The sequence below is a fragment of the Bidens hawaiensis genome, unplaced genomic scaffold, assembly GCF_021521415.1.
Source record: "Bidens hawaiensis isolate Kalapana, Puna unplaced genomic scaffold, B.hawaiensis_p1.1 tig00012605_1, whole genome shotgun sequence".
NCBI classification, from domain to species: Eukaryota; Viridiplantae; Streptophyta; class Magnoliopsida; order Asterales; family Asteraceae; genus Bidens; species Bidens hawaiensis.
Genome location: NW_027492035.1, coordinates 171,591 through 241,726, shown reverse-complemented (window position 1 = coordinate 241,726; position 70,136 = coordinate 171,591). Strand labels below are relative to the sequence as shown.

The 70,136-nt window shown below is 37.4% G+C and overlaps 8 protein-coding genes and 1 non-coding gene across 11 annotated transcripts; 8 read left to right on the top strand and 1 right to left on the bottom strand.

Moving 5' to 3' along the window:
- The first annotated feature begins 16,480 nt into the window (after window positions 1–16,480).
- Window positions 16,481–18,983, top strand: LOC143541481 (uncharacterized). Its single transcript, XM_077034303.1, has 6 exons — window positions 16,481–16,590; window positions 16,681–16,774; window positions 17,332–17,399; window positions 17,612–17,668; window positions 18,542–18,760; window positions 18,853–18,983. Exons 1-6 carry the CDS (start codon window positions 16,486–16,488, stop codon window positions 18,958–18,960), a joined length of 651 nt encoding a protein of 216 aa, XP_076890418.1. The 5' UTR covers window positions 16,481–16,485; the 3' UTR covers window positions 18,961–18,983.
- Window positions 18,984–25,749: 6,766 nt separating this feature from the next.
- LOC143541480 (dormancy-associated protein homolog 4-like) lies at window positions 25,750–27,050 on the top strand. 2 transcript variants are annotated; one of them, XM_077034302.1, is made up of 3 exons: window positions 25,750–25,989; window positions 26,607–26,700; window positions 26,810–27,050. In XM_077034302.1, the coding sequence occupies exons 1-3, from the start codon at window positions 25,752–25,754 to the stop codon at window positions 26,835–26,837; spliced, it is 360 nt and encodes a 119-aa protein (XP_076890417.1). In that variant the 5' UTR covers window positions 25,750–25,751; the 3' UTR covers window positions 26,838–27,050. The 2 variants fall into 2 exon arrangements, with proteins under 2 accessions (XP_076890417.1, XP_076890416.1); XM_077034301.1 differs by having other exon boundaries at window positions 26,604–26,700.
- Window positions 27,051–30,125: 3,075 nt separating this feature from the next.
- TRNAA-UGC (transfer RNA alanine (anticodon UGC)) lies at window positions 30,126–30,198 on the top strand. The gene has a single exon. It is a non-coding gene; the product is annotated as a tRNA-Ala (tRNA).
- A 354-nt stretch (window positions 30,199–30,552) lies between these two features.
- On the top strand, window positions 30,553–32,499 carry LOC143541478 (uncharacterized). 2 transcript variants are annotated; one of them, XM_077034299.1, is made up of 7 exons: window positions 30,553–30,711; window positions 30,791–30,885; window positions 31,344–31,399; window positions 31,561–31,667; window positions 31,757–31,806; window positions 31,899–31,981; window positions 32,071–32,499. In XM_077034299.1, exons 1-7 carry the CDS (start codon window positions 30,654–30,656, stop codon window positions 32,183–32,185), a joined length of 564 nt encoding a protein of 187 aa, XP_076890414.1. In that variant the 5' UTR covers window positions 30,553–30,653; the 3' UTR covers window positions 32,186–32,499. The 2 variants fall into 2 exon arrangements, with proteins under 2 accessions (XP_076890414.1, XP_076890415.1); XM_077034300.1 differs by having other exon boundaries at window positions 30,654–30,711; window positions 30,791–30,852; window positions 31,335–31,399; window positions 32,071–32,498.
- Window positions 32,500–33,098: 599 nt separating this feature from the next.
- On the top strand, window positions 33,099–39,357 carry LOC143541477 (ABC transporter B family member 19-like). Its single transcript, XM_077034298.1, has 9 exons — window positions 33,099–34,118; window positions 34,191–34,245; window positions 34,324–34,499; window positions 34,982–35,146; window positions 35,232–35,527; window positions 35,612–35,928; window positions 36,005–36,228; window positions 36,318–38,225; window positions 39,010–39,357. Exons 1-9 carry the CDS (start codon window positions 33,099–33,101, stop codon window positions 39,355–39,357), a joined length of 4,509 nt encoding a protein of 1,502 aa, XP_076890413.1.
- Window positions 39,358–40,232: 875 nt separating this feature from the next.
- On the top strand, window positions 40,233–42,285 carry LOC143541476 (uncharacterized). Its single transcript, XM_077034297.1, has 4 exons — window positions 40,233–40,860; window positions 40,947–41,132; window positions 41,305–41,396; window positions 41,662–42,285. The coding sequence occupies exons 1-2, from the start codon at window positions 40,291–40,293 to the stop codon at window positions 41,067–41,069; spliced, it is 693 nt and encodes a 230-aa protein (XP_076890412.1). The 5' UTR covers window positions 40,233–40,290; the 3' UTR covers window positions 41,070–41,132; window positions 41,305–41,396; window positions 41,662–42,285.
- Window positions 41,663–42,313, top strand: LOC143541449 (uncharacterized). Its single transcript, XM_077034275.1, has one exon. It carries the CDS (start codon window positions 41,663–41,665, stop codon window positions 42,311–42,313), a length of 651 nt encoding a protein of 216 aa, XP_076890390.1.
- A 15,669-nt stretch (window positions 42,314–57,982) lies between these two features.
- Window positions 57,983–58,898, bottom strand: LOC143541447 (uncharacterized). The gene is made up of 3 exons (XM_077034274.1): window positions 58,797–58,898; window positions 58,136–58,725; window positions 57,983–58,055 (listed from the first exon to the last, which is right to left on the bottom strand). The coding sequence occupies exons 1-3, from the start codon at window positions 58,896–58,898 to the stop codon at window positions 57,983–57,985; spliced, it is 765 nt and encodes a 254-aa protein (XP_076890389.1).
- Window positions 58,899–60,875: 1,977 nt separating this feature from the next.
- On the top strand, window positions 60,876–62,508 carry LOC143541475 (25.3 kDa vesicle transport protein SEC22-1-like). Its single transcript, XM_077034296.1, has 5 exons — window positions 60,876–61,085; window positions 61,398–61,558; window positions 61,645–61,791; window positions 62,087–62,163; window positions 62,348–62,508. The coding sequence occupies exons 1-5, from the start codon at window positions 60,898–60,900 to the stop codon at window positions 62,429–62,431; spliced, it is 657 nt and encodes a 218-aa protein (XP_076890411.1). The 5' UTR covers window positions 60,876–60,897; the 3' UTR covers window positions 62,432–62,508.
- Window positions 62,509–70,136: the final 7,628 nt, after the last annotated feature.

Genomic DNA, 70,136 nt, shown 5'->3' with positions numbered 1-70,136 from the left:
TTATAACAAACTAAATGGCTTGAATGATATAAAAATCCATCGAGTTTGGGCCGATCTACATACATGGGCTCAAATAGCTGAAGACTAGTTTGGGCTCAATCAAGGGTAGTATGATTCACTGAATCTAGTTGAGCTTTTAAGCCCATAAATATAACCGGGCCTCAATTAGATTAATTTTGTTGGGGTTGTATTTAACTAGATTAAATATGGGTGGCCGGCTCCCACATTAATAAATGATTTGGGCTAACACTGTAACACATGCATAATCAACTTGGATTGGCACGTAACCAAGTTATGCTATCACAACTTCACAAGTCAAACCAAGTTCCGCATATAAACATAAGAACATATAAATGCAGTGTAACACGTAATGAGGTAAATTAGTATTAAATATACGCCAAACATTGGCCCAAATTTTGGGTTGTAACATAAGAATGTACTTGCGTTTTTGTTTAAATCAAACATAACTAGAACAGCTTCGATATCTGAAGAAGTTACAGGCCTTTAAGGCATTGTTCTACTTTAGTCACTGATCAAATTTTGATGATTCTAATGCTAGCTGCCTCAGAAGTAGGGGCTCATGTTGATATTCGTCAGATATAAAATGCTATCCACGCATTGTCTACAATATACAAGCCATGCGTGAACGGGTGGCATCACATAAAGTACACAAACTTTTAATTTGAATCACACTAGTCATTGTACTTGGTCATTAAAAATGTTCCTTTTTTTTTCTTATTAAAGTAACGTCATTTGTTGGTTACTAATGAACAAATGAATATTAAAATGAACCTTCAATAACTAGAGAAGGACAAGCTTCAATGACAAGAGTGGAATAAAGGAAACAACAACAACTCATGTCAATCTAAGAGAGTTGTCGAAACACGAAACGAAATCTAACCTGATCCATGACGACGTTTCCACGGATTTTCGAGATGAACGAACCACGTCTTGATCTTCTTTTCCAAGGTTGCGGCTGTGACCTGCAACTGTGAGACCTGCGATGGCTTTTCTGGGGGTGTGGAGGTGACTGCTAAGATATCCTGAGGATTTCTTGTTCACAGACACAAAAAGTGGTGGTGGCTCTTATTGAGCATGACCCATGATAAGGAGGTGGAGACCTCCTTATATAGAGTCTCATGGCCACCATCATGGTACCCTAATGGGCCTAGCCTAGTTAGGGTTACCTTCACAAAACCCCCTCAGCCCAACAACATTGTATTAGTCCATGTAATGAAATAAGCCAAACATAATAGATTTAGGGTCGTAGAATCGGGTTTTAGTACCATACCCCTACAAGCCCCCCCAAGTCCAGTGTTGCTCCTGGGCGCGCAAGCGTCTAGGTGGAGCGCTGGACTTTATAAGGTGTGAGGCGGTTTTTTTCCCTTTTCTTTGGCTTTGTCTTTATTGTCTGAGTTTTGGGAGGTTTTCTCCATGATGGTGACAAGCTGTAAAAATAATGAAGCCTGCGCGTGAGGCGGCTTACGAGCTATAATAATAGAGCCTGCGCGAGTGGCAACTTACGAGCTAAGAATAATAATGCCTGCGCGCGGGAGGCGACTTACGAGCTAAGAATAATAATGAAGCTTGCGCGTGAGGCGACTTACGAGCTATAATAATAACGAAGCTTGCGCGCATGGCAACTTATGAGCTGTAATGATAATGAAGCTAGCGCGAGAAGCGACTTACGAGCTAAAATAATAATGAAGCTGGCGCGAGAAGCGACTTACGAGCTATAATAATAATAATGCCTGCGCGTGAGAGGCGACTTACGAGCTAAGAATAATAAAGCCTGCGCGCGAGAGGCGTCTTACGAGCTGAGAATGAATAGCCTGCGCGTGAGGCGCCTTACGAGCTATGAGAATAGTAAAGCCTGCGCGCGAGAGGCGTCTTACGAGCTGTAGCATAATAAAGCCTGCGCGTGAGGCGTCTTACGAGCTAAGAATAATAAAAGCCTGCGCGCGAGAGGCGTCTTATGAGCTTTGAGAATAATAATTGAGCTGGCGCGTGAGGCGACTTACGAGCTGTGAAAGTAATAAAGCTTGCGCGCGAGAGGCGTCTTATGAGCTTTGAAAATAATAATTGAGCTGGCGCGTGAGGCGACTTACGAGCTGTGAAAGTAATAGAGCTTGCGCGCGAGAGGCGTCTTATGAGCTTTGAAACTAATAATTGAGCTGGCGCGTGAGGCGACTTACGAGCTGTGAAAGTAATAAAGCTTGCGCGCGAGAGGCGTCTTATGAGCTTTGAAAATAATAATTGAGCTGGCGCGTGAGGCGACTTACGAGCTGTGAAAGTAATAAAGCTTGCGCGCGAGAGGCGTCTTATGAGCTTTGAAAATAATAATTCAGCTGGCGCGTGAGGCGACTTACGAGCTGTGAAAGTAATAAAGCTTGCGCGCGAGAGGCGTCTTATGAGCTTTGAAAATAATAATTGAGCTGGCGCTTGAGGCGACTTACGAGCTGTGAAAGTAATAAAGCTTGCGCGCGAGAGGCGTCTTATGAGCTACTTTATGTCACGCGCCACGTGCAGATGTTGCATGCACGTGCGCGTAGACTTTGGTTTTGTGTAATATGCGTGAGCATATGTGATGCGTGAGCATATGGTATGAGGATTCCCAACCCCTAAGTTTGGCGCGTAGCCATATGGGATATTATGAGGATTCCCAACCTTGAAGTTTGGCGCGTAGCCATATGGGATATTAGGAGGATTCCCAACCTTGGCGCGTAGCCATATGGGATATTAGGAGGATTCCCAACCTTGCAGTTTGGCGCGTAGCCATATGGGATATTAAGAGGATTCCCAACCTTGAAGTTTGGCGCGTAGCCATATGGGATATTAGGAGGATTCCCAACCTTGGCGCGTAGCCATATGGGATATTAGGAGGATTCCCAACCTTGCAGTTTGGCGCGTAGCCATATGGGATATTAGGAGGATTCCCAACCTTGAAGTTTGGCGCGTAGCCATATGGGATATTAGGAGGATTCCCAACCTTGGCGCGTAGCCATATGGGATATTAGGAGGATTCCCAACCTTGAACCTTGGCGCGTAGCCATATGGGATATTAGGAGGATTCCCAACCTTGAAGTTTGGCGCGTAGCCTGATGCGCGCATGCACGGCGATAGAGTGGTGACTCGCAAGTGCGCGTGCATGGCGGAGGTCTCTTGCGCAAAAATCATATGGTGGTTTCCGCGGCGGCACATGCACGGCTGTGGAGTGAGAACCCACGGGCGTGCGTACATGGCGGCGGAAGTCTGGTAACTTCTGGATCTGCAATTTAAGAGTCAGATTTGCAACTTTAGATCTAAAATCCAGGTCTGTAATCTAGACCTAGATCTGCAAATCAGATCTGAAGCCCGGACCCAGATGGTGGTTTCCGCGGCGGCACATGCACGGCTGTGGAGTGAGAACCCACGGGCGTGCGTACATGGCGGAGGAAGTCTGGTAACTTCTGGATCTGCAATTTAAGAGTCAGATTTGCAACTTTAGATCTAAAATCCAGGTCTGTAATCTAGACCTAGATCTGCAAATCAGATCTGGACGGATTTTCCTTCTTGCCCAGATCTGGAAGCCTCTTTTTAGATCTATGGATCTTTTGAGCTTTAATAAAACAAGCTTTGAAGCCTTTTTCTGTAAACTTCAAAATCTGTGTTTTTCTTGGGAGAGATCTGACAGCCGAGATGAAGATCGAAGGGCAGTTCGTTGCCCTCCCACGGATGGCGCCAATGTCGAAACACGAAACGAAATCTAACCTGATCCATGACGATGTTTCCACGGATTTTCGAGATGAACGAACCACGTCTTTATCTTCTTTTCCAAGGTTGCGGCTGTGACCTGCAACTGTGAGACCTGCGATGGCTTTTCTGGGGGTGTGGAGGTGACTGCTAAGATATCCTGAGTATTTCTTGTTCACATACACAAAAAGTGGTGGTGGCTCTTATTGAGCATGACCCATGATAAGGAGGTGGAGACCTCCTTATATAGAGTCTCATGGCCACCATCATGGTACCCTAATGGGCCTAGCCCAGTTAGGGTTACCTCCACAAAACCCCCTCAGCCCAACAACATTGTATTAGTCCATGTAATGAAATAAGCCAAACATAATAGATTTAGGGTCGTAGAATCGGGTTTTAGTACCATACCCCTACAAGAGTGATCATCAAATATAATAAATTTTTAACGACCCAAATGAACATTTTATGAAGTACAATAATTGTGCCGGAAGAACGAGGAAAATGCTACGAATCTGTCTTTATTTCTCTTACGTTGTTTTATATTCACCATTGAACTTGAACCCCCGCTATTTGAGAATGAATACATTTACTCAGCACCTTTGCACCAACGGATCTACATTGCTTCTATGGGGGTCATCCGCCCCTCCATGATTTTTTATAGCGCTACAATCTCGATCGACCTCATCAAGTTTTGATCGACTTCTAAGAAAAATTAAAACAATATTAGAAAGTTATACAATTGCAAATATAAATCTAATATAAAAATTAAGCCCATAGTTTTGATGTATATAATTAAATGGTTTAAGCCCAGTTTCCCAATGGTTTAAGCTCATGTTGATGTTAAAAGTTTAGCCCACAGCTAATAAAATAGTTTAAACCTAATAGAATAAAAAGAAAAGAAAAAAACTAGCTGTAATTCAATTTGGGATTTGAAAACAAGATATATAGGCATGTAGCGATAATTAACTGCCCCAAAATTTGCTATTTAGCGGTGACCCAACCCAATTCGACCCGAACCAGATAAAAAAAATTGATATGTAGCGAAAATCAACTGCCTAAAAATTAACGACCCTATAAAAAAATCTTGAGTCCGTCACTACTTGATACCACTAAAGCAAAGCCTCTTTGCTTGTTGCTAGCCTACAGCCCGGATCACCAGCTAAGGCCCCTAAATGACCACTTAGTGATAAAGGAGGTAGGGGTGCAGAGACAGTCAGGAGGTTTGCCTAGAAGCAGCCACCCTTGAAAGAGTGCGTAATAGCTCACTGATCGAGCGCTCTTGCGCCAAAGATGAATGGGGTTAAGCGATCTGCTGAAGCTGTGGGATGTAAAAATACATCGGTAGGGGAGCGTTCCGCCTTAGAGTGAAGCACCCGCGCGAGCGGTAGTGGACAAAACGGAAGCGAGAATGTCGGCTTGAGTAACGCAAACATTGGTGAGAATCCAATGCCCCGAAAACCTTATATGATTTTTTTAGGTTATTGGTTTTTATCAATTTTAACTATCATCTTTTGGTAGTTATCGGTCCCAGCTAATTAAGTGGCTACTTACGGCCCAATATTTTAACGTATTTTTTTTCAACGGTATGCAACTAACAGAATCTTAACGCCGTTACTTGCAGGTCACCGGAATAACGTCTTTGGCCAGAAAAGTCACATTTTTGCTGGAAAACTCAACTTGAACACCACCAGAACTACAGTCATCACCAATTAACTCATCACCAACCAACCACTAACACTTGAGCACCACCAGCTGATGTGGTCTAAATTATACATATTACTCTATAAGTATTCCCTGTACTTTTAAGTCATTTTGAGCTAAGATTTTATTGATTATTATTATTCTTTGGTTCATATGTGAGATTAATGGTTTCAAGTGACTATGAGATAAAATGGAGCACTTTTACTAAACTTGAGACCGACGAATGAATAGTCCATATGTTATATATTACTATTTAATTGTTATATGTAATATCCCAAAAAGAAAAAAAATATAGATAATAACCGTACTACATACTAACAACAACAACAACAACAACAACAATAATAATAATAATAATAAAACAAATGTTGAAAACTTTCTCGTTGGAACTTGCCTTTTTTAACTCTCATATCAAGTCTCTTTATTTTAGGTGGGCCCATTAGAATGAAAGCATTAGAAATCAGCAAATAATAATTGAGCTCGTTAAATAACTCATGAATTTAGTTGGGTCGGTTTTATTTGGAGTGGCGGTCATCATAAGTTAATATAAAAGGTCACAAAAGACATGTGAGAGGGGGTTTTTTTTCGTAGGGTGCACAGGAGACAGCCGTCGCCACTACGTTCTTTGGTTAGTTGAGAAGTCAAAATAGCAGCATACATCATATTATTATTCGGTGGAGTACAAGAGGGAACGGAAGGCAGAGAGCAGCCGCAAAGAAAGAAGGTAGAAGAGAAAAAGCCATTGGTTCGAGCAGAGAGGGTTTGGGTTCAACACCTGCTAGGCCAAACAACATTATTATTCGGTTTGAATTTATCGTTTTCGTCATGAACTCATTATTTGAACTTATTTATTTAGATCTGTTATTTAGTATGGTTGTTGGCTAAAACCCTAGACCATCTAGGTTTATGATGAACTTTTGTTGATATTAGATTTTAGTTTGGACTTTGTTTTTGTTATGGTTTATGATTAAGTAAGAGGTTTCTTGTTATTTATTCGATGCATATGTGTGCTTAGGATTGTTTGACAGGTTTTATTGTTCCACAGTTTCTTTGGTGATTATCTGTCATATGATAGGATTCTGTTAGGTCATCTACTGTGTGTTTTTGACTAGTTTGTGGTTGATATGCATTAAAGCCATAGGAACAATATTAATAAATCAAATAGACCTAAGTGTGCTGCTAATCTAAATAGCTGTAATGTGATAGATTATATGATAAGTCTTGGTTGTTTAAGATTGCTAGATTTAGTTCTTCGTAAGGAGTTCGTCTAGGTTTGACTTTTCAGCCTTGTTTATCTAGTCGAGTGAATGCTTTAAACTACCTTTGATTTCCGCGCTGTAAGGTAGGATTTCGTTTGGAGGTACTTGTCATAAAATTAATTAGCGACCGTAAGCGAGTCTAATTAAGCTGGTGTTTTTTAAGAACTTAATAGAAATCCATAGGTATCTTCTTGAGAAGGGTCAGGGGTCATGTTTGGGTTTTCTTTAAGTGACTATTTTAAGATCCCGGTTCCATAACTTAGCATTTTCCTACTATTTGATAATTGATACATTAGGGATTCCAGCACAGGTGGTTGTTTATCATTACCTGAGTTAAATCCAAGTCATAAGTTAAGTCGTCTTTAGTTTTATTAATTAGTTTCAATATTAATTTAATATTAGTTTTTAGTGAAACCCTCCATTAATAATAAATAAATAGTCGTGTTTGTAGTTAAGTCTAAATTAGCTGGTTAATGTAATTTAAAGAGTCCTGTGGGTTCGATATCCGGACTTACTTAGCTGTATTAGAGTCAATCGGTTCACTTGCCGGATAGTAGTTTTAGTTAAGTTAAGAGTCTAGAATTATTACTTAGTGTCTAGATTAGCGTTTATTTAGTTAATAAATTAATAACTACTTTTAGCACATCACCAGGCGATTCCTATGATGGTAATTTATGGATGGCAATGGATCAGGTTTGGGTCGGGTTTAGCCATTCCCAAACCCATACCCGATTATGAAAGCTTGTTCCAAACCCGTCCTAAACCCGTCAGGTTTTAATCGGGTAATTACCCGTCGGGTTTCAGGTTTTCCCATCGGGTTTTGGGTTTCCAATCGGGTTTTGTCAAAATACCCACTGGGTATACCCGGCCCAAAACCCATCGGGTTTCTATTAGATTTTGACAAAATATAACTAATCGATTACAAATAATGATTACCATAAAATAAAATGTCTAAAATAATTGCTATAACAAGTTTCAACAAATAATATATTTAAAATATTTAAATTATACTATATATAAATATAGAAAAAGTTATGTCGGGTACATCGGGTATATAATCGGGTAAATGGGTTAATGTTATCGGGTAAAGGGGTTGGGTAATCGGGTAAATTGCAGATCCCAAACCCACGAAAAATTTTAAAACTAATCCCAAACCCTAATGGGTCGGGTATTACCCGTCCCATTTATGTCGGGTTTCAGGTTTTCCCGTCGGGTTCGGGTTTCATTGCCATCCCTAGATGGTATAGGGTTCCGACGACCATAATAATTGGGATTTTTAATAGAAAAATGTTCTTAAAGGTTCGAACCAAGGTTACAAATATGTTTGGGACAAAAATATTGAGTTTTCCGGAAAAAAAAAAAGTGGGTTTTCCGGCTAAAAATGTTATTTCGGCGACCTGCGGCTGGCGGCGTTATAATTCTGTTAGACACGGATCGGTATGAACAAATATGATAAAAGGTGAGATCGTTATCATCTAATTCATTAGTTGGGACCGAAAGCAACCAAAAAATGATAGTTATGGTTAATAAAAGCTAATGTACATCCAAAATATTTTTCCATAATTTCAAACACCTCTTTAATTAAGCCTAAGCTTCGTAACTGTATGTACGTCCTCCAAGTGCATGGGATAGAGGGCGCATGTCACACCCCGACCGAAGGCGGCCGAACATGCCGAGGTGTAACGATTGTCCATAAGCACATGACACTAATTAAAGTGACAGTATTTAATAAACTCATTTCATTTCACAACATCGAAAATGTCACATAACAATTATCCATAAAATAACCATAAAAAATATCACAAAATATGGCAAATTTGATATTGTTCATTTTTACTAATATCCTAAAGTCTTTGATGTCATTTTCTTCACAATCATAAATCAACCAAGATGCAAACCTGCAACATTTCATAAAATAAAGTTTGTCAATACAAAGGTTGGTGAGCAATTCATAAGTTTAATCATATTAGTATATAATAAAGATAGCCACAAAACTTGCATACGAAACGATAAATAAAAGTGGTAATTTGGATAAATAGATATCGCTAAACACATTAGCGACACCTAGCTATAAGGGGATGCCAAATAGTCTAGGATTTTATAGTTATCGTTAATTGCATTACGTTAACGACACCTTGCTATAAGGGGATGTCAAATAGTCTAGGTTTTTATAGTATCACCAACCAAAAGCGATAAACACATAGGCATATAAGCATAGAACACCAAATCGAGCAATTATTTAGGTAAAGTATACAACTACGTTTGTGGTTTAAGATTCAAATATAAAGCATTTTGTTGAATAGTATGAAATGTCACCCCCAAAATAAAAGATGGAAAATGGGGTATGCAGTACTCACCTTCAAGTAGTAACCTTGAAAGATGATAATTTGGAGATTTGTCGGAACGACGAGTTTAACGCACAATGCCTAAAAAGAAAAAAAGTCTTGAATTTAGAAAAGGTTGTCTTGAAGGTTTTTAAACAAAATAAATGTTGAGCAATGTAAATAATTAAAGTTCAAGGTTTTAAAATGTAACTATTTAAGAATTTATAATAATAACCCTTTAAAAATGTAAGTTTGCTCGAAACCAGGTTAAAGTATCTAACCTTAATATTTACTCAACCTATGTTAAGTAATAAGGTGGATAACATGCAAGAATGCAAATCCCTTTGGAATAAAGATAATAAAACGGGTTTTTTTTATCGAGTGTTCGGGTTGTCGGTTCGGGTCTTGATAATTGGTCAAACCCAAAGTCAACTTTTCAAAATATTGAATGTTATGAGATAACTCGATAAAATTTAATAAGACTTAACCAAGTATGTAGTTCCATTGTTTTAGAACTAACAACGCACGTTAAGCGAGTGTTCGGTTTTGTCGGTCCAAACTTTGTTATGAGATCAAGTTGGATCCAACATTTCCAAGTACTTAAGAAAATATTTAAAAATCAATTTGTAACTATTTTTAAAGAAATATACAAGTCTTGATGGCTAAAAAAACACATTTGTGTGTCTTAAGCGAGTAAGAATCGGTTTGGTTCGGTTTCCATCTCACAACAAGTTCATAGATGGGTTCCACATGTCCAAACACTAAAGAACTTGTATAATAATGTACAAATAAAAATACTTTAAGTTTTACAACCAAAAGTTAATAATAAAGTCTTTAAACAAAAGTTCGGTTTTCGGTTCGGATAGTGTTTCGGGTTAAGACCGAGGTAAGATTCTACAAACCCATAACCATAGAATTTTTAAAAATGATTTTAGAAACTTAGATCTAACAATAAGTATGTTTAAACAATTATTTAACAAAACTAGTAACAAAGTTTGGTTTACGGTTTAGAGTTATTTACGGTTAAACCAAAGCATAGACTCTTAAAACCCATAACCATGGAACTTGTAAGCATGACTAACAAACTAAAATAAGCAAGATTAGTATGTATGAACAAGTTATATAGATGTATATATATCAAGGACAGGAAGTCCTCCATGAAGCCTTGCCTTATGAGGTCCGAAACCTCACCGACCGGAATCGGAGAAGTAACTACCAAAGGTAAACAAGGGGTGTATATTATATATATATGTTGCACAACCATAAACAAGTATTAATAAGGCTACATAAACTAATTAAGATGAAAGATTAAAAACCTTCAAGAACACTTAAGAAGATAACCTTGAATCTTTGATGTTTGAGAGAGTTTTTTTTTTTTGGAGTTGTAGCAAGGGAAAATGAAGAGGAAAGGTGGTGTACATATAGGGTAATGTTGGTGGTCAAATATGGGTGTGAGACACAAGAGTTTTTATGCAAAATGGATTAAGACAAAAACACAAAACAAAAATAATAATAATAAAATAAATAAATAAATAAAAATAAAGGTATGATGTTTTCAAAACCCAACAAGTGTGAAACAATATTGTAACATAAATCCATCATTTTGATTATAATATAAGCTTCGGTTTAAAAATCGGGTCGGTTTAATAATAAACAAATACAAAAACGAATACAAAAGACCCGAAATTGACGAATGTCACAGCGCATCCGTCAATGCGTTCAAGAAATATGGCTTTTGTAGGGCCAATAAGACAAATTAGACAATTTTTGCTTTTTTTACATCTTCAACGCACTAATAACTTGTATACTGTTTTTTTTAGAACACTGAGTTTTTGGTATTTAGATTATTATACTCTTTGAAATTGGAGAGTCTCGATACTTATTCTAGCCAGACAATGCTTTCGTAAGCGGGTTCACGCTGTCTTCAGAGTTTGGTTTGGGCGTTCCCCATGTAATTATATCGCCGACTGCCACTTGACAGTCGTTGTGCCATCACAAAAGCAGAATTCTCTGACGTAACACACGGTGAAAGAAAAACCTGGGTGGGCTATGGGTTCAAAGCACCTACTACCACTTGTATACCACATACTTTTAACAACTTTTACATTACATTTATTTTAACTTCAAATCATCGTAAAACATCAACAATTTGTACACCACATGCTTTAACATTGTTTTATAAACAATTTGATTTAGTATATAAAAAATGAAGTATATCTTTTTACTAATTCGAGCCAATTTCAATTTATCTTTAATTCTGTTTTTCCAAATATAATTCGAACTAAACTTCAAATTTTCAAAATTGAATTAACCTAAGTTAACTTGAGTCACTCCAAAGTCCAAATTTATTAAGTGTGCTTAACCTATTCAACGGCAACACCCCTAACTATCACCTATCCCTTTTCCTCCCCATAACTTGTTGGCTACACCATCTCCAATTTGCAAGTTTTAAATCACATGAAAAACTGTCACTTTTAGTTTAGTCTTTTCTAGATTGGCAAGTGGGCTTCTTCATGTCTGATAAGATCGACTCTTTACTTCTTCCCCACCTTTCTCTTTCTCTGGTGTGGGTGGGAATACCATGGGCCCAGTCTTCTTCAAGTGGGCTTCTTTTCCCTTCTATTTTTATTTGTCTTTTCATTACTTGGGGGTTGAGTAGTTGAGTCACGTTTCATTTATTTAACATTTAAAGCTTAAAAAGCCCATTTTTGTTTCAAGAATTATACATTTCTTTTCTATCAATTACTTGAAACATAATAATCATTTTTTTTTTGGTTTTAGGAGCAGCGAATTTCTTTTATGGTATGTGAGACTTTTAAACTCAAGACCTGCCAAACCGTTCCAACCTAAAGTATAAATCTTTAAAAGTTTCAAGTTTGACACATCTTTTAATTTCTTTCGTCTATATATAAAGCATATATACTATGTATGTACCTTGTTATTACGCGGTATTATCTTACTAATAAATATTTGCTTTTGCTATTATCGTTTCATAATTTTTATTATATTTCGAGAGCAAGCTGCCATTTATCTGTCTACTACTCAATTAATAAAATAATATTTAATTTAAAAAAAAGGAAGGCTCGGAAAACCGAGGCCAAAATCATTTCAAATTTCACTCTCATTATTTTTTTCGTGTTCTGCATCCCATATTAATTATCTTGATCCTACTCGCTTTGGTCCGTTTACAAAATATCTATTCTGACACGTTTTGTTAGAAAGAGCTGTCCCAGTCAACCCACCCGTTATATGTGAATAACTCATATCAACTCAATTTTTTTGAAAAAAAGACCCATAGCAACCCATGTATAAGTATGTGGGTCAACCAAGTAACTATGGTATCTCTTACTACAGATATGGCACTAGCTAAGCTTAGAAAGAGGGCCAACTCTTCTAGTTGCGCCTCTAACCTTACCACGCTACTCTAATAAAAGGCAATTGCCATGCATAACCGTTAATTGATGTCTCCTGCCCTTGCATTGCTGTTCCCTTACCGGGGTCTCCATTGTCGCCATCAGTCATCGTCCACTAACCGCCATAAAAATAAATATGATGGATAAACCCATTTTTAATCATTATTTTAATTAAGGACTCATTTCTATCCAAATAACCAAACTAATTTTAGTCTGAACTCATTTTGACCTAAACTTATTTCTACTTAAACCGGTTAACTCCTAAATCCTAAACACAAAATTTAATTTACGAGCTGCAAAATTAACGTGACACACAAAATACCACCCGCTTTAGTAGACTCAAATAAACCATAGTCTCTTATCAACTTAGGAATCTTACAATTTATATCAGCCGTTTAATCGGAGAAGAAGGAGATAACATAATCAAAATCAGATATACAACAACCTGAATAAACAAGTTACAACAAAATATGTAAAACTACTTATAACACACTGAAAAAACATGGATAAATTTAGGGATGTTCTCGGTTCGGTTTGCTTCCCTTAAACAGAATGATTCTATAAACTTGTTAGTTTTAGTTTTAGACGTCAAAGTTAAAATATTCAATAACTTGACAAAGTGTAGCAACTAGTTTGATTTTGGGTAGTCTAAATCAGCTAGAGATGGATAGCTACATTCCCGGACCCCAATTTGCATGTTTTTAATTCACATACTCTTTATTTTATTTTATCATTAAAGGGAACTTTTCTAGATGGGCAAGTGGGCTTCTTCAAGATCAACTTTGCACTCCTCTTCTCTTTTAATGTGGGTCTGGGATGGGCCCCACATTCTTCAAGTGGGCTTCTTTCCTCTTCTGTATGTTTTTCACGTTTCACTTGCCGTTCAAAAAGCAATGTCTGTCTAAATTACTCATCGCTCGTTCGACAAATGTTTGTTTGGTTTAAAATCAGCCCAATCGGCTTGGTTCGGTTTGAACACGAGCCAACAGGAGCAGTGGCGAATCTATGTGAGGGCTTGGGTCACACGGGAGGTGAATTGACAATTGATTAATTGAACACAAATTAAATACGATGAATATTTAGCATAATTCATCAATTATAGTAATTGATAAAATAACTCAAAATTTGATCAATTCTCAATAACTGTAACATGAATTTTTTGGGTTATATAGAGAATTGATTACAATTAGAAACGAACACAAATCCTATTTATCTCTAGCAAATAAGAACTTTTATCCACCTAATAAATAAAATAGATAACAAAACGTCTCTCTAAAAATGTTGATTTTACTATCCCAAGAGTAGGCACTCAATATATCTAATTAAAAATATAATGCTAGGAACTAAACAAGTCAAAATTCCATTTGGATTTCACTATCAATGGCAAAATTGAAATTTTTATCAAACTAGTGTTGATGGAAAAACTATTTACCAATATGGTGATCTCTAAAAACTATTTACTAAGATAGTGTTTTTATTTATTTTATTTTTTCTTTTATATTATTTACTAACTAAAAAAAAATTACTTCTGGTTAAACCTCTCCCCCGATGTTTCAGTTGTTTAGAAACCAATTGCCAGTTACCTTGTTCTTCCCTTTGACGACACCCTTCATCACAATTGAATCCCGTGCCTCGACGATCTAGCTCTGTTTCTCTCTTCAAATTGATTGAAGGATTTTCGCCATCCCTATCTTCGAATCGACTAAACTCATCTCGACCCAAGACAGGTATTTAATTAATTTGTCGTAGTTCAATTTCATAAAGCAAAGTTAATAATGTATTTTTTCAATATTCAAAATATTATAGTTTGAGATGATTGAAACAGTACCTGCGACATTTATGTATATATTGGAATTAAAGATATAAAGAAGTAAGAATATCTCAGTATATAATCATATATTTTAATACTTGAAGGTTATCAATGCATTTGTTTCACATATAATAGAAAAAGAATTCAAGGATATCGTTGATTCCATATGTATTCATATTTATATTCAAACTTACAGCATGTATGCTGACTACTTTGACGTGAGACGTCCGTTATGATCTAGTGCTCAAACTAACGGGGATGTGTATACTCCTCATGTTGTTGCAAAACAAGCAGCTTCGATGTCAAAAGTCCGCATTCTTTGAGATCTTTTAACCGGGAGAAAGGAATATTTGAGGTGATAACTCAAAAAGGAATAAATGTCCAATTAGTTAATTTGGAACAAAAAACTTGCACATGTGGTAAGTGGGAGATATTTAAATTTCCGTGTTCTCATGTTTTGAGTGCGTGCGCCAAACTTTTTTTAAACACTTGGCAATATGTTGATAAATGCTACTCAATCGTTGATTATTGTGCTACCTGGTCATCTGAGTTTTCACCACTCCCTTATGAAACATATTGGCCACAACCATCTTCTACTATAAAATTACTCCCAAATTCATGTTTAAAAAGAGATAAAAGGAGTCGTACTCGCTCAACAAGATTACGGAATGGAATGGATATCAAAGAGGGAAAAAAGACTATGCTTTGTGGAATTTGCAGACAACCTAGCCATAACCGTGCAACTTGTTCCTTCAAGCCTAGAAGAATAGATGGTGATCACTAAGCATATTGAATTTATGTGACACGTTTTCTTTTAATTTGTTAAATTTTGAGTTTGGTAGTGACTCTTTAGCATTGTTATTATCATTTGTACTTGGTATTGAGAGTGGCAGTAACTCGACTTTATTTGATATTTTTAAGTTGTTTTTATTATTTGTTACTGAGACCAGGTGGTCAAGTTTTTATGTTCGAAAATTATGTATTATGTTAGTAAAAGCAGCTTAAAAAATAAAAATGAGAAAGACTATAATGGATAGGTTAAGTGATCAACTTCAAAACGAAAAAAAAGCAGCACTAATTAATTGATGCATATATATATATATATCTGGTTAAAATCATAAAAGAAAAAATAAAATAAATGAAAACACTAATTTAGTAAATAGTTTTTAGAGAACACCATATTGGTAAATAGTTTTTCCACCAACACTAGTTTGGTAAAAAATTCTGGCAAAATTTGTGAAAATATGTTACTTTCTTCTTCGACAAATATTTAACATCTATTTGTTATTTTAGATTATAATCATTTTGTTTATCCAAGGAAACGCTTGACAATGATTAAGTTTTTAACGATTTTCTAAATAGGCTATTGCTTAAATTCATCATACCAAAATAAACTCGTCATAATGATTAGTATTAGCAAAAATCATGAAATTGAATTAATTTTATCAAAATAGTCACTAACTTTGTTATTTTGCTAAAATCATGTAAACCACTTAATAACGATACAATTATATATGATATCCTTACAAAGTAACATCATATATTTTTCATCAGATAGCGTAAGAACATGATTATGTTACGTCGGGCAACATAATAGCATGGATTTATCAATCTAGTTAAAAGTTAACCCCTATTTTGATAAGTTTAAACACATGTATACACCTTAAAAACTTTTAGTGCCAAATAAGATCAAAATACCTCTGTACAGTGTACAACAACAATCATCATCAAAGTATTATATATACTATAACCACTTGAAAAAAGAAAAAGGAAAAAAAGAAAAGAAACCCAAAGTCTGTATCAACCTAGGAATCACACAGCATTGATATGAAACAAGAGAAGTTTCTGGAGGTGAGTGGGTCCCACCAGGTCCTTTCAAAATATCTAAAACTCCCGATTCAACACAATTAAACTGGATGTCTTTTTGCACAACACTACACTTTTTCTTTCCTCTGCAACTAGACATTATATAATATTTTTATTTATACATTCTTTCTCGACTGTTCTTGCGGCATTCGGCGTATATATTTATCATGGCTGGTGGGTTCGGTCTGCTCTTCTTTATCTCCAAATAATATTTTCATTTCATGGCTGCCGTGTTTTACTTGGTCAAACACATTTAACAATTAATAATTCTCTTATTATTATTATTATTTCAAGAAACACGAACCCATTTCAAGATTTTGGGTTTCCTTCACAATTCGTCGACTAAACTACCAATTGATTCAGTAATTGGGTTTTTCAAAATGGGTGGAAGTGGAGTAAAAAGCATCGATTTTTATAAAGTTTTGGGATTGGAAAAGAATTGCACCGAAACAGAGCTCAAGAATGCTTACAAGAAGCTTGCTCTGGTAATCAATTTTAATCATATCTTATAATTAGACAGTGTAATATGATCACATATTGAAAAGTGGCTTTCTTTTGTTATGATGTGGCTTTAGAGGTGGCACCCGGATCGCTGCTCGGCTTTCGGTGATTTCGAGCATGTAGAAGAGGCTAAAAAGAAGTTTCAGGCGATACAAGAAGCCTATTCTGGTAATTCTTATATTTAGTTTGATAAATAAATGTGTTATCTTGACTTGTAGTGGGTATGGTAATTTCCGTTAAAAGCGCATTTGGCACAATGGTATCTGGTGGGGTGGTTTAGGAGGTCGAGGGTTCAAATCCCGGGTTAGTGAGTTAGGAGGAGTAGAATATTAGTTGTTCAAATGCATTGGCGGATCTAGAAGAAAAGTTCAACAGCGTGGACAACAGGTTTCGAGCCTGCGCAAGTATGAGTTCAAACAATTTATAGTGATGCTTGATAGTCACCGTGACACTTCCAGATGATGTTATTAAACTGCTAAACATAATATACATATTGATTTCCTATGAATTCTAAACACCTTAAGTATTTGCACTTCGCCCCGGGATACCGTTAAACCCTACCTAAATCCGTCGCTGTTCAAAAGCGTTAGGTTGATCAGTCATGCTATTTATATTGTTTACAGTTCTTTATTTCTATTAAGAATTGATTCTCTTGAGGTTTTTGTAGATGGGTTAATAAGTTCTTGTCCAACTAACTAACTTGCAATTTTGTTTGTGTTTCACAGTACTTTCAAATGCCAACAAAAGATTTCTGTACGATGTAGGAGTTTACGACAGTGATGATGACGAAAATGTAAGTTCCCCATTTTCTTCACCATGATGTTGTTTCTACTTTTAATCAAAAGGGTTTGTAGAATTGTATGTTAGAAAAGTAAGAATTGTTTAATGGAAACTCAAAAGACTTCCTTTTAAAACAAGCAGATGATATTTTCATTTTGTAGTTAAATCAAGAAACTCCCCTTTAATTTTTTGTTATTTACTTAATTATCGTGAAACTTGAATCAGGGGATGGCTGATTTCTTGAGTGAAATGGCAGATATGATGAGTAAAAATAAGCCCGCTGTAAGTTTCTTGTTCACACGATCTATATCCTTCTATGCATACATGGACATTGTTAAAATAATGATACTATTTCTTAAGGCATCGATGCTTTATTTGTTATGATTTCATTTTCTGTTGGAAAAGTACCTTTGTTCATTATAATTATGTACATCCTGCATCTGTTACATGTTCTCGTTGCTGTTTTTGATCATGAGGTAAATTCAACAGGTTTATCACACAAAAGTGTAATGAACTTTCATGTTTTTGCCATTCTATATAATGAACGTTTTTTAAACCATTTAACGCAACATACTTATTTTTCACTGCCAATTGACGCAATTCCTATAGTAGGCCAATGCATCGAATGACGTACAATTAATGAAAACTCTACCAAATTTTTACAGAAGCATAACCATTGGTGGTATAAGGTTCCCGTGACTTTAGGGATGCCAAATTTGTGGTATTTGTAAAGTGCAACAAGGTGCACAAACCTTTCCGTGTAGACGGTTAGACTTTAGTAAAAAAAGGACCGTTGATTAGTTGTCCAAACTTAATACGTGACGGAAGATGTGATTGAGTTTAAGTGGTCCAAAACTCCCACTTAATGTAGGTAGTTCTTTCTTGTTCTGTTTCTACTTTCATTGCAAGTGGGCAGTGTATACCTTTTAGCCATTATAGCCCTGTAGGTCCACCCCTGATGTCACCTCAAACCTATTTATATCTACATGGGTCAGAAATGAATATTTTGTGGTCCAGTAGGTCTAAATTGGGTGAAACTAGATTCTTCTAGGCAACCCACTTGGCATGTAACTAACCGACACGACATGACATCTAAAGAACATGCTTTTGGTTTTGAAAAGTTAACAAAAATCTAAATGATTATTGTTTTAACAGGAAAACGGGAGTGTGTCGTTTAAGGAACTTAATGATTTGTTTGAGGAAATGTTTCAAAGTGACATTGAATCACTCAGTTCATCTTCTCAAACAGGAAGCTCGGCTTCTTATTCGTCTTTGTTTTCAAGTTGTGGAGAAAGCTTGAATTCCCACAAACGTGGTTCCTCGGAGATGTCAAGCACCAAAGTTGAAGATGAGTTCCAAGGGTTTTGCATAGGGGTTGGTACACCAAATCTTGAAACTTGAAAATTGATAAATGAGTTTGGTTTTGTAATCTAATAATGTTGTTTTTGGGTTTTTGGATTTTGAAGACGGGCACGCTTCCACCTGGACGGTACGAGGAAAGGGGTTGGGTAAGGAGTGCAAGAAGAGGGCCTTCGAGAAAAGGAGCATCACTTAGGGCGAATGTCAGATTTTAGTTTTAGTTGCTCACCAATTTCAGCTGCAAATTCTGTTTCTCTTTGCTTTCCTTCAGTGCAATTGTGTTTCCTTACTAATGGTTTATAGTATTGTTAATTGCATTCTAATAATTCTAACGCACTGTTATTTTGTTTAATAAAATATAATTTATTAGGACATTCTGTTTATACATGTAGGTGGGCTAAGGTAATTGGAAGCGTATCACTAGGGGGCGTTTTGAGATTTTTTATTTTTATGAACATACTAGCTTTTGAACCCGTATAATACACGAGATTTGTTAAATAATAAAAATAAATAAGGTCTGTTATTTAAAAGAAATGAACAAAATTAAAGATAAAAAATAAAATAAAATATATAGTACAAAAAATAAGAAGTTCAGAATCTCAATTTACAAATTCAAAAAAATCTCTTTATATATACAACATTTGTCAATATTGTTTTGACCCAATTACCCATTGATAGATATGATGAATGAGATGATAGATTAGAGAAATAGAAGGGAATTATAACCCATTTTTCAAAATTGTTTTGACTCATAACCTATGTATTGGTAGGATAAATTAGGTGAGAAATTAAAGAGTTAGAAAGAAAATTATAACTTATTTGTCAAAATTATTTTGACCTATGACTCATGGATATATAGGATAAATAAGATGAGAGATTAAGGAATTGGAGAGGAAATTATAACCCATTTGTCAAAATGGTTTTTACTCTATAACCCATGAATAGGTAGGATGAATAAGATAGAGATTAGACCAAGAACGAATGTGAGATTGACGCATCATCCTCATTATTTTCTTTTATTAGATTAGATTAGATGTATGTTCAGTAAGAATTTAATTATGTATTATGGCTTTTGACATAAGTTTTATTCCTGCTAATGTTAATTATTAACATTAAAACCAATTATAGTATGTTAATTGCATAATCATAAAGAAATCCACAGATTTCGTTATAATCATTTAGAAAAAGATTGATATTTGCTAGTTATAGTATGTTTAAATACATTTAATTTTTAACATTAAAACAAAAAAAGTCAAAATTTATAAAAAAGTTGCTAAAGAAAGTTAGAATTTTCAAAAAGATTAATATTTGCTATTTATAATATGTTTAAATATATTTATACTGAAACCTGATTGGAATCGTTATATGACAATATCCATGGGTCATATAAATTAAACCCATGATCCATGGATAGCTTGAGGCAAGGAGAGCGAAGATTAGAAATCAATAACCCAAAATAAATATGGTGATGACACATCAGCTTTAGTATTTTGGTTTATTAGTATTGGTAGATCACTTATAAACTTTTTGAAAAGTTAATAAGTTGTATAAGGTGTTTGGTAAATCATAACGTCTTATGAATTTTAACTCATGGAGAAAGCAAAATAAACGAGTTTTGAAAAATTAAGAATCTGTAACTTATGAACTTAATGAGTTTGATTTACCTATTACATTTCTATAACCCTTAAAACTCATTACACTCATTTAAAAAAAATGTCCTTTTAGTCATTTTGGTTTTCCCTAACACATAAGCTAATAAGTAATTTTTTAAAACTTTTTTTAAAAAATTCATAAGTTAACAAGTAATTTTAATAAAAAATCCTTTTAAAAAATTAAATAAAATAATCCCAAAGAAACCCAGAAAGAAAGATTATAAAATATAATAATATTTAACAGATATTTTTGTCCCCGCATGAAGTTTCTCGACTGGATTGCATATTAAAATGGGTTATGGGTAATGGCATAGCATAATATAAAACTAAAATTGTTTGAATACGAAAATTAAAAAGGTATAGGGTATGTTTGGCAAAATTAGCGGGTGGCTGTTAGCTGTAATTTTAGATATATTTAGGTGTTTGGTAGAGAGTAGCTGGAGCTTTTTAGATATATTTAGGTATTTGGCTGAGTAGCTGGAGCTTTCAATAAAATTAATATGGTGCCAGCGCGGTGCGGCGGAGTGCACGCGCAACCTGACATCAACCGCATAATCAGTGTCGATACGTGATTCATTTTCTATTAGTGCACGCATAACCCGAATGCAGACGTGTACTTTGTGCAAAGACAGTAAGCGTGTAATCACTGACGAAAATTAAGAAACAAAGCTAAAATATACAGTAATTTCAAATAGATAATTTTTTAAACCAACCTCTTTTGTTCTGAAACCCTTTCCGACCCGACTCCGTTTTAATCTGAAACATGTTCTGACCTGGCCTCTTTTGACTCAAAACCGTACCGACACGAACCGAACTAAATTAACCTTTTTTATCGACTCGTTTCGACTTTAATTAGTCTTACACATGACCCGAGCTCGTCTGACTCGACTTGTTGCCAATTGTAACTGGTAAAGAAGTATAGCAATATATAATTAAATTAAAAAGAATAAGATGCTTTTTTTATGATGTAATTTGTTTAAAAAATATTAACGTGTGAAAAAGTTATGGACTTTTAAAGAGTCATGGGGGTAGTTAGTATTGAATAGGGTAAAATATGTAACTATTATATAAATTAACAAAAGTTAATAAAAGTTCAAGTACCAAACTTGTAAATTCAAATGTAAAAGCTTGTAGTTTTTTTTCTCAAATGCAAGTAGTAGTAGCGTTTAAAAAAATGAGTTTTTTCTCCAAACTTGAAAGCTTGAAGCTTCTTTAACCAAATAAAGTTTTTTATTGAGTGTGAGTTTTTTCTTAAAAGCTTGACATTTAAAGCTTCTAAAAGCTTTTTGCCAAACATACCCCAAACTATCTTTCACATAAATCTGTAAAGGCCTTTTATGTATACAACCTCTTTGCCGGAATTTTGGTTTATTAAATAAATCTTGCATCCACGGGACTCAAATGAGAGTAATATGAGTTGGTGCGTAAACGCGCACAAAGGAGCCAGAGCTCGTCTAGATTGAGATCGAGCTTTGAGCTATATTTTCAAAGATAGAACTTGGCTTGTGAATTGTTTTTTCAAGCTCAGGCTCGGGTTTGGTTCGGCTCGTTTATACATATTAATTAATTTGTATACGTTCTAAATTGTTTTTACATATTTTGAGAAAAACCTTAAATGAGCCTCAGCTCGACCTAAACTCGCGTAGTACCTCAAACGAGCCAAAATTTACCCATCTATACTGTAACATCCCGAAATTTCAAGATAATATTAATTATATTACTTAATAATAGAGGGAAAGTTTACTCGGGTTATCAGGAAATAAATAAAAGAATAGGAGTTGGTATGGGTCGGGCTAGTGTCGGGTAATGGACGTTGGTTATGGATTTGGATTAATTGAGATGGGTTAAATGAGAATGTGATTTCAGGGATATAAATACCCCCAAAATCCCAAAATATCTTCATTTTCACCAAACTCCCTAACACACACACACCACACACATACCGCCGCCGGACCGAAGGCAGATCCGGCAGACCCGAGTGAGAGAGAGAGCGATTAGTGGTGATAAGCAAGTAAACGAGATCCAAACAAGCCCAAAAAGGTATGATTCTTGATCTTTGAAGTTTAAAGATCCAAGCTTTTTAGTGTATAAACGACCAAAAATGGTCGGGTAGCGTAGTGGGTGATATTGAACCATAGCAAGGGTGTTAAAATCGCTCGAAATGCCGATCAGAAACTAAAACAGCGGCTGTCTGGGCAACTTCGCCTTCATCTGGGCAACTTCGCCTTCAAAGCGACGAACTTCGCCTGCAAGCTAAGTTCGCATGATGAACTTCGCCTGCAAGCTAAGTTCGCCTGATGGCAACTTCGCTGTAAAGTTAAGTTCGCCTAACTGGTAACTTCGCCTGAGGCCAAGTTCGCCTGATGACAACTTCGCCTGAAGCCAAGTTCGCCTTATGGCAACTTCGCTGTAAAGCTAAGTTCGCCTAGCTGGTAACTTCGCCTAAAGCTAAGTTCGCCTAAGGTTAACTTCGCCTAAAGTCAAGTTCGATTAGAAAATAAATTAAAAATCTAATGAAAAATGTGTTAAGACGGTTAATGGAAATAAAATTTTTCCAAGCTGACCTGGCAGCTCGACCCCAGCCAGGGGCTCTGCCCCTTGGACCCTGCTAGGGGCTGCCGCCCCTAGACCCCGCTGCCAGGGGCGCTGCCCCCGGACCCCCGTTCGTGGTGGGTAGTAATTAAGATTAGAAAGATGTTATAAGTAGTGATAGTTAAATTGATATGTATACTTGTTATACAGTCAGCCGTGCACAACTGAAGAAAGGGATTACGATCAACGGAGAACGTAACCGTGTTCAGGTGAGTTTCTAGCCCCATTTATGTGTTACGTTTTCGGGGCTGTGTGCATACTCAATATGTTTGTTAATACACTTATCCTAAGAGATAAGTGTATACCTTATATGGATAATGTGAAATATATGAATGATTGCTTGATGGTTCGTGAACGATCTTCGGATATTGCACGTACTGTCAGGTTGCAGCGCTAGGAATAAGGTAAGTATGTTATGTATGTTTATGGGTATGAACATGATAGAGATAATAGAAGAAAGAAATGATAACGTATGGTTGTATGGTTACGAAGAGGGTACCGAGCCCTAGTAATACTCGAGGAATGTAGGACGTAATGCTCTTTATAACGTAAGATATGAAAGTAAGATAATACAAAAGAAAGTAAGAAAGTACGAACGAAAGGATATAATTTTATGTGTATGCCGTGTATGTTATATGTGATCGATATGATTGATTGCTTGACGGTACGTGAACGATCTTCGGATATTGCACGTATCGTCAAGGGAAGTGACTAGCTCCTTACATGGATATTAAATAATTAAGTATAGTGTTCCTTTTATGGAAGGTATAGTGTTCCTTTTATGAAAGGTATAGTGTTCCTTTTATGGATAGTAAAGTGTTCCTTCTATGGATAGTATAGTGTTCCTCCTATGGAAATTATATATGGTAGGGTAATGGTAATGGTTCTTTTAATAAATATTACGTGACGATCCTCCTATGGATATTTATACAAGGTTAAGGTAGTAATATGTATCTTCGGATACGGGAAGTAATATATGGGAATAAATTGTATGATACCTGATTAACTAGAACTCACTCAGCGTAGCTGACCTTTAGTATGCACGCAGGTGAGCCGATTACAGAGCTAGTAAGAGGATGACGCATGACATGGATTGAACGGCTGGCATCTGAAGAAAGAAGTAAAGATGTTTTGAATATAAAGTTTTGTGTTATGGTATCAAAGAAAAGATTTAATGTTTTGTAACAAATGATTGATGTTTTATATTCCGCGAAAAGTTTTAATAAACTCTGATTTGAAGGACTGTGTTTATGAGTAAATCCGACGCTAAAGTAGGGCTACCGGGTTCGGGGCCTTACAAGTTGGTATCAGAGCATAAGTTCGAGAGATTTAAGCATCCTACATGCTTAGACTCGAACAGAGAATGGGATTTAAGTAAGAAAAGAAAGAAGATGCCAGTTCAAGAATGCCATGTGTCGCTCAAGCAAAAATCAGTAAAGGTAAGGTGTATGACTAAATGATATATGTTAATGAGAAAGAGAAGATACGTGAACGATAAGGATAGAAGTAATTGATTGTTTGATTTGACTAACTGCTTAAGTAGAACCAGCACAAATAGACTCATAAAGGGAAGCGAATAGGACACGGAAAGCAACGTGATCAGCTAGTCACAGCTGGCCACTGTTATTACCTGTTAGCCTTGCTATCCTTGTACTAAATAGTTCCTTGAGTGATGATGTTTGTGTTGTCCCTTTAAGAATACTGATGGCTGGAGCTGGAGAAGTTGAGGGAACTGGGGGTCGCACTGGACGTCGTGGCAGGCCTCGTCTTGTCCGGCAACCCTCGGTAGAAGAAGCTTCCCACACCGAAGATGAAGGGAGCGCCGCTGGAGGAGACCAGAACAACAACGAAGAAGTTCAACTTAGCCCTGCGGTTCAAGCAGCCATTGTTCAAGCTGTAGTTGCTGCTGTGAAGAACCTGAATCCCGAAGGATCTGCTGGAAGCCGTGAACGAACCGTTGAAGGGGCAGGTGGTAATAATAGAAAGGATGACGAGAGGGAAAGGGGTGACTCGAGTGAGGTAAAGTCTGTGAAAGATGATGATAGGAAGAGGGGCCGAGGCGGTTGCAACTATAAGTCCTTCAAAGGTTGTGACCCGCCTAAGCTGACTGGTTTAGGAGACGCAATCGCTACTCTTCAGTGGATAACCGCCATGGATAAGGTTATCCGCATTAACGAGTGCCGTCCTGACCAAGCTGTCGGTTATGCCACTCAATCTTTTGAAGATGAGGCTATGTATTGGTGGGAGAGTGTGGAGCAGAGGAAGACCCGTGAAGAGATCAAGGCGATGAGTTGGAATGACCTAAAGGACATGGTGATGAAGAGGTTCTGCGCTGATACAGATGTTGAAAGAGTGGAGATGAAGTTTCTGAATTTGAAAGCGGGAGAGATGACACAACGGGAGTATACTACTAGCATAGATGAGATTCATTATTATCTCCGAAACGATCGACCCACCCAACAAAATCTAACAGAAACCTTAATTTGAAGCCATCCAATTTCACCTCCCCGTCTATATAAACCTCGTAACCCTCCATGTGTCGCGTAATATATAATAATACTAACCCTCCAAATTTTGTTTAATAAACGCTTCTCCTTCTATTCGTAACAGTCGCATTCGGGTGATCACCACCACCGTATCTCTTTTACTTAAACCACCTAATTCCGGTTGTTACAGGAAAGAAACGAAATCAACAAAATATAATCACTATACTTAGTTATTTATTAATTTAATTAGTTAGTTAGCCACTGATCATAATAATCATGGGTTTCTTTCGTAACCTTTGGGACGAAGCCCTCGCAGGCCCTGCCCCGGATACCGGCGTCGGCAAGTTTCGCCGCTATAACTCTTTCTTTTCCCGTCCCAATAACCCTCCGGCCGCCGGCGACAACACCCCCGTCTCCCGTAGCATCACTATCCTCCGAACAGACAGCTTGTCTAGTTCCGGTTCTACCCCGTCTTCTCCGGCCGGGTCCAGCGCTGCGGGTTCACTTTTCTCAGGTAACCGATTATTATACGTGTTTTTGTTTAACGATATTATCTGGAAAGCCGTCTCCGAGAATCTCGGAAATTTCCAGAGGTTTCGGAACATGTATCACGTTCTCAATTATGTAATAAATAAAATGAGAATCTTACTAATTGGGGTTGTATTTTTAAAGTCAAAGTGACGAAGTTTGGATGAAAACGTTAGGATAGACAGACTCAACACATATAAAAGTTTTCATAAATCGGGGTGGTGGACTCAAAATTTCTGGATGAAAACACCAGGATAACCAGACTCAACACATACAAAAGCTTTCATAAACCGGGTGGGTGGACTCAATTCCTGGACGAAACACATAATTTACACTACCTAGGAAAAAAAGCAGGGGTGACCGGGACACAACATAAGCTTCACTCTTCCTTGAAACCTTTGATTCAACTTTTGATTTCACTTAATAGCACTATAACCATTTTTGTATTTTTTTTAATAATAAATAAATCTACATACAAATATATAATTTTTATTTTTAACAATTATGGATTTATGGGTCCTTGTGCGGTTCCCACTTGGCATATGGACCAGGGCAGCTCTGATCATCTAAGATTATTTTTATTTATGTGTGATTGTTCAGCAGCATCACCGGGCGGGGATTTCAAGAAACTGACACGGAGGAGATCCACCGCCGACGCCAACCGCCGGGAGCCCAAAAGCCCTACCGGTTATGATTGGTTTGTTCTCTTTTCACTTTTTGCTAAATAAATATATAAATATTATTACAACTTCAAATGAAAATAATAATACCCATATTTTTAAAATGTTTATTTGTATACATTTTAGGATCGTTTTGACTTCTCTTGATCGTTGAATGAAGGCCTACGGATGAGTTCTCAGAGTAGCATCTTTGTGCATATATTGTATAATAACCTCTGTAAATATATATGTATAATATTGTAGCAGCCTGTGATATGTATAATTAACTGGTGTGGCGTAGTGTAATTAATTAATAAGATGAGACGTGAGCTTCAGAAGTCGCAGATCAATGGAACCATTGCTGCTTGCTTCAAATTTCACAAAGAGGACAAGCAATTACTCTATGTTTGATTCACCTTTAGTTTTGCTTGTAAATATTATGTCTTCTTTGTGTAACAGTACGTTCGTAAATATGAATGAAGCTTCCATCATTGTACAAGTTTGATTATAAATACTTGTTAAGACTTGACACATGAAAATTAATCAAATCAAGATATCCTAAAGAAGAAAATAAATCACGTTTAAGATTGTCGCATGACATTTATTAGCTTCACCTATTCCTCCCATGTTGATAATAAATTCTTACGTCTATACCCCGTCATGACATTGATTTAGTTGTGTTATCGCTTACCAGCTTGCAACTCAAGTGCAGCCAAGACCTTGTGGCCGCATTGTTTGTGAATAAGAAAATAAATTTTACCTTTTAAAATTGTATAAATTGCAACAATAGGGATGCTGGCTAAACTGAAAATGGTAAGCCTCATCAAGGACGACAAATTCATATGGAGTGATTGTATAACTCTAGGTACATATCATATCAGCCATGGACAAAAAAATATTTGGTGTTTATAATGAAGAAATGGCATCACCTCAAATACCACCAAACATTTTTTGGCACATTAGATGTAGATAAGACGATAACTCTACAATAAAATATACTTTGGTATAAGTAATTCCGAAACCTATTACATATTGAAAGTTTCAACACAGGCACACAAAAACAAACTTGTGAAATCCTAGAGTTTAAAACCTACAATGTAGATTGGTACGTGGGCTGGTGTTATACATGCATTGTGTCATTGGGACCTTCTTAAGGAGGACGAGTCTATAAACTTCTATAATATATGATTGTTTATTGGATTACATCGAAACAGAAGGCAAGCGGGCAACAAGCTGCGCCGCTACCCCTTTTTGAAAGGTGCTATGTCCACAATAAAAGGCCCCACTTCAAGCGTCATTAAGATCATTGATGGTGAATAAGATAGAGAATTTCACAGTTAAAGTGTGCTTGAGTAAGAATAATGTTAGGCAACAAAAAAGTTCATGATCTCCTAATGGATAAAGAGCAATACTGGTTGTTACGAGAAGAATGAGACACTTAAAAGCTAGATTATGCATGAAAATGGATTAAAAAAATGTGTTCAAACAACTTCATAAATTTGTTATGAATATCTCAACATAAACCATGGAGCACATCTTGCGCCACTCCACCTGATTGTATGAAAGTTGCATGTATCCCGGCTCTCTCGAGTCTTTCACATAATTCCAACAATTGTTTTGCTCCTGAAAAGAAAGGTTATACATGAAATCTTGAGGAAATGCGAGATAACTCGAATTAAGAGCTGGATTTGTTGAATTTAAACATATATTAGACAGAATAAAGAACTATTATTCAAAACCATCTCATGTTGGAACACCTAGCTATATGCCTATATTAATACTAAGACTGGTCGTTGTGGATAGGTGCTATGCCTACATGCAGGCCGAAGCTTGGACGAGTTCGTCGAGGGGGCTGAACTGAAAATGTATTAAAATTTTCATAAACGCGGGGGCCGGGCTTATATTTTAAGTCGAAAACGGGTAAATTTACACCACGTATGAAAATTTTCAGGCGAAAACACGTAAATTTACACCACTGCAGGTAGGGCTGACAATTTATACACGAGACACGAATACACGACACGTACCTACGCGACTTTAACAGGTAACGGTAAGGCCTTAACATGTTTCGTGTACTAAACAGGTAGACACGAATTTACCTGTTAATTTTTGTGTCTAAACAGGTAAAATACCTGTTTACCTGTAAGTACCTGGTTAGATTTTTATAATTAAATATATATAATATTATAATTATAAACTATTATTATCCATTTATCCCCAAACCCTAACTCCCGTTTCCACTTTCACGTTTCCAAACCCTAATTCACTTCTCCATCGCCGCCACCACTTCTCCGGCCAAACCTCTCTTCGCCCACCGCCCTCTCCGGTGATTCCTCTGCCACCACTTCTCAGCCGGCACCACTTCCTCACTGGACTTTCTCAGTTTCTCCTCTCCGTTGTCAGAGCCGCCGCTGCCCGCCGGTGCTTCCTTCTACTTAATAATGTTGCTTGATAAAACTATATGAATATGCCCAATTGTTCATATGATTAATATGACTAATTGACTATACTTATTTTGTGTGTAGGTTTGATTGTTTGCTTGCTTAGAATTGAAGATTTGAGAAGAAAGACCAATTGGAGCTTGGAAGTTTGGAACTTGATGTTCTTTGATTAGAATTCAGATGCTTTATTTTAAGACATTTATGAACTTTCAACGACTTTTATTTGCTTCTATGGTTTTTTGTCTTAAAATTGTTAAGGATCATGGATTTATGTTTTATTTTAAGACTTTTATGAACTTTTGACGACTTTTATTTCCCTAAACAGGTTGTCAAATTTGTGTTACTAAACAGCTCTTATCGTGTATTACAGGTATTAACAGGTTCATGTTCGTGTTTAGGATACAGGTACACGAAAAGTTTTCGTGTTGTGTACAGGTATACCTATTTCGTGTTCGTGTCTTATCGTGTACGGGTATACACGATATGCCAGCCCTAACTGCAGGCCCTCACTAAACCTCGCCCATGCCTACATGGCCGACCCTTAACGCCAACTACTCCGCGCTGACACGTCAAGGACCCGACATCATGGAGTCCATGTTAACTGGCGTTAAGCATAACAAAGGTAGTCAATCACATATCCAGTTAACCATAACACGTTTGTTAAATGATAAGTTAGTTAAAGCTTAATGGTTGCGTGACAGTGATATGACTTTTTAACTAGCAACATATAGCCTAAGGGGTTGTTAGTTTACATATGAATAATGGAACCATTTAGATGGATTCATTTAGATTTTAGACCGTTTGGTTCTAGATATAAAAGCATCTGAATAGTTAAAATTGAGTCTGAATAATTCAGGCTCATGCTGTTGCTGAATGAGACAAAAACTTATTTAGATCTGGCTCGTTACCAAAAAAACCCATAACATATTTGCAAGAATATGTCATTATATTTAGAATATAATAATAATTTAATAATGGTTATATTTTATCCAATAGTAGCAACATGCTTAACCAAATCATCAGGGGATGTAGCTCACATGGTAGAGCGCTCGCTTTGCATGCGAGAGGTACGGGGTTCGATACCCCGCATCTCCATTTCGTCTTCTTATATTAATATTTACTTTTGTCTGGAACATACGCCGTCAAGAAAGATTAGGCGTGTTTAATAGGTCGGTTCGACACAAACAAACCCCTGCACCTCTCTCGACTCTAATAGTTTCCTTGTTTTGTGTTTGAACCAACGCTATCGCTGATCCTTTGAACTACTTAAAGGTTCCTTCTTTCTTTCCCATCTAACTGTAATCTCTGATTTACTGTTTTTTATGGGTTTTAAATTCTTTCACTTGAATTCACCTAGCTTGGTTGTTAGATCTCTCTCTCTCTACTTAAAAGTCTTTGTATTTTTCATGCCCACAATGTGCTCGCTTAAATGTCTCTGAGAACAAAATGAATCTTGAAAGCCCATTAACAAAGATTGTTATTTTGTTCTGCAGTTATAGTTTCTAATTTGGCTTATTCAATATATAGGTTTACGGGTCTCCTGAAATATCATGTTCGCTTCCAAGTCTTTGCAACTTGGAGCTCAGGCTATCAAAGGCTTATCCAGAGGTTTGTTTCTCTCATTTCTGTTATACTCTCCAAGTTAAAGCATCGTATTGAACCATAACTCTTTTCCATTTGTCTCTAGTTTCTCACTTTTCAAGATTAGTAGCACCGGCAACGATTATATCAAGGAAACCGTATTTTCAGGTAGTACCGAATATTTTTCATTTCTGCTGGTTAGTTTTTAGTATATACTTCTCTGTGCAAGCTTCATAGTATGTTATTAGGGATAGTGTTGCAAACTAGTTAGTTCCTTGCTTTGCAAGTGCCTTAGAATATTTGTATTCTTGTAATTTGTAATGCTAAATGAACTCAGATTTGCAAAACATAAGGATATTAACAACGAAGCATTTGCTTTCCACCAATACGCTATGCGGTTATAATGCTGTGTAGTTTGAGTTGAAACTAGATGACTTGGATGGAAGCAGGTCACAACACATTATCTCACTTGCACATGCTATCTCATCCACCTTTTGTTGGCTCTTAATTTACGCATAATGGATGTCGAGTGTATCTACTAATGCCAGCTAAATCAAAAGACTTCCTATGTTTACTTCTAATAACTGTTTTTGTGTGTGAACTTGAATTGATGTTTCTCCATTACTCTTAACTCGAATCGTTTTCGTTAGGGTGGCGAGTTATTCTCTACTACAGCTACTAGCAGTGCAGATGAAGGGAATGAAGAAAAGGAAAAGTGAGTACTTTTTTCATATTATTATTCTGTCTTAGTGTGCTTTTTTATTAAAATGGAAACTCGTTTGGTAAAATGGAAAATTATAACTCAGGAAAAGACGTGTGTATAAAATGGATTTTGTCACACGCCCCCTTATGTAATTAACTTTTGCAAGTCTTCAGGATCTCTGTGACATTTGTAGGCAAAGATGGAGAGGAGACCGAAGTTAAGGTCCCCATTGGAATGTCAATGTTGGAAGCAGCCCATCAAAACGACATAGAGCTTGAGGGTAAATACGTCTATTCGCATTTTTCTCAAATTTTTAGAATTTTTAGTTCTCCAATTTTGTTGCACCTTAGTGTTTGAATTTAATTACAGGAGCATGTGAAGGATCACTTGCGTGTTCCACGTGTCACGTTATTGTGATGGTATGCCATAATGACTAAATTGAAATAAAAATATTTCTAAGTTAACATACCGTGATTTATAAGGTTAACTAAATATTAGTGACATTGATTAGGATGTGGAGCAGTACAATAAACTTGAGGACCCAACGGATGAGGAAAATGACATGCTAGATCTTGCTTTTGGGCTCACAGAAACGTGAGTTATTTAACATATGGCAAACTGTACAAATAGAAATAAACTTTGCATTTAATCAGAGGATCTCATAAACGGTCCGTTTTATACAGGTCACGTTTGGGCTGTCAAGTAATTGCTAAACCTGAACTTGATGGACTGCGGTTAGCCCTCCCTGCTGCCACTAGAAACTTTGCTGTTGATGGTTACAAACCAAAACCACATTAGAATTAATAATATCATAAAGTAAGGGTAGAGTTCATTTATAAAAAGACTGAAATTTTATGTATCAAAAGCAGTAGAATAAGTCTGTAGTAGCATATTCATTGGCCATAGCTTGAAATTTTGTTATCAAGTGGATGCTACTATCTGTGTCACGCTTCTAATTGAAAAACCCCTTTATACAAGATATCTGCATAATTGTTGCTTTACTAATTATACAAGCATGCCTCTGCCGGCTCTGCATGTTATAATACTCTAAATATTTATTTAAATACTTATGGTTTTATAAATCATTAGTATTTTTATTGGCACTTGTAAAATACTAAATTCTTATGGTTAAAGAATTGCAGAGTAAGCCTGCAGTAGAACAAATGGTTTGTTATAAATATTATTTGTTGGTATTATTTTATTTTAAGTTTTTTAATAAATTGAGATTGTACACAAGAATGAAGAGCCTATTAGTTTTAAGGACTTTATCAAAGTCAAATGACCATTAGAGTTAAAAGAGTGCCATTTGGCATATTGTTGAGAATCACCAATTTTGGTGATTTGGACTCTGGCTTTTGACTTTTGTGGTGGTTTTTTATTTAATTTTGGAGCTACTTGTCACAATAGAGAGAAGGATATCTTATTCTATGTTTTTGCATCTCACTATTGTAATTGAGGCTGGCCAGGCATTAACATATTCATGTCCAAGAAAATGAATCCACAGTGTCAGTGACGTACATCCAATTATATATACTAAAAATTATATGTCAAATAACACCTTCCATGAAAGCCGGCAAAAAATATAACTTCTTTAATAAAATCTGTCCCAAGAATCATTGACCTTTCTTGAAATAAAACAAGAACAGAACCAGGAAAAAGACTGAACTTCTGTTCTTCACTGCATTCTGCATGTCAGCAAACTCTTTTTTCCATGGCTGAATCTTTCTTCGAAATGGACCACCACCGTCGCTCTGCCGCCACTCACCGCCCACATTACACAACACCATCACAATCACCGACTCTCTCCTTCTCCAGCCCGCAAACATACCCGTTCCCGACTTCACAACGAACCCGTTACAAACGCGTACCACCAACCACCCCTTTTGCTTCAGACAATGACCGATCATGGCAAGCCAAGATCTCATGGCAGCTTGAACCCACCAGCTTGAGAGACAACCGGGCCAGTCCTCTTGGTGCTGCATTAAGCCCATGGACCGGACCACCACCCTCACCATCTCCCGTTAACTCACCGCGTGTGTTTCGCCAGTCAGCTAAGGACTATTATGGTTCTGGTACATCCGGTGGTGATCTTAATTTTCGTAACTTTACTAATCCGTATTATGAATATTCAAACGCTTTGTCTCCTGGTAGAATCGAGCTGCAAAGCCATGAAGCTAGTCATCAACCGCATAGTAGTTCGTTCATTGGTGGTTACATGAAATCACCTACTTTTGCAAGAACGGGAGCTTTTAATACTAAAAAAACCGACCATTTGTTAGATGATAGTGTTGATGATTATGATATAAAGGATACAAATAAACAAGATCCCAGATGGTTTTTGGTTTCACGTGCTTACGTTGATGCTGATAACAGTCCTGCTCATGGGATTTCCTTTAGAAGTTATGATCATCATGATTTCACTCACAACTTTGATGATTATTATGATAATGATAATTATAGACGCACCCCTCAGTATCTTCAGAGTTACGTGCAGGAGGGAGTCGATTATGATGACGAAGATGAAGATGAAGTTACACCACAGAAAAGCTTAGGGATTTTTGGTTTGTTTAAGTATTCAACAAAGTTGGATATTTTTCTTATAGTAATTGGTTGTTTCGGTGCTTTGTTAAACGGAGGGTCTCTACCATGGTACTCTTATCTTTTTGGTGATTTTGTCAATAAAATTGCTCTAGACAATGACAAGGATCAGATGATAAAAGATGTCAGAAAGGTAATTATTTATATATGTTACCCAAATTTCATAAAACCTTGTTAGCTTATATAATTATGATATGGGCCTCAGGTATGCGTGCTAATGGCGGGATTAGCAGGAATCGTTGTAATTGGAGCCTATTTACGTAAGCTCAGTATACATAGTTATTCTTATTAAATGCATAATTTGTTTAAGAATAATTTTGACTATGATCAATGTGCAGAGATTGCTTGTTGGCGATTAGTGGGCGAGCGATCAGCTCATAGAATAAGAACCAAGTATTTAAGGGCGATTCTAAGACAAGATGTAAGCTTCTTTGACACAGACATTAGTACGAGTGATATCATGCATGGTATCTCAAGTGATGTTGCTCAAATTCAAGAAGTTATGGGGGACAAGGTTAATATTAGCTAATAAATAATTACCTTAAATTTTAATCATTATCATCATCATCATCATCGTACTCAGTATATCCCACCAATAGCAATGCTATGGTAGGGTCTGAGGAGGGTAAGATGTAGACAGCCTTACCTCTATCCATAGGGATAGAGAGGCTGCTTCCGGTGAGACCCCCGGCTCGATAGTAGTTTTGCATCAAGCCTTGGACATAAGGCACATAGCACTCAATCATCGGGACACCGGCTGATCGGTGCATGTGCCCTTGTCTTTCGGCTATCAACGCCACCACATGATGCCTGATTAACCTTCCGCCACTTTTAACGTTATTTTCACGAGATTAGTAAAATAACGTCAAAATTAGTGCAATTTTACTTTTGCCCACCCGAGGGTTCACACATATATACATTATATGCGCGCACCGCAAGCAGGGCGTAACCTTAAATTTTAATGCAATGTTTAATTAATTAATTCCGTAAATGCAGATGGCACACTTCATTTATCATATATTCACCTTCTTCTGTGGCTACACAGTTGGCTTCTTAAAATCTTGGAAGGTTTCTCTTGCGGTCTTTGCTGTTACACCGTTAACAATGTTCTGTGGGGTTGCTTATAAGGCAGTCTATGTTGGCCTTGCTACAAAAGAAGTGGTAAAACTAAAAGCCATCAATTGATCGCTAATTCGTTTTAAATATAAACTTCATTAAATTGTTTCTTATATATCTTTTATAACAGAATTCTTACAAGAAAGCTGGTAGCATTGCAGAACAAGCAATAAGTTCAATTCGAACCGTGTTTTCGTTTGTGGCAGAAGAGAATTTAGCAGCAAGATATGATGCGGTATTGGATGAATCAGTCCCGGTTGGAAAGAAACTTGGTTTTGCAAAGGGAATAGGAATCGGTGTAATATATCTGGTTACTTATTCAACATGGGCATTAGCTTTCTGGTATGGATCGATTTTAGTTTCAAGAAACGAATTATCCGGTGGCGCAGCCATAGCTTGCTTCTTTGGTGTCAATGTTGGTGGCAGGTAGTTAACTAACAATACAAGTCAGCATAAGAAATTATAGACAAAATCCCGGCTGTTGATCAATTTGCACACGATTTTACACAGGGGCTTGGCACTATCTCTATCATACTTTGCTCAATTTGCACAAGGGACTGTTGCAGCTAGCAGAGTGTTTGAAGTTATAGACAGAATCCCAGCCATCGATCCTTATAGTACCACAGGAAGAAAACCCAAGAGTGTACGAGGGAGCTTAGAGCTCAAAAGCATTTCTTTTGCTTACCCATCTCGTCCTTCGGTCCCAATTCTGAATGATCTCAATTTGGTGATTCCATCTCAAAGAATTTCAGCACTTGTTGGTGCTAGCGGAGCCGGTAAATCCACCATTTTTGCTCTTTTAGAGAGATTCTATGATCCTAATGAGGGTATGCTCTTTATTCTACTTTTTGTATTCATTTTTCGCGTTTGGATCATCATATGTATTTTTCATATAAATAATAGGGTTGGTATTGCTGGATGGTCAAGACATAAGGAGCTTACAAGTGAAATGGCTAAGAAGTCAGATGGGGATGGTGGGGCAAGAGCCGGTCCTCTTTGCCGACACAATTATTGAAAACATTTTAATGGGAAAAGAGAATGCCACCAAGAAAGAAGCCATTGATGCCTGCATTGCAGTAAATGCACATAAATTCATCACCGATCTACCGCTAGGCTATGACACGCAGGTTCATAACATTTTCAATATTTCTGCACTTTGTTTCGATTATTATCGCTACATGATATATGGCGTTAAATGTTAATGACAATGTGACAGGTTGGAGAGAAAGGAACCCAATTATCAGGAGGTCAGAAGCAACGCATTGCGTTAGCGCGTGCAATGATCAAAGATCCCAAGATACTTCTCTTAGATGAGGCCACAAGTGCCTTGGACTCCAAGTCAGAGTCGCTTGTTCAACAAGCGATCGACAAAGTCTCCAAAGGGAGAACCACAATCGTCATTGCTCACAGACTGGCAACAGTCAAGAATGCAGACACAATCGTTGTTCTTGAGCAAGGATCGGTTGTTGAAATGGGTGACCATAATAAGCTCATGGCACAACAAGGAGCTTACTTTTCTTTAATTAAACTCGCATCCGAAGCGTTATCTTCAAATCCCATCTATGAAAAGGGTAAAACGGGTATAAACCAAGAAACATCTAGTCATTTCGATCTTCTGAAACAAAGTCATGTATATGAAATATCGATGTCTCAGGGGTACATGAAATCCGTTCAAGAAGTAAACCAATTAGAACCCGAAAAACTAACCAAAATGAAATCATACAAGATTAGTCAAGTATGGAAGTTACAGAAACCAGAGGCCGGTCTTTTGTTAGTTGGTGTCATCTTCGGTATGTTTGCAGGTGCAATTCTCTCATTGTTTCCATTAGTTTTAGGACAAGCACTTAAAGTATACTTCAATATCGACAAATCCAAGTTAAAAAAGGATGTCGGGTATCTCTGTCTGGCATTAGTCGGGCTCGGGTTGGGGTGCATTCTAACCATGACAATGCAACAAGGTTTCTGTGGTTGGGCTGGCACTAAACTCACCAAACGGGTTCGTGCTTCCCTCTTTCAAGCTATACTAAATCAAGAGCCCGGTTGGTTTGACTCCGACCAGAACTCAACCGGGTCACTTGTGTCGAAACTGTCTATTGACTGCACAAGCTTCCGCTCAATCCTAGGTGACAGATACTCGGTTTTGTTCATGGGTTTGAGCTCGGCCGCTGTCGGGCTTAGTGTCTCGTTTTATCTCGAATGGAGGTTAGCCCTTTTGGCTACCGTTGTCACACCTTTTACACTTGGAGCTAGCTACTTCAGCTTGATTATTAACATCGGTTCGAAGATGGATAATGGTTCATATGATAAAGCAAGTGGTATAGCTTCCGGTGCAGTATCGAACATTAGAACAGTAGCTACTTTTGCAACACAAGAAAAGATTGTTCAATCTTTTGAGCAATCTTTATTAAAACCCAAATCAACATCTATAAAAAGATCACAAATTACCGGAGTCTCGTTAGGATTATCTCAAGGTGCAATGTATTCTGCTTACACCCTCGTTTTGTTTTTTGGAGCCTACCTTGTGACAAAAGAGTACACTAAATTCGGAGATGTGTATAAAATATTCTTGATTTTGGTTTTGAGTTCATTTTCTGTTGGTCAGTTGGCGGGACTTGCTCCGGATACTTCATTGGCATCTTCTGCAGTTCCCGCCGTTTTTGAAATATTGAACCGGAATCCGTTAATCCGTGGGAAAGGGAAAAAAGTTGACCGGTCAAAGGCGTTTGACTTAGAGTTTAAGATGGTGAGTTTTGCTTATCCTACAAGGCCTGATGTGATGGTGTTGAGGGACTTCTGTTTGAAGGTGAAAAGTGGGACCATGGTGGCGGTGGTTGGCGGGAGTGGGTCCGGGAAGTCAACGTTCATATGGTTGACTCAACGGTTTTATGATCCGACTGCTGGGAAAATTTTGATGGGAGGGATGGATTTGAGGGATCTTGATGTGAAGTGGCTGCGGCTTCAAACGGCTTTGGTGGATCAAGAGCCTGCATTGTTTGCTGGTACGATTTGGGAGAACATAAGATTTGGAAACCATAAGGCTTCATGGTCAGAGGTTGAAGAAGCTGCTAAAGAAGCTCATATTCACAGTTTCATCTCTGGACTCCCTCAAGGTTATGAAACTGAGGTATGTTATTGTATATCGATTCTGGCGTCACCTCAACACACTGTCTAACATCTAATCTCACACTGTTTTGACTTTTGACCAAAAAATTTGAAAGTTTGACCGTCTATGGTCTGGACGGCTGTCCGGATAGAGGACGGACGGCCGTTTTGACCAAAAAGTTTTAAAGCTTAGCCGTCTATGGTCAGAACGGCTGTTCGGATATTGGTTGGATGGACGTTCTAACCAATAAATTTCGAAGGTTGACTTTTTTTTGGTCAAAATGGTCATCTGAGTGTTTTTGAAGGACCATTTGATGGTGTGAAATCAAATGGGGCGGTGCAGCTATAGCATGACCCATTGATCCGTTATATTGGGTCTTTATAATAGTGTGCATGGGTCAATTTCTATGTTTTGAAAACATTCGCTTTCGGTCCTTTTGGTTCGGGATCAGGTCGGTCTTGGTTTTTTCGGTTTTACCATATGGGCTTGAAAGTTTTAGGCCGAAAAAAAAAGGTTCAAAATAATGAATTTAGGTTAAATCTTTTTGTTAATTAATGATTGATTGATTATTATACATTTAGGCTAAAATATTTGGGTTACATTGTTTATTAATTTCTTACAAATTACTTCAAATTCAAAACTAAAAATGAAAATCCATACTCTTTTTTTCAAAGCATACGAAACCGATCTAGCAATCCTTTTTTTGGGTTCCATGCATACATGTAACACATAGAACACATAAATACCTTCTAGATATAAACACATGCTTGTTTCAAATCTTATATTGTGATTTCCACATGTTTAGGTTGGTGAGAGTGGGGTTCAACTATCAGGAGGTCAGAAACAAAGGATAGCAATAGCAAGGGCTATAGTTAAGAAATCAAAGGTGTTATTACTAGACGAGGCCACAAGCGCACTAGATTTGGATTCCGAGAAGCACGTTCAAGAAGCACTAAGGAAGATCATCAAACGCACCACCACCATTGTAGTTGCCCACCGCCTCTCCACCATTAGAGAGGCCACCACTATAGCGGTGGTCCAAGATGGTAAAGTGTCTGAATATGGAACACATGAAACACTCATTGCCAATCATTCGGATGGTGTTTATGCTAACCTTGTACGTTCAGAAATGGAAGCTAATGCTTTTGCTTAATTGAAATAGTAATCTTTCATTTTATTTTGTAAAATGTGTTGTATATAAGCTATTTTTATCATTAAAGTTTATGTCTTGGTTATCCAATATTAGGGGACAACCAGGGTGACGATTTCCAACATGCCTTGAAACACATCCCGAACAAGACATGAAAATAATTAGGTTTTTGGTTGACATATCTAACCTGTTTAGTTAAACACGTCGACCCACTAACCAGTTTAACCCGTTTTTATAGCACACCAACCCATGTAACACATTACAACTTAATTATTACCCCGCCAAGTCGGTTGACACGTTTAGATAAATGGGTTTAACGAGCCATGTTCTGGTTACACGATACTAAGGGTGTGTGGGTTAGAGATGATTTTACATAAATAAATATATGGATAGTTTTGGGTTTGCCCAAATCCATGGCACCATTTCATTAGAAAGTGAACTTTTGATATATTTTATATCTAGTAATTTTAAAGCATATATTTGCTAATTGTGAAAGTTTATTGTTGTTTTCAAGATTATCCCATGTTTTAATCATTTCAAATCATTTATTAAAAACAAAGTTGTTATTTTGTTATTAAGCAAGAAGGGTGTTTTAGAACATTATGATTAAGACATTGCAATTTCATTACCTCACTAATGGAGCCATTTGCTCTACTGGTAATGAGACAGCTGACCAGGGAGGCCACTTTTACAAATTTAACCCCAGCCGCATAGTCTCAAAGCTAGTATGACACCTCAAAGCTTCACCTACAAGCAAGGGTATAATTGTCATGCTGGTAGAAAGTGCTGTCTTTGCTTAAAAGTCAACCCATGGTTACATTATGGTAAAGTGCCATAATGTTCCTGCCATGCCAAAAGTCCAAATACATTCATTTTCTTCTTCACTTTCATATTTTTAATGCTCAATATTTCATTTTCTACATTCTTTCAACACAAATGGCATCTCTTACACCAGGGCTGCTTCTGAAACTACTTAAAACCATTAACTCTAATATAAAGGTTCGCGGTGAACACCGGTCAATCCTCTTGCAAGTGATCAGCATTGTGCCAGCGCTAAACGGGTCCGAACTATGGCCAAACCATGGGTTCTTCATCAAAATCTCAGACTCATCACATTCAACATACGCGTCGCTTTCAAAAGATGACAATGAGCTCATTTTGAATAATAAACTGCAATTGGGCCAATTCTTTTGGGTCGACCGAATGGATGCTGGCACTCCAGTGCCTGTTCTAGTCGGGGTGCGGCCTGTTCCAGGCCGACACCCATTTATTGGGAAGCCGAAAGATTTGATGCAAATGCTGGAACCATCTGAAGCTATGAAATCACGTGGATTAGTGGAAGCTAAACCCGAGAACAAAAGAAAGAATATTGTGATTAAAGAAGAGAAAGTTACTGTTGCTTCGAGGTATATGCAACGCGTTGTGGCGAAAACTGATGGTTTAAAGAAGGATGAAAATGAGAGAAATGGCGCGGTGAAGGGCAGACAACATGATATAAAAGATCAAGTATCATACTTTATTCTAGTATTCAAATCTTTACACCAAATAACAACTTTGTAACCGGCATATTTTGTTTTTATTTCACATTGCAGGCACACGCGATGACAAATTTGCAGAATTCTTTTGATGCCTTAAGGTTGCAAGGAGGAACAGAACCGTTGACAACGAAGCAAGAAAACATTAACTCAAACTCGTTGCAGAGACGGAGAGATTAAAACCATTTTTCTGAGACACTTTCATGGTCTTCCTTTCCTCCTAAACTTCTAAATCTTGCCAAGGTATGTTTAGGCACATAGGAATTATAGGTGTTTGGTTTGCACTCATAAGTCACTACGGTTTAAAAGTTTTCAGTGTGATTTCTAATATTAAAGTTTGAAACCAAACATCATTTTTATTCTTATTCCCAATCCAAACACGCCTGATGTAACTAACTTTGTTTGTAATGACAAGGTAATAATAAGAAGAAAAACTTTAGCTTCTCGCGCAGCAACAGAAGCTCAAAAGGAAGCAATAACAGCAGCAAATCTTGTCAAATGCGTCGAGTAAGTTGGTATAGAATCTGGAAAGTTATGTAAAATTGAAGAAATCTAAAGGGGTGTTTGGGATTTTTTTTTATTAAAAATTGTTTATCCACTTCTTGTTTTATGAAATAAACAGATTCAAACCACTTATTTAAAACAGTTTATTTCTAAGTTATCAAATACGCAGTTTGAATATAAATTCCCAGACACTCAAAAACAGTTTATAAATTTCTTTTTTTAAAAACAATCCTAGACACCTTTTTTTATCTTTAAATTCTCAATTCAGAATGTTTGGAGAGCTATCTTCATCCACGTCGCATGCAAAGCTTCACGAGTCATTAGCCAAATTCTTTTCACTATACGGAATGATAGAACAAGAAAATGACGGTATTGCCCCCACAAAGGATCAAGTGCTTCAGCGTTCAAGTAGTTCACCGGCATCAGAAAACGCAGGCAAATCTGACAAAAAGACCACGTTGGCTCGCAGTAAAAGCACAAAAAAGAGTCAAAAGACGGCATTGGAGCTAAGTGTTGGTGAAAAACTAGAATGGGCTAATGTAGATGGTTTAAAACAGGGACAAGAGCTAAGAGAGGTTTTATTAATTGAAACACAATCTTGGTTTCTAGAATTTCTAGAACGAGCACTTGATGTCGGGTTTCAAATGGGAAATCTAGAAACCGTAAAAGGGAAAGGGAAAAATCATAATAATGTTGGGAGCAAAACCGAACCAAATAGTCAGATTGCTGTGACGTTGTCTCAACTGAAGCTCGCAAACGAGTGGCTTGATAATCTAAGAAACAAGATGGTGTTAGAGAAAAAAGGAGCTCAAGCGGAGACTATTGATCGTTTGAAGCAAAAGATATATTCTTGTTTGCTTGTTCATGTGGATTCTGCTGCATTAGCGCTTGAAAACAAGATCGCGTGTAATATGAACTAATGCGCTTACCTTTATTTATTCAAAGTAAATTATGCATGTGGATATCATATATGCTGTTAACATAATTTATATGCACAATGATTTACATGGGTGTCACGATGCATGGTATATTAATGATTTGTAAGATCATCCATTACTAAGAATATAAGGGAAGCGGTCCAAGATGGAGAAGCTAAGTACATGCGAAATCATGTATTTCAATCCGAATGGATCTGGCACGTACCCTGCTTCTCCAACATGGGTAATTTCCCTAAATGGACTCCTTCAAGTGATTCAAGCATTTGGATAAAGATTGGTGAATATATAGATGTGATTTAGATTGTTATGTAGAATGTGATGTTAGTTCCCCTTAGGTGGAAGCATAGAGTTGGTTAGTGATTATGTAGGTGGGGGTGTTGGAGAAGAGATTGTTGGAAGTTTGGTTGCCAAAAAGGGAGTGATTAATATCTTACTCCAATCTAGTTGTTTAAATATTTAAGCATAATGTACATATAACTAATTAAATTAATTTAACACCCTTACTGGTCACACCCACCAATACAAAGTTGTTATAACCAATAGAACTTTTTTTTTTATTAGGATATGATTTCTCATAAATTTTATGCGTAGTGTATGATCTTTTTCATTAACAAATAACACCGGGCTATAGAAAAGATTTGGGTTCGGTTGAATAACGTACATCAACTAGCAAATAGCAATACTTTCACTTGCCTTTCAGTTTATTATTATTATTATTATTATTATTATTGTTGTTTTTTTATCTTTATATATAGAAAAATGGTATTTATACGTCTGTTTGGTGGTAACGAATTTTACGCTTTGGCTGTTGTACCATTTTGCAATATTCTATTTTCCACTTTTAGCACTCACATCTTTTGTTCTCTCGAAACACGATGGAGTGAGTAGAAGACTACTAGATTCTAATGTGGATGACGATGGTGGTCTTTCTTGCTATTGGAGCCAAAAATCATCTCTACAATCAGCCAACACCATCCTTAATCAGTAATCACTAATTACGGCCGAAGGCACACCGATACGCCTACCAAGTAATCTCCGCACCATCTTTTATTTTAGCTGTTGTGTGATTAGGATTTTCATATCAATTAAACATTAGTATTGAAAAAGGGTAATTTTGATGTTAGGTTTTGGTGATGATCAAAATTAGGGCTTTTTGATATATGTTGTTTATGAGTGATTGACATTTTGAATTACAGTAATTGACTTTTTTGATGAATGATTACAGTAACCCACCATTTTAATTCACTGTTTGAATTACAAGAGTTGATATACTTATGAGAAAAGTGGGATACATAGTTTGAGTAATTATTTCAAGTTCAAAGTTTCTCATAGTTGGTGAAATCATGATGGAATTGTTCTTTGATGAGGGCATAATTTTAGCGGATATCATATAGGCGGCTGAATATATATCTATCCCTAAATCGTATAGGTTTGTACATGATGCGGTAAATAACAACATGGCGAGAGTGAAACCGAATCAAAAAAACAGACTGCATGGTGAGAGTGAAACCGAGGAACTGAAACAGATTGCACGTAGCATACATGCTTTAAACAGTTGATCAAGTTTAGCATGTTTGTTGCTTAAATTTAAACTAGAAACACAATTTAGAGTCTTTAGTCAGTATGTATATGCACAATGTTTGAATTTAGTTTGGGACTTCGAATTTCATGATCAAGTTATATTTTTTGCACTTTTGCAGGTTTTTGCTTTAACAGATGTTGGGGAAAAAGCAGAGAATGCAACTGCATATGTGTGACCTTACGGTGGAAGCTGCTGGTTTTAGCCACTAGTTGTGCCACCAATTGGCGATGGAAGCTGTTTTGATGGAGCTTTTCTGGTCACTGTCATCTACCGGCAATGACGGTGAACTGGTGAGTGTGAGGCAATGAGGATGAAGTGGTGAGTGCGAGTGGTTTTTGTGTTGTTTTTTTTCTCCTCTTTGTTAGAGGGTTTTACCCAGCGATGATGGTGGCCTGTTACTTGGCATGGCAACTTTGATTGCAGCCATGTTGGCCCTGAGTCATGCTTTGTTGACTATGGCAATGAGGAATTGTGCATGAGTCTATTTTCTTTTGTAGTGGCTATGATGAGAATCTATTTGTTTTGTAGTGACTACTCAAATTGTAGATTTGAGTCGATTTGACTTTAATTTCTTTTCATTTTTATTTCATTACAAGTTAACGAGCGCATTGCTCAAAGCTAAGTATTGGAGTTGGAAATTTACATGGTAATATAGTATTTTTAAATTTGCAATGAACTTTTGCTTTCCTCAGCCTCGGGTTGACAGTGAGCTTAAATTAATTGTTATTTTATTTTAAGCCCTATGACAGCCATTTTATGTTGCATCCATTTGGGAACACTTTGTAGCTGCCACATATCCATTGGTTTACGGCTGTTATTTTGTTTTCAGTCAGCATGGTCTTTCTCATGCTTTCACCCCCGTGATATTGGTTTACGGCTGTTAGTTTGTTTTCTGTCAATATTGTTTTTTTCACGCTTTCACGCCCCGCAGCAACGCGCGGGTTGAAAATTCTAGTTATATATATTTTTTAACAAGTTATATAAACTAAAATAAAAATTCGAGTTGTTTTCTGTTTAAAGTATTTTTTGTCCTCGGAAACAATTTTTACAACTTTATCAAAATAAACATTTTATTTTTATTATAGTAAATACTTGTTTAAAAGTAATTCATATTATTTAAGAAAATACAAAAAAATGCCCCTACTCATACAACGTATGGCTCTCCCAATACAAGTGAGAGTGGTGGCACTCTCCTGTGCACGTGTGATGATAGCTAATCGAAATCAGAAAAGAAGAACAGGAGAGAAATTCATCAAACTTTTAGCTGCGTCTCTCATTACATCCATTCAGTTATTATACAACTACCAACTAACAACTTCCTAACTATCAAAGTATCACAATAGTCCCTATTGTTTACAAGTATTACAAAAAAAACCCTTACACCTACAAACTATCTAAAATTGTCCTACAAACTATCTAAAATTGTCACAAACGACCCTTGTATGTAATCTTTTTTACATGTAACAAAACTCCCCTCCTATAAAACATTCTTGACCTCAAGAATGGAAATCTGAAAACCTCATTTTAAATTCTTCAAAATTCTCCCAAGTAGCTTCAGATAATGACAAGCCCTTCCAGTGAACTAATATCTGTGTTACTAATCCCCCTTTTGTCTTAGCAAGCTTCCTATCAACAATCGCTTGTGGTTGATACAACATCCGATGATCTTTAGGAAGTGGAATAATCTTCCAATTGGAACCAAAGGCTTTCTTCAACAAGGAAACATGAAACACAGGGTGGATCTGAGAATCACCTGGTAGATCCAATTTGTAAGCAACAACACCTAGTTTTTCCACAATCATAAACGGCCCATAGTACCGAGGATCCAGCTTAGACTGTGGCTGCTTCCTGACCGAGTTCTGAACATACTGCAGGAGTTTCAGGTACACAAAGTCCCCTATTTGAAAATGTCTTTATGTTCGTTTAGCATCTGCATATTGTTTCATCCTATTTCTTGCAACTTGTAATTTTGTTTTCAATTTATGAATCATCATTTCCCTGTCCCTATGTAAAGTTTCCACCTCTGCCACTGTAGTAAAATTAGGGATAATGGGTAAGTGTAAAGGGGGTTTATAACCATATAAGGCTTCAAAAGGGGTTATTTTGAGGACAGAATGAAACGTCGTATTATACCACAATTTTGCTAGTGGCAGCCACTTAACCCAATTATTAGAAACATCCATGGTCATACTTCTTAAGTATGATTCCAGGCATCTGTTGACCACTTCAGTTTGACCATCACTTTGGAGGTGATAGGCAATAGATAGAGCTAATTGTACCCCTTGCAGCCTCATAAAATCTTGCCAAAACTTACTTAGAAAAACAGGGTCTCTGTCAGATACAATTGTTATTGGGTTGCCATGTAACTTGAACACATTATCTAAGAATACCTGAGCCATAGTAGCTGCTGTAAAAGGATGAGACAAAGGAATAAAGTGACTATATTTAGTCAATCTGTCCACCACTACAAAAATAACATCTTTCCCTTGAACTTTAGGCAACCCGTTGATAAAATCCATGGATATATCACTAAAAACATGAGTAGGAATAGGTAAGGGTTGTAAGAGGTCTGGGGATGCTAAAGTCTCATACTTTCCCCTTTGGCAAACTATACACTCCCTCACAAACTCCAAAACATCTTTAGAGCAACCCTTCCAATAACAAATAGAAGTGAGTCTAGATAGAGTAGGTGTAAAACCCGAGTGACCTCCAACAGAGGATGAGTGAAACAAGTGCAGCAAATCTTTTCTAAGAACCTCATCCTTTCCCACATACAATTTATCCTTCCTTGTTAATAACTACTGATACCATTTGTAATACTTAATTGTAATCCCTTGGTCCAATTTTTGAATGATGGCCTGCAATTTAGGATCAGAGATCCAAGAAGCTTTAATCCTATCTAGCAATAATGGATCAATGGAACTGATTCCCATTTCAAATAAGGCCATTCCACTCACTCTAGATAAGCCATCTGCAACCACATTATCTACCCCCTTCTTATAAACAATTTCATATGTATAGCCCATCAATTTAGCCAACCAAGTTTGTTGCAATGGAGTGGTCACTTTCTGAGAAAGCAAGCACTTGAGACTTTTTTGATATGTCTTGATTATAAACTTCTTAGGTAACAAATAATGATGCCATTGCTTAACAGCTATGAGAATTGCCAACAGTTCCTTTTCATAAACAGACATTAATATCTGTTTAGTAGATAGAGCCTTGCTAATATATGCAATAGGATGATTCTCTTGCATTAAGACAACACCTAATCCTTTTGAAGAAACATCTGTTTCTACCACAAACTCTTTATCAAAATTAGGCAATGCAAGAACTAGAGCAGTAGTTAGAGCATTTCTTAGTTAATTAAATGAATATTGAGCTTCTGCTGACCATTGAAATGAATCTTTTTTTAGAAGATCAGTAAGGGGTTTAGCTATAACTCCAAAAGATCTGATAAATCTTCTGTAATAGCCTGCAAGGCCTAAGAATCCCCTTAATTGTTTAAGAGTTTGAGGACATGGCCACTGTTGTTGATGTGCGTCGGACAACCCTATAACAATGACCCTCACAACTAAGCTTTAAAAATAAATTAAAAATTCTAAACCACACACAACCGGCAAGTGTACCGATCGCAAGTAGTATAGACCTAGGAAGTCCGAGTATCGAACACGTGGACACGTAAGACGCTAACGATCACTAACCCTAGACAAGACCTACCTAAGAATAATATTTAATTGATTTTTAATTTTTAATTACTTAATTGGACTAACTAGATTGACTAACAAAAGTTACCTAAAATAGAAAACTTAACGGGGAACTAACTGTGTTAACTTAGGATGGAGAAAAACGTCTACCTAGGTCTAAATCAAACTGTAGGCCTAACAAGCTAATGGATTGAATGACATCTAGACACCGGTTCCTAAAGATGACACGACTAAGGATCGCTCGGGCTCATTGGATCACCTCTCGGTCTCACTCAATAAACCTAAACTTCTCAAAATCGCCTAAAACGACCAAACCGGGAAACAATTGTTAACGTGTTCTAATGTTGACTCACCTCTCGGTCTCACCAACACTCGATCCTAATGGCAATGAATACTACACAACCAAGGATAGAGGAACAATTCAACTTAAACCAAAATAGATCAACTAGTCGCTCAAAACACCTAAACCTGACAAGAAACGAACTCGCTCTCGCGCAATCCTTATTCTAGCATGCAAAGGCAATGAGACAACCCTAACTTCTTATCACCTCTCGGTCTCAAAGAAGGTGTCTAATCGCTGTACTTTAACCTCAAATTCACGCAAGAAAACCCTATGGTTGTTCCTACCGCAAACAAACCCTAAACACAAAGTCTAGAATCAAACAATGCACCGATCAATCAACACAAAACTAATTAACCGACACACGAGGTTTATGCAATGAATCACCAAAATTTCCAGCCATTAAACACAACCTATTTCATGTCTAAATCAAACTTTACAATAACAATTAAAGTCTATCAATCAAACAATCCATAAAACTCATCAAACATTAACAATTAACATCATTCCTAGGTATAACCGACAAGATTAGCCTCTAATCATATTTGGACAGCCATGAACACTTAATAAAATCATCATTAAACTCATCTTAACAATCATTCAACAATCAATAGCAATCATAAACAAGTCAATCTCTAACATAATTGCAAAACTATGTATCAATTGAACAAGAAAATAAAGTTTGGTGAACAATGAAAAAGATGTAAGGATATGAAGTATTCCGGGCTGCAATAAGCTGATGCAAACTGATGGAAATCAATCCCGATGCTTGGTTCTTGTGTCTTCTTCTTTCCCTAGCCGCCAAAACCTTCAAACCCTAGCTCACAAAAGTTTTCTTCTTCTTGTTCCTTCCTGCTGAGTTGCGATCGGCAGCCTCTATTGGCCTTAGGTTTTTTTTTTCTTTTTTATATATTATAATATAATGTATCTTGGGCTTTTCCAATATGTAACCAGGCCGGGCCTTGAGTTGTTTTATGAAATCGTATGCGTAAAGACCCATAACCTGCTCAAGAAGCTCGGTTTTTCTTCCATTCAACCCTTTGCCTATAAGATAATCAAAACTATGTAAAACCTAAATAAAAGAAGTAAAAACACATAAAATATAATATAATACGTAGATAAAATGTGCGGAAAATACGTGTGTTTTACAACACATCAAATATCCCCACACTTAAGACTTTTTCGTCCCTGAAAAAGAATACCACACAGGATCATATCCGAGTTCAACCGACAAATCTTGGTTTTATTTATTTATCTATTATTATTATTATTTAATTTTTTTTTCTTTTTAAAGTATTAGAACAAGTGACCCGTTACCCAAATATTTCTTCCAACTTTCACCTAATAAGCTAGATCAGGTCGATTGCTGGTATTGCTGTCCACTTAAACCCATGCCCCAAATACTTACCAAGGCAAATAAGGCATGAAAATTCTATTAATTTGTATGACTAAGTGGAACCCACACCTAAAGAACCTGCTGCCACTTCACCAATTCCATTATGGTTTTACCGGGCCGAATCACCCCAACTTGACTTAAACCTATTGCCACATGATTAAAACATTTCGACTCATATACAAATTATAAAATCTAGCTCTCTTTCAAGTGCACGCAATTAAAAATGCATTCTTTTTCTGCCTTTTGGCTTTTTGCATTTTTTTTATACTCATAGTACATAGCTTTGCATGAATAGAAACAAATACAAAAGATAAAACAACCAATCTACAGACGATCATGTGACCCGAGGCTTGAGTATGACCCGGCTTTTCATTCCAGTCCTGTCACGAGCTTAGTTAAACAAACAAAACCCCTAAGATATTTCCCACTAAAGTCAGGCCATTTAAAAGGTTCAATTAGGTCAACAACCAAACCACCCTTTCATTCTCAAAGGCTGAGCCTACCGACACATCGATTACTGAGTCTAAACCGTTTGGTTGCCATACATTACGTGCGGGTCTAATGGGCACTGTTCTTATTTATTATATATATATATTGAAAACACCAAGAATTTATAAAATAACAACTACTCGGTAATAATATCATTTCCTGTTTAACGTAGAGAAAATAAATTTCAAGTGACTATTTTTTTCAAATTTTTCAAAATTTTATTTTATTTATTTTATTTTATTTTTATTTTTTTTTCAAAAATTTTCTACAACTAAGTAAAATAAAATAAATCTCATCCCCACACTTAGAACGAAATCGTCCTCGATGAGAACAAAGAAAATAAATAAAATAAAAATAAAAATAAAACAAAAAATTAAAAAGATAATATACAAGACTAAAACAAAGAACGGGTTACTCCCCTGGTTTGTGTGCAGAATCATCAATAGCTGTGTAGTACCCAAACGACCGTATAGCATTTCATTCGCGGCCGCAACCTCAGGAGAACCAGTTCCAAGACGCCATCGTAGCTACCATGCGCATAATATAACCTGCAAAAGTCAAACTTGCTCGCATGTAGCGGCGTACAACACGGAAAACAAAAACATAAAGAAATAAACATATTTTTGTGTTTTTGGTTTTTATAATTTTTTTTAATATTTTTCAATAATGGAACACCCCTTAAATCGACCGACTCGAATGGAGATTGAGTACGAGCGGTTTCATCTTGGAACATCCTGAAATAGACAAAACAAATAAAACAGATAGCACAAACATATAACAAAAATACAAACTCTACAACTCGGGCAGTCTCCCGAGTGATGCATCCACACGTATACGTCTCTGAGAGCGAGTCAAGGTAGAATACCTCGACAGTCTGATCAGCCATCTGCTCGCCAATGTAGTGCTTTAGTCTATGACCGTTCACTTTAAATTTCCCGCCTTTATCCTCTATCTCGACAACGCCATACGGGAAAACCTCAGTGACCGTGAACGGTCCCGACCATCGGGATCTCAACTTTCCCGGGAATAACCTCAACCGGGAGTTATACAATAAAACCAAATCCCCACACTTGAACTGCTTGTTACCCTTCAACTTCCTATCGTGCAGTTCCTTCGTCCGCTCCTTATACCTAAATGACTGCGCTTAAGCGTGATCTCTCAGCTCCTATAACTCGTGCAACTGGTGAAAACGAGTGCTCTCTGTGGCAGACATGTCAAAATTGACCCTCTGTAGGGCCCACAAAGCACGGTGCTCCAACTCAACAGGCAGGTGGCAGGCCTTCCCATAAATCATCCGAAACGGTGTGGAACCGGTCAGAGTTTTGTAGGCTGTACGGAAGGCCCACAATGCATCATCCAACTTGTCGGACCAATCCCGAAGATTCGAACAAACCATTTTCTCAAGAATACGTTTGATCCCCCGGTTACTCACTTCTACCTGCCCACTAGTCTGTGGTTGGTAGGCGGTTGCAAGCCGATGGGTGACCCTATAACATTGCAATGCCTTCTCCATCTGCGCATTGCAGAAGTGAGTACCTCTATCACTGATCCTGATCAATGCCTTCGAGACACCAAAACGAGCAAAAAGGCTCTTGAGAAAACGGAGTACAACTCGGGCATCATTAGTGGGTAAGGCCTTGGCCTCAACCCACTTCGAGACACAATCAATAGCCACAAGTATGTACTTGTTCCCATGCGAAGATGGAAACGGTCCCATGAAATCAATGCCCCACACATCGAAAACCTCACAAACCTGAATAGCATTCTGGGGCATTTCATTTCGCGACGAGATGTTGCTGACACGCTGGCAACGATCACAACTCCTCACAAACGCGTGCGCATCCTTAAAAATCGAAGGCCAATAAAAACCACAATCAAATACCTTCTTCGCTGTCAAACTCGCACCGTGGTGACCTCATGTCGGTCCAACATGGCAATGGCTCAGAATCTGCCATCCCTCCTTAACGTCAACGCACCTCTTGATCAACTGGTCAGCACCTATACGAAAGAGATACGGGTCGTCCCATAGGTAAAACTTAACATCAGCAAAGAATTTCTTCTTTTGCTGGTAAGACATCTTCGGGTAGTACCCGTCCGCAAGATAGTTCGTGAAGTCGGCGAACCATGGAAAACCCTCATCCTGAGCTGAAACAAACATAAGACTCTCTGTCGGGAAGCGATCATTAATCCTGACCCCCGGCTCTCCTAACTCAGCTCCCTCAAGACGCGAAAGATGACCGGCCGCCACATTCTCGGCCCCCTTTTTATCACGGATTTCAATATCAAACTCTTAAAGCAACAGGATCCATCAGATAAGGCGTGGCTTAGCATCCTGTTTGCTAAAGAGATAACGAATGGCAGAATGATCCGTGTACAAAATCGTCTTAGACAGAACAAGATAGGACCTGAATTTATCGAATGCAAACACCACAGCTAAAAGCTCTTTCTCGGTGGTGGTGTAACTCTCCTGTGCACCATTCAGGTCCGGCTAGCATAGTAAATTGGATGGAAGTGTTTATCCTTCCGCTGTCCAAGAACCGCTCCGACTGCGAAGTCGCTCGCATCACACATCAACTCAAAGGAAAGCGACCAGTCGGGAGCAATCATGATCGGGGCGTTAACGAGTTTGTCTTTTAAAAGAAACGCCTCGATACACTGCTCAGAAAACACAAACGGGGCATCCTTCTCCAGAAGTTTGGTCATGGGTCTTGCGATCTTAGATAAATCTTTAATGAACAGGCGATAGAACCCAGCGTGACCCAGAAAACTCCGGATGGATCTCACAGAAATGGGTGGGGTAAGATTAGAAATGGTCTCGACCTTCGCACGGTCGACCTCTATCCCCGCACTCGAAACACGATGCCCCAAAACAGTGCCCTCTCATACCATAAAGTGACACTTCTCCCAGTTAAGGACTAGGTTGGTGTCAACGCATTGGGCCAACATCCTCTCAAGGTTGGAGAGACACTGATCGAAAAAGCTCCCAAACACAGAAAAATCGTCCATGAACACCTCCACGGAGTCCTCGATCATGTCATGTAATATAGCCACCATGCACCTCTGAAATGTGGCTGGAGCGTTACACAGTCCGAATGGCATACGTCTATAAGCAAATGTGCCATATGGGCAGGTAAATGTGGTTTTCTCCTGGTCATCGGGAGCAATCGGAATCTGAAAGTACCTGGAGAAACCATCCAAGAAGCAGTAGTACTGCTGACCTGCCAAACGCTCCAACATTTGATCGATGAAAGGTAAAGGAAAGTGGTATTTCCTCGTGGCATCATTCAGTCTGCGGTAGTCAATGCAGACTCTCCAACCAGTCACAGTCCTAGTGGGAATGGGCTCGTTCCTCTCATTGGTGACAACAGTCATGCCACCCTTTTTTGGAACCACTTGGACTGGACTAACCCACGAACTATCAGAAATGGGGAAAATGATCCCCGCATCAAGGAGTTTGAAAATCTCCTTCTTCACGACCTCCTGCATCTTCGGATTAAGCCGTCGCTGCGGCTGAACGACAGTCCTAAAATTATCCTCCATGAGGATTTTATGCGTGCAAAACGAAGGGTTGATACCATTGATGTCGATAATCTTCCATGCAATGGCCTCCTTGTGCTCTCGAAGCACCCTCAACAATCTCTCTCTCTCGACCTCCGTCAAAGCAGATGCAATAATAACCGGCAGATTCCTCTCCTCGTCCAAAAACGCGTACTCCAAATGGGCTGGCAACTCCTTAAGCTCTAAGGAAGGAGGGGGGTCTCAACAGAAGGTTGGTCCATCGGATCATCACGTACGATCCCAGCAGACACTTCAGACTCAGGGTGATGTGACTCGGTGTCATCATCCGTTGACTGATCGGTCATGGCAACCATCTCAATCTCCGGAATGTCCCTATCGAGAATCTGAGTGTCGGAGGCAGATCCTCCACAGATCTCACTGAAAAACTCCCAAACATGCTCCATGATGGTATCGATAAAGTACAGGGAGTCATCAGCAGACTTGGGGTGTTTAAGTGACTGTCGAACGTCGAAGGTGACGTTCTCATCCCCAACTCTCAATATCAGCTTACCCTCACAGACGTCGATCAACACCTGTGCAGTTGCAAGGAATGGTCGGCCTAAGATAAGCGGTACACTATCATCATCGTTCATGTCCAGAATGACAAAGTCCACCGGGAAGATGAACTTGTCGACACGAACAAGCATGTTCTCGACCACCCCTCGAGGGTATTTCACAGAACGATCAGCAAGCTGGATACTCATCCTGGTAGGCCTCGGTTCGCCTAAACCCAGCTTGCGATACACGGAATACGGCATGAGATTAATACTGGCACCAAGATCAGCCTGTGCATGAATAACCGTATCATCACTCAAGATGCAGGGAATCGTGAAACTCCCTGGATCAGCCATCTTCTCTGGTAACTTCCTCTGTAAGACAGCAGAACAGCTAGCACTCAAAGGGATGGAAGCTACCTCAGCTAACTTCTCCTTATTCGAGAGAATATCCTTAAGGAACTTCGCATGCTTAGGCATCTGAGTCAGTGCCTCAAGGAATGGAATATTAAGGTGAAGCTGCTTCAAAAGATCAAGAAATTTAGAATTCTGCTCCTCATCTCTATCTCTACGAAGTCTCCCGGGGTATGGTACTCTAGGTTTGTAGACTCTCGGCGGCTTGCTCGGTAGCTGCTGTCTCTCGGCCTGTGCTGAACTCCCTGGGCTGCTCCTCTGATGCACCTGGGCCGGTGAAGACTCCATCTGAATCTCCTCATCCACCTGCTCCTCTCTATCAGCAACCGCAGGCTCCTCGATGACTCCTCCTCTGGACCTCTGCTGAATCACGGGCTCATCTCGTGCCCCTGCATCGCTCCTCGTCGTCACAGCTTTCGCGAATCCCTTCGGGTTCTGCTAGGTGTTACTCGGTAGCGTACCCTGCGGCCTTTCGTTCAATCGACTGGCTATCTCTCCCATCTGCCGCTCGAGAATCTGAATCGACGCTCCTTGATTCTTCATGAACTGCTCGTGCTCGCGAAACTTCTCCTGCGTCTCTTTATGTCGGGAATCCTCTCTTGTCATAAGATGTGACAACATCTGCGTCTGCTGCGCCATAATGTCCTCCAAAGTGGGCTTCTTCTCCCCACTGCTCGCTCCCTCACCGGCATCTTGGAATAGACTCTGACGCTGCTGAAAACCGGACTGATTTCCGCTCCTCCAGTTGGAATTATGATTGCCTCTCCACCTCGAATTATAAGAATTGAAAGAATTTGGATTTCGGTTTGGATTTCCTATAAAGTCTACGGCCTCCTCCTGCGAACTGACTGGGCACTGAACGGTATCATGCCCTCCTCTGCATATCTCGCACAACTTGCTCTTCGTCTGCAAGTCCTTCACAATCTGCGCTAACGCCTCTACCTGTGCCGTGAGTGCGGTGGTCGTGTCCACCGAATGCATGCCGCGTGATATGGAGTCGACGGTCTTACCACCCTTGGCGGGTGGTCGCTGGTATCCACTCATAGCTAACCCGTTAAACAAAGCGATGCACTCATCCGGGTCATTCGTCGTCAGCAAATTTCCTCCCGCCGCCGTGTCAAGCATGTCTGTGTCACGTATGTCACTCCATTATAAAACTTTTCGACAACCGCCCAATCTTGCAAGCCGTGGTTCGGGCACAACGCTAACAGATTTTTAAAACGCTCCCATGCCTCGTAGATACTCTCGGTGTCCTCCATCTGAAAAGAATGAATCTGATTACGTAGACGAGCGGCCTTAGCCGGAGGATCGTATTTCTCAAGAAATTGGGTCTGCATGGCAGCCCAAGTAGCTATGGAGCCCTGTGGAAAGGACTCGAGCCACAGACTCGCTTTATCGATGAGCGAGAACGGAAAAACGCGGAGTTTCATGGCGTCTTCGATACGCCGGCAAGATGGAAGGTGTCGCGGATACGCGCGATGCGAGTAAGATGATGATGCGGGTTTTCGTGAAGTAACCCGTGGAACTGAGCAGAATGAGAAATGGTGTTCAGAATATTCGATGGAATCTGCCAGTTCGCGTTAACTCCAATGGCGGGTGGTGCGATGCTGGATCTTGCGCCAGCATTGGCCGGACGGGCCCGATCTGCAACTATCCTCCTCGGCGGTGGATTGTCGCCCATGATCCTATCCCTATCGTCAAAGTCGGAAAAAGTAGGAGAAGAAGATAAACTACCAACGGATGATGAAGTAGATGATGGTGAAACAGTGCGACGTCTCTCATGAAACTCTCTCTCAGGCTCGGGAAATGCTTCAGTGTTGGGTGGTCCTCGAGATCGAGTCTATCGCATAAAATTATAAAAATCAATAAAAGAAGCCAAACTATCCTAATAAATAAACAAAACAAAAATAATTACAAGTAGCACAAAAGGTAAGTCCTAACTCGGATTGCTCTCAAAACGCCTAAAACCGTGTCCTCGGCAACGGCGCCAAAAACTTCAAACCCTAGCTCACAAAAGTTTTTTTCTTCTTGTTCCTTCCTACTGAGTTGCGATCGGCAGCCTCTATTGGCCTTAGGGTTTTTTTTTCTTTTTTATATATTATAATATAATGTATCTTGGGCTTTTCCAATATGTAACCGGGCCGGGCCTTAAGTTGTTTCTTGAAATTGTATGCGTAAAGACCCGTAACCTGCTCAAGAAGCTCGGTTTTTCTTCCATTCAACCCTTTGCCTACAAGATAATCAAAACTGTGTAAAACCTAAATAAAAGAAGTAAAAACACATAAAATATAATATAATACGTAGATAAAAGGTGCGGAAAATACGTGTATTTTACAACACATCAGTTGTACTGCTAGTATTTTGGTAGGATCAGTGGCTACCCCTTGACTAGAGATAATATGCCCCAAATACTCCACACTGGATCCTCCAAAAGAACACCTGGACCTTTTAGCATACAAAGTATGAGCTCTTAACAAGGTCAGAACTTTTTCTAAATGTACCAAGTGTTGAGTGGCATTAGCACTATAGACTAAAATGTCATCAAAGAACACTAAAGTGAATTTCCTCATAGTGTCTTGAAAAGTAGTGTTCATTAGTGCTTGAAATGTAGCAAGTGCATTAGTGAGCCCAAAGGGCATTACCACAAACTCAAACAGTCCCTGATGAGTTCTGAATGCAGTCTTATGTATGTCCTTTTCTGCCATTCTTACTTGATGATACCCAGCTCTAAGATCTAGTTTAGAGAAAACAGTAGCTTTCCCAAGTTCATCTAGCAGTTCTTCAATGAGTGGGATGGGATACCTATTCTTAATGGTAGCTTCATTGAGTCTTCTATAGTCTACACAAAATCGCCAAGTTCCATCTTTCTTTTTAACCAAAACCACTGGGAAGGCAAATGCACTTTGGCTACCTCTTACTACTCCTGAATCAACTAAATCCTTAGTTAATGACTCAATGACATTCTTTTGTACTGCAGGGTATCTATAGGCTCTCAAGTTGATAGTAATGTTCTCATCTTTTAAAGCAATTTTGTGATCACAAGATCTATTAGGAGGTAGGGTAGTGGGAGTAGAAAAAACATCAGCAAACTTATCAAGTAATGACAAGAGAGCAGGTCTGTTACTTAAGGTAGATACAATAGGTTCATGTTGAAACTGACCTTTATGAGATGTTTGTAAGCTATACAATTGGGCACTAGCTAAGCTAGCAGACTGCTTCAATAAACTAGAAAGTTTCTTGGAAGAACATCGAGTCATAGAATTAGAGTCTATACCCTTCAACTCAAACAATAGTCCTCCTACCTTAAACTTCATCACCAAGTCCTTAAAATTCCACATAATATCATCCAAAGTTTGTAACCATTGCACTCCTAACACCATATCATAATTGGTCATTGGAATCAACATTACATCTGTCTTGAACCAATTACTTTGCATAACCCATTTGAAATCCTTACACAACTGAGTGCAAGACATCTTATTGCCATCAGCAATAGTAATGTTCATTGCAGGAACTTACACTGTTGGACATTTGAGTTTAAGTGCAAGCTCTAAGTCTAAGAAATTATGTGTTGATTCAGAATCTACTAAAATGTGTAAGATTTTAGTTCCAATGGATCCTTTAACCCTCATAGTAGAATAAGATGACACTCCCATAATTGCATTTAATGAGATTTAAGGAGTCATCACAGGGGGTTCATACACTATTTCCTCTAAATCTTCCTCATCATGGTCATTAGCACTTAATCTATCACAAACAGTTTTTTACTTTTACAAACATGTCCAGGGACAAACTTTTCATTACAGCCAAAACATTCACCCTTAGACCTCTTTTCTTCATACTCCTTAGGTGTTAATTTCTTATAATTTTTGTTATTATGGGCAGGAGTTGGTAATAAAGATACCTTGTTGGTGCTAGGATTGTGAAATCCCTTAGATGCATTAACTTGGTTTGAAACAGTTGGCTTAGAAAATCTGCTGTGACTTGGTGGATTAATAACTTGATTAGACTCATCTTGCATTCTGGCTAACAAATAAGCTTCAAGCAAGCTTCTAGGTCTCAAGATTCTCACCGGATATCCAATCTCTGGTTTCACTGCCCTTAATAAGAAACTAATGGCATATTCTTCACTAATTGAGACTCTAGTTAACCACAAATCAAATTCTTGACATAAATCTTGCAATGACCCCGTTTGTTTCAATGATACTAAGGCCCCTATAGCATCATATTTAAGTGGATAAGCAAATCTTGTAGACAATGAACTTACATACTCAGCCCACTGCATATTTCTTATTGACCCACCCCTTGATCCGACAAAGGATTGGTGCCATTGTAATGCTGGCCCATCAAGATTAATAACAGCAAATCTAATTTTTAATCTTTCTGGAGTCTCATCTATTTCAAAATAGTGATTAGCCTTGCATAACCACCCCTCCAAATTATCACCGTTGAATTTAGGAAATTCAAGTTTTGTTAAACGATTATGACCTCTGTAATACCCATTGGAATCTGGATCATCTTGTCTTTCAAAATCACCATCCGTCCTCTAAGAAAATTCTTGTTGTTGTCTCGAACTGCTTGGACCTCCATTGTTGGAATTAGGTTGCAAATTCTTCAATAATGGCAATATTTCAGCCAATTGTGCCGTGTTGTTCTCCACCATTGTCTTCAAATCGAATAGGGATGATTCATGATCCATGAGAGTTCTTTCAATCTCTTGGATCTTCGTGGTTTCTTGATTACGAGTATTAGTCATGATTGAAGAGAATTGGTTGAATCTTTAACCAATTCAAGAATTGACTTAGAACTGAATTTGAATAAGAAATTGTCCGAACAATTGGTCAATTTCCAAATTTTAGGAAAGAATTGAGAAGAAATTGATCAACAATAATCAATTTCAGGAATTGAAACGAAAAAAAAATTTTCCGACGATTGACTGGAAAATTGAACGGAATTCGCGAAACGAACCAAAATTTGAACGGAGAAGGTGAACGGAAAATGAACGATTCAATCACCGGAGCGTGTTCCGAAAGGACTGAACTGCTTTGATACCACTGATAGCTAATCGAAATCAGAAAGGAAGAACAGGAGAGAAATTCATCAAACTCTTAGCTGCTTCTCTCATTACATCCATTCAGTTATTATACAACTACCAACTAACAACTTCCTAACTACCAAAGTATCACAATAGTCCCTATTGTTTACAAGTATTACAAAAAAAACCCTCACACCTACAAACTATCTAAAATTGTCACAAACGACCCCTGTAATCTTTTTTACATGTAACATGTGATGCTTACATGATTCCTATGTGCCCTAAATTTTGTATTTATGGCGCATTTGGTTTACGAAAACTTTTGAAATTAAAATTGAAATTTGCAAAGAAATTAAAAATCTTAAGCAATCACAGTGAACATGACCATAACTACAATCACCATATTCCACCAACACACCTAACACCACATACTATTTTACAATCCGCACCCCTCCAAGTCCAAAGTTATGTCAGCCCATTTTGATCGGTTTTTATCTACAAATAACCAAGCGCCTTAATGTCTCCCACTACGTTCTCTAATTGAGTCGGTCTCCCGTTAAAAACTTGTGTTCTAGCCTTGCAAATGCTCCATACCATGACAAGACATACAACGTGTAATGATTATTTGGATTAGTTAAACGTTTGATTTTCTTATATTATCTAAAAGTGAAAATTTGGTTAGTAACCAAGTTTTAAAAGTGTGTCAATTAGGTCACTCAAGTTTATAAGATGTTCCAACTAAGCCACTCATTTTTATACTTTATTAAAGTATAGGTTTTGATATTTTTTTATCACGTTTTGTTTTTCTCAACAAGAAAAACTTTTTATCTATTTTTTGATGTTAATGTGGAGTGGTAACGTGGATACTATTTGTTATTTTTGATTTTTTATATTAATTAATGTTTTTTAGTTTATATATAACTTATATATATTGTAAATCCAGACTCCCACATGTTCTCCTTTATTACTTTATAACTTTCTAGACTCACAAAAATTCTAATAAGACTCAATTTAAAGATTTAGTGACTTGATTTAAAAAAAATTATATAAGTGACTTAATTATAACACCTCTAAAACTTAGTTACTATAACGTACAGTAAAACTTAATATTTTGATTTTGACTCATGTAAAAATAATTAAATTAATAATTAAGAATAATTATAGAAATTGGTATTCTGCGTTTCTTTGTAGAGTCATCTTTCTATTTGTATTTCAATTTCGCCTGCATCCCCAATTTATCGATCATCAAAACCCTAATTTCAATTCAATTTCCTTTCCTTCTGGATCGGTTTCGAATCCGTCGGTCGGGTCATATCATCCATACGCAACGCATGTTAACTACTTAAAAATTTCAGGTAATTAATCTTCTTATTATTTCCCCGATCAAATTGACCTGAATCAAGTTATATATTCATTCTCGATCGGTTATGTTCACCTGAATGAATTGTGAAATAGGATAGAAAATGATGCTCGTCTTGTTTGTATCGATCTGTTTTTATTTTATTATTATTGTTATTGTTATGTGATTTTCAGTGACAGCATCTCGAACTAAAGATGGTGAAGCTGACAATGATTGCACGTGTCACTGATGGCCTTCCGTTAGCCGAGGGACTTGATGACGGTCGCGATATGCAGGATGCAGAGTTTTACAAACAGCAAGTTAAGGCGTTGTTTAAGAATCTTTCCAGGGGCCAAAATGATGCGTCCAGGATGTCCGTTGAGACCGGCCCTTATGTTTTCCAGTATCCTACATTTGCCCTTACTTGTTTATTATCATGAGTTTGTGTCCGTGTTTGTCTGTTAAGCTTTTATCCGACAAGCGAACGGTTCACAAACGCCTAACTGAATTAATTTTTTTTGTTCGTGTTCATTCATTAAGAAAGTAGGTTTGTTTGTGAATGGTTCACGAACACAAGTGAACAAACACAGACAATGCTATATTTGATTTGGCTACCAAGTTTGTGTTAGTGTTTTTTTAGCATTCATTTTCGTATGCTAATTTTCATATAGAATGCTAAATCATATGGATTAGGTTCCTTAACTTATGTTATCAGTTATATTATTGAAGGGCGAGTTTGTTATTTAACAATGTGTGATCGCGCTTATCCGAAGAAACTTGCTTTCCAATATCTTGAAGACCTTAAGAATGAATTTGAGCGAGGTTATGGAAATCAAATTGAAACTGCTGCAAGACCGTATGCTTTCATAAAATTTGGTAAGATATTACCTGTTTTTAATTTCATTTGCTTGTTTTGTCATTATGGTATTGTACTTAACTGCTTCTTTTAATTTGTTGAATAGATACATTTATACAGAGGACCAAGAAACTATACCAGGACACAAGAACTCAGAGGAACATTTCTAAGTTGAATGATGAACTTTATGAGGTTCACCAAATTATGACTCGCAACGTACAAGAAGTTCTTGGTGTTGGTGAAAAATTGGACCGTAAGTTCTTTTCATTTATTTAATACCAGTAAAATGCTCATTTAACTAGTATGTACCTAGTCTAACATTGCATTTTTTGGGTTTGGAAGTAGTATAAAAATAGTGAACGGATTGCACCTTTTAACTGTGATGTATAGTTTCAGATTATCTTATAGACTTATATGTTATAGTATTTGATCATAAGATGTCATTGTAAATTGGTCAAAATCTTGTGCTAATGTGACACCTGGTTTATAAATATACTTTTAAGGAAGTGTTTTATTAATTGAGATTGTTGAATTGTTAACTTATGCAGAGGTCAGTCAAATGTCAAGTCGCTTAACATCAGAATCTCGTGTATATGCGGATAAAGCAAGAGATCTAAACCGCCAGGTTGGTTTGTTTTTATAATAAAATATTAATTTATTGTTAAATTATCAGCTTATATTTCGGTATTTTGCCTGCATTCTTTTGGTTCTCAAAGAAAGCCTAATCTTGAGTAGGGGCTCAAAAGGGGCTCAAAACAGTTGAACTTGTTCAAAATCATTCAGCTGAAAATTGTTGTCACCAACTGCAGGCTTTGATCAAGAAATGGGCTCCTGTTGCAATTGTTCTTGGAGTTGTTATTCTACTGTTTTGGGCCAGAAAGAAGATATATTAACCATGGTTCCTTTTCTTGCATGGAGATATGGCTCGGTTTCCTGAGTTCCCGTTAAAAAGTTTTAAGTTTAATTATCCTTGCACCTCTGCACTTTAGTTACATTATCCATTCGCACCTTCAACTGGAAGTTTTGTTTATGTGCATTTTACATTTAGACAAGTTTAATCCATTCGCAATTTTGACAAACCGTTAATTATGTGTTTGTTTTTACATCTATGTTAATGAAATCTCTTTCATAACACGTTTGCCTGATTAAAAATATGATTTGTGGAGGAAGAAGAGTTGTTTATTACTTTCTTACAGAAAGCAAGCGTGCAAAAAGGAGATCAGATAATGATTTTCTTGAAAACATTATACTTATGGTAGCATCCTATATGTTATTTTTTTGAAAAAGAAAGCAACCATTATGTTCTCTAAAACATGCTTAATAACATATAAAAAAGAGGGGCAAATTTATAACCAAGCAATCCATATTGTATATAAAAAGTTAGGTAATAAATAAGCATTTAAGAGGTTTCTGTAAGACTCCATAACTATTACACATAAAATATAAAAGCTGTTATAAGTTTTTAAGGAACTGCAGTTTAAAGTATAAACATGGCCTCACGGAGTTGGTTGATGGGGACCTGCCTTCTGATGTGGTCTTCCAGTTGATGGTGAGGGCGAACCTGCCTCCTGAGTTGGCAATTGTACAGCCTGCAAATGAGAGGTGGGCTCTTGCTGTACCAACTGAAATTGCTGCTGCTGGTTCATATGATGGCTTGGGTTCAAGCGTGCCATAACATTTCTTTGCATTAAATTCATGTCATTAGGCCTTTTAATACCAGTACCAGGACCCAACATCAAAACAGCACTTTGCCCTGAGCCCAAGCCCGAGCCCGAGCCAGATTCAGCCTGCAAATTAGATGTTGGTTGTCTTACTATCTGAAACTGTTGCTGGTTTATATAATGGCTCTGGTTTTGGTTCTGGCTTAAGCATGCCATATAACTTCTTTGCATGGCGTTCATTTCATTGACCTTGTTAATATCGGTATCAGAACCCAGCATTATAACACTACTTGACCCTGAACCCGAACTAGATCCATCCTGCTGAAACTGCTGCTGGTTCATATAACAATTCGGGGCCATTTGCATGACATTCATGTCATTAGCTCTGTTTATACAAGCACCTGGACCCAACATTACAACCGCACTTGACCCTGAGCCCGAACCAGATCCATCCTGCTGAAACTGCTGTTGGTTCATGTACCGGTTTTGGCCCAGCTGCATGGCATTCATGTCATTAGCTCTGCTTATGCCAGCACCAGGAACCAACATTACAACACCACTTGACCCTGAGCCTGAACCTGATACGGCCTGCAAATGGGATGTGGGTTCCGGTTTTATTAACTGAAGCTGATGCTGGTTCATGTAATGGTCCTGCGCCATTTGCATGGTGTTCATGTCACTAACCATGTTATTACCAATACCAGAACCCGGTATTATAACACCACTTGGCCCTAAGCCCGAACTAGATGCAGCCTGCAAATTAGATGTGGTGGGCGCTTGTTTTATTAACTGAAGCTGCTGCTGGTTCATTTGATGGTTCTGGGCCATTTGCACGGCGTTCATGCCACTAGCCCTGTTAATACCAACACCAGAACCCGGTATTATAACACCACTTGCTTCTGAACCAGAACCAGAACCAGATCCCAGGTGTTTCTGTCTATTAGCACCTTGTAGTAACCCACCACAATTACCAGTTTGCCTCACAGATCCACCTTGCACATTTGTGTTACGCTGGCCCCTCACCCGTCTTGTAGCCGTTGGGTTCTGACCCATCATTGGTGACAAAGCCCTTGTAGCCATTAGACTTCTTGTAGCCGTTTGGTTCTGACCCATTCCTAACCCCTGAAACCCAACCGTGCTAAAATGATTACCGCCAGGTCTCATAATCATTGGCCTCTGAATTTGAGATTGCTGATGTTGGCGTGAAGGCTTATTTTTGCCGTGTGCCTCCCAATAACTATGAACTACACAAGGTTGCATATTCCTTGCAGTTGAAACCCCAGGTTTTAATCCTATGCTTTGAGGGTGCATGCTATGATGGCTAGATGGTTCATTAAGTTCATGAAATAGCTCTCTGAGATCATCTTTCATAATTTGTAGAAGCCATTTGTTGAAGTCTTCAGGAGTTGTGTTAGGTTGACCACCCGCTAACAGAGCTAGGCTAATTGGTGTTATTTTGAGATGGTCGCCTGCTGGTTTGTAACCTTCACGTAACATCTGCGTCAAAAAGTATATTTTAAAAAGTTGTTTATTTATATATGTTGGAAACAAATGCCACTTTTTGCATATTAGCATTAGGGTTGCAATTCTGACCCATTACCCTGTCTCTAACGGGTCAAACAAGTAAAATTTAGAAAATAGCTAATAATGGAAATGGGCCGACGTAATAAAAGTCGCCCACAAAGTGTCTCCCAAATTGTTGAATTCAAGAAGTAGGAAATAACATCGTTTCGTTATCATATTCGACGCGTTACTTGTTTTTTACTGAATTTAGATCTTGAAACCATAAATGTTTGGACCAGCCTAGCCGTTACAAGACGTAGACAAAATCACCTGTTACCAACCGACCCATTTTTCCACATCTAAAAAAAATATTATAATAAATTTGATGACATACCAGATCGCAGTACTGTTTCGCAAGCAAGTCCGCCATATGCTGATTCATCAAATTAAACCACAAGTCAGAATTATGTGCATCACATGATTATATTTGAGAATTAGGTTCATGTATATCCTTCTAGGTTATTTACCGTTTCAAAACACTAAATGCATCTTATTAGGAAATAAAAAAAAGCTGTTACTTATAACAATTGTTCCATGTCAAAACAAACAGGAAAACAACATTATTGCTGTAAATTATCCCTGAGCATGATGTTTTCTTTGTTTATTCATTGAAACATGTTGGTAAAAGTTCTACTAGTATTTTATGTACTATGAATTTGTTAAATATGATAGTTTTAGTATATTGCAAAGGTAAACATGATATTATGAAATTTTAAACTTTTAGAAGGATGCATATATATGAAACTCCGCCTAATGGTAATGACATATTTGGACTCATAATCAAGCATGCCACCACCATAAATGCGAACTTTAAACATATATGCATGAACATTCAAAGAAATAAACAAGTAAACTCACAGTATTTTTAAGTGGTGAAAGTAGTTGGTCATTTGGCAAGTAACCAATAGCATCCAGATCACCATGATGCACCGCTACAGTTCCATCACTTAGTCTCTCTGATAATATCAATCCAGTGCAAAACTTGGGGTTCCCTACAGACCCATTTTCTGAAACAAATATAAATATTCAGAAACACATATAATTGCTTTAATACCCAATTTCTTATTGCATATCCTGCTGACCTGACACCGGAGGTTCTTTCAGCTCAAAGTTTAAAACTCGGGTCTTGCAAGTATTGATGTTTCCTCCCATAAGTGACATTGACAATGGCATTTTGCATGGTCCGGCTTCGAGAATGTCGTTATCTTGATTATTGCTAAGAGCTTGTTTCAGTTGTTGAGAAGAAAAATGTATAGTTGGTTTGTAATCATCTTCTATCTTATAAATTTTGCAGTTGAGGTTAAACCTGAAATAGGAAGAACCAATTGGTTACCCAACTTAGAAATCAGGATGACATTGTGTATTTCTCTTTAAAGCACCACAAACTTATGGAAACATTATGTCGCGAGTGCGCACACTTATTAAGTCGCACTTTTTCCCTAAAATATTTCAAAATTTAACTATTAATCAAGAATATATAATAGAAGGCATGCATCTCTATAGAACAATATATAGAAAAGAAATGTATGCAAACCTAAGTATCAATAAAAGCTGAGATGGAAAGTCAAACCTTTCAGTCAACATTTTGATTTGTGAAAAATGATCCTGAATGCTTTCCGGTTCACACGATTTTGAGCTTTCTGGTTGATCAGACACTGGCCTTAACCTCTTTAGACGCATCCCACGAATATCAAGATTCAGCTGCAAGAATGTTCACATAAAAAAATATTCACGAAGAAACAATTATAAACTACATGCATATTAAGATGGCTGATAAGTGATAACTAGATACAAAATCATTAACATCTATATAAACATTAAATGAGCTTTTAGGGCTTACCTTAACAGACGTCGGTTCCTGATAATGTCTGGGAGTCGGGTCTAGATTAAGTTTTGGTTGTAGGGCGAGTAATATCCGCGACTCCATTTCCTACAGTCCAGTTGCATTAAATGTCAGTTTTTTGGTTGTATGCTTCTGTTAAGAATTGATATTATATCTTATACTTACAAGTAAATCGCCATATTCCCATGTCTTATCATAAATTAGATTGATATCCTTCAGCACATCATTCAGTGTCATCTTAAGAGATACTTTCTTAACAGAAGGAATAGCAGCTGCTGATTTAGAAGATTCGTTCCGATAATCTCGCACCTGCAATAATTCAAACTTTTGCATAATTATTCATATCTTGGAGAAATTTTAAGCTCTAAAGCACTTTCTTTTTCAGTTTTGATTTATGATTACTCACCTCGCATAGAACTGTTCCATTGATGTATTTGCATTGTATATCATCCAAGAAATCGGTGGGCAGGTAACCACACTCAATTGCCTTCAAGTACAAAACAGCGTGGTTAAAAAGAGCTAAACTTCAGATATTTAGATCCCAAAATGCAGTTGGGTAAAATAGTACAAAATACTTACTGTAATCATACTTTCAGATCTCCTATCATATGGGCGCAAAAACTGCGAGTCATCATGTACACGCCAATCAATACTCTAAAAATGCATACATAAACGTGTTAGTCATGTCGAATCCAATAATACCATTTGCAGTTTTCAAACAAGTCGAAAGATAACAAACCTCGGACGCGTCAACAATTGTATATCCATTTTCGAAGATGCTTAGAATGAAGGACACTTTCGCATCTGCAAAAACACAAAATGGAAATTTAGAAAACAAATCTTCAAACAAAGAAGATAAGCCAGTATTAATTAATACTGTCAAAATACCTGAACTTTCAGCAATATTGTGATAATCCTCCATGACATCAACCTATACAGAAAACAGCATCAGTTATGGAGCCTGATAATCAACTATTATAACATTAAACATTTAACATTTAAAGAATCTACTGATCGAGTACAATAGGCAAAAACAAAAATTTAATCCAACAATTTATTAAGCTTCCGATTTCTTCTCACCATCTCCAGATGATCCAACAACAATTACATCAAAATTTGGGATTAAATTCAATATAAATCCACTAATCATTTTATTATTATTATTATTATTAATATTTTTTTATATCAGATCAAAACCATCTCAGTGAAAAGGATTTGAATAAAATAAACTTCATGCATGCAAAATATATTATTACTTACAATACACTTCTCTTCAAAAGGCCACATCAATGATCAAACTGATATACAATCTACACATCAAATTAATAAATATCTATCCATATGCACATACTAACTAACTAATTTAGGGAAAAACGCTCCGATTCAACGAGTATCACACCATAACCTAACACAAACCATTACTTCACCGATCGGTGCAATAAAATTAAACAAAAAGCAATATTAATGAATTACAAGCCACAACTTAATCAAGTAACATAAATTCTATATATATTTATATACCGATCTCTTCCTAGAACTCGAAGACTGGATTTGAGGATGGTTAGCATGTGCGTCAACTTCATCTTCCTCATTAAGTTCCGGACCGGATGATTCTGGTTCTGGTTCTGGTTCTGGTTGTGGTTCTAGTCTAGGTTTCGGACGATACCGAGTACCAACTCTGGCAATTTTGAAGGAAACAACCATGTTCACTTCAAAACGGTGGTTGTGACCGGTGATCGGAGGTGGTTACAACTGCACCGTCGCAGCAGCGGGCGGAGAGTTCGAGACAAGAGCAAATGTGGATGGAGAATTGAATTTGTAGAGTGAATTAATCGGTAGTGAGTGTTTGCTTGAATTGTGCATGCATTTGCTTCAAAGTTCAACCTTCACCTATAAGTTTAATTAATTTCGTGTCTTTATTTAGACAAATGTGATAAAAATAAATATAAAATTGATGTAATAAAAAACAACCGTCTCCCGTATTTTAAGGTGTAATTAATTCACAGTGAATATTCGGCAACCATGATGTAACATGGTTTACTTTAACCGAAGATGATGATTATCCTTTCCTGGTTTTCATTGAGATTATAAATTTGATTTTTTTTTTTACAACTTTATATATTTGATATATAATGTTCTATATATTTCTGAATATAGATATGTTTTTTTAAACATTTTGATATAAATTTTATAACACGGTTATTTGTAATAGCAATATGTTTACTAACTACATCCAAATGATGAGATATTTTACTTTTATTTTTTCTACAACATATTTACTAACACGGTTATTTGTAATAGCAATATGTAGCAGATTGGGGAAGCTTCATGTACAAAATGATATTAACATGAGAATGTAGAAAATAATATCAATCTATTAAAAATGAGAAAGTAGGAAACAATATAAACTAAAATACCAATCTACATAAGCAATGTTTTATAATAACAAAGAAAAAACCTTAATAATAATAACAAAAAAATCAAAATTAACATTAAAATAATAACAACAAATACTTGTAACAACATAAGAAAAAAAACCTAATAACAACAAAATGTAAATCAACAAATACATATAACGTCTCATAATCGAAAATCAGCAAATGCTAACGAAAAATAACAGTAAACACTTATAACATAAGAAAAAAAACCTAATAATAATAGCAAATTGGTTCTCACTATTTTCATATTAAAAATAATTTGTATTTTAACGTGAATCCTAGCTGATTAAACCTAAGTGTTACACTGTCGACAACGTCTAAAATAGGTAATACAACATTGTATCTTGAAGCTATGGGACACTTATTTCAGGCATAGACATCCAATGCTCGAATTGTGCAACTCCAAATTAGTCGAGGCCCGAGAAAGTTCGATATGCGGTAAACACAAAAGAATTCTTGGACGCCAAACATTTTGACATATTATATTTTTTACTTGTAAAAGTTCCATTAAATATTCCTGAACTTGTAGCCATTCACCAACACACAACTACCGTGCAAAATGAAAGGGGTCTATATTTTGTATATGTGATGTACGAGCAAAACATATTTGATAACAGATCAATATATGTATGTAAAGTATATATTTTATATCATGAATCATAAACATCATTAGACAGTTATAGGTTATTGGTAAAAAAAAACTTTGCTCAAATATTCTTGACACGGGTGAATAACTATGTTTAGGGTTTCAAGAGTTTGGGGAGGTTTTGTCAACACAAACTTTTTTTTATGGATGGACGCCGACGAGTTGTTTTCTACATATTGATTCACGAACTTGAGTTGTCAATGACACGCAAATCTCCATGTCAATGGTGCATAAATTTTCTTTAACTTCCATAATTAACTATCTTATCGTTTCTCAACTTCTCTTTGAGTTGTTCATGAAACATATGGAGCTCGACCTCACAACCAGTTTCATTGTCACTTAGAGATATGCATGCTAATAAATATATATTACTCCAATTTCCAATATATTCTCATCATTTCTAGTATTGATTTAGTTTTTGATAAAGTTTATTGAAATGTAGATAAA

What these genes read in the sequence shown, in the direction of transcription:
- LOC143541481 (XM_077034303.1), top strand. Translation starts at nt 16,486, where the DNA reads ATGGGTGGAAGTGGAGTAAAAAGCATCGATTTTTATAAAGTTTTGGGA. An exon ending in GATACAAGAAGCCTATTCTG is followed by an intron (nt 16,775 to 17,331) that starts GTAATTCTTATA and finishes TGTGTTTCACAG; the next exon opens with TACTTTCAAATGCCAACAAA. An exon ending in TCCAAGGGTTTTGCATAGGG is followed by an intron (nt 18,761 to 18,852) that starts GTTGGTACACCA and finishes TGGATTTTGAAG; the next exon opens with ACGGGCACGCTTCCACCTGG.
- LOC143541480 (XM_077034301.1), top strand. Translation starts at nt 25,752, where the DNA reads ATGGGTTTCTTTCGTAACCTTTGGGACGAAGCCCTCGCAGGCCCTGCC. An exon ending in TGCGGGTTCACTTTTCTCAG is followed by an intron (nt 25,990 to 26,603) that starts GTAACCGATTAT and finishes GTGATTGTTCAG; the next exon opens with CAGCATCACCGGGCGGGGAT. An exon ending in AGCCCTACCGGTTATGATTG is followed by an intron (nt 26,701 to 26,809) that starts GTTTGTTCTCTT and finishes TATACATTTTAG; the next exon opens with GATCGTTTTGACTTCTCTTG.
- LOC143541478 (XM_077034299.1), top strand. Translation starts at nt 30,654, where the DNA reads ATGTTCGCTTCCAAGTCTTTGCAACTTGGAGCTCAGGCTATCAAAGGC. An exon ending in TATCAAAGGCTTATCCAGAG is followed by an intron (nt 30,712 to 30,790) that starts GTTTGTTTCTCT and finishes ATTTGTCTCTAG; the next exon opens with TTTCTCACTTTTCAAGATTA. An exon ending in TTTTTCATTTCTGCTGGTTA is followed by an intron (nt 30,886 to 31,343) that starts GTTTTTAGTATA and finishes TAGGGTGGCGAG; the next exon opens with TTATTCTCTACTACAGCTAC.
- LOC143541477 (XM_077034298.1), top strand. Translation starts at nt 33,099, where the DNA reads ATGGCTGAATCTTTCTTCGAAATGGACCACCACCGTCGCTCTGCCGCC. An exon ending in GCCTTGCTACAAAAGAAGTG is followed by an intron (nt 35,147 to 35,231) that starts GTAAAACTAAAA and finishes CTTTTATAACAG; the next exon opens with AATTCTTACAAGAAAGCTGG. An exon ending in CGCTAGGCTATGACACGCAG is followed by an intron (nt 36,229 to 36,317) that starts GTTCATAACATT and finishes ACAATGTGACAG; the next exon opens with GTTGGAGAGAAAGGAACCCA.
- LOC143541476 (XM_077034297.1), top strand. Translation starts at nt 40,291, where the DNA reads ATGGCATCTCTTACACCAGGGCTGCTTCTGAAACTACTTAAAACCATT. An exon ending in AACATGATATAAAAGATCAA is followed by an intron (nt 40,861 to 40,946) that starts GTATCATACTTT and finishes TTCACATTGCAG; the next exon opens with GCACACGCGATGACAAATTT.
- LOC143541449 (XM_077034275.1), top strand. Translation starts at nt 41,663, where the DNA reads ATGTTTGGAGAGCTATCTTCATCCACGTCGCATGCAAAGCTTCACGAG.
- LOC143541447 (XM_077034274.1), bottom strand. Translation starts at nt 58,898, where the DNA reads ATGGAGGTCCAAGCAGTTCGAGACAACAACAAGAATTTTCTTAGAGGA. An exon ending in TTCCAATGGGTATTACAGAG is followed by an intron (nt 58,726 to 58,796) that starts GTCATAATCGTT and finishes TGGTTATGCAAG; the next exon opens with GCTAATCACTATTTTGAAAT. An exon ending in AAGGAGTATGAAGAAAAGAG is followed by an intron (nt 58,056 to 58,135) that starts GTCTAAGGGTGA and finishes TGTTTGTGATAG; the next exon opens with ATTAAGTGCTAATGACCATG.
- LOC143541475 (XM_077034296.1), top strand. Translation starts at nt 60,898, where the DNA reads ATGGTGAAGCTGACAATGATTGCACGTGTCACTGATGGCCTTCCGTTA. An exon ending in ACCGGCCCTTATGTTTTCCA is followed by an intron (nt 61,086 to 61,397) that starts GTATCCTACATT and finishes TTATGTTATCAG; the next exon opens with TTATATTATTGAAGGGCGAG. An exon ending in TGTTGGTGAAAAATTGGACC is followed by an intron (nt 61,792 to 62,086) that starts GTAAGTTCTTTT and finishes TAACTTATGCAG; the next exon opens with AGGTCAGTCAAATGTCAAGT.